This window comes from Chenopodium album, chromosome 10 (assembly GCF_948465745.1).
Source record: "Chenopodium album chromosome 10, dcCheAlbu1.1, whole genome shotgun sequence".
Classification (NCBI taxonomy): Eukaryota; Viridiplantae; Streptophyta; class Magnoliopsida; order Caryophyllales; family Amaranthaceae; genus Chenopodium; species Chenopodium album.
In genome coordinates, this window is record NC_137843.1 from 16,067,964 (window position 1) to 16,140,052 (window position 72,089).

General features: G+C 35.5%; 5 protein-coding genes and 2 pseudogenes across 6 annotated transcripts; 3 read left to right on the top strand and 4 right to left on the bottom strand.

Moving 5' to 3' along the window:
- Nucleotides 1-1,505: 1,505 nt before the first annotated feature.
- LOC145563699 (tetraketide alpha-pyrone reductase 2-like) lies at nt 1,506-4,120 on the bottom strand. Its single transcript, XM_081624132.1, has 6 exons — nt 3,990-4,120; nt 3,648-3,823; nt 2,894-3,082; nt 2,579-2,741; nt 1,867-2,056; nt 1,506-1,778 (listed from the first exon to the last, which is right to left on the bottom strand). Exons 1-6 carry the CDS (start codon nt 4,093-4,095, stop codon nt 1,637-1,639), a joined length of 966 nt encoding a protein of 321 aa, XP_081480258.1. The 5' UTR covers nt 4,096-4,120; the 3' UTR covers nt 1,506-1,636.
- A 4,095-nt stretch (nt 4,121-8,215) lies between these two features.
- On the top strand, nt 8,216-15,109 carry LOC145563700 (amino-acid permease BAT1-like). 2 transcript variants are annotated; one of them, XM_081624133.1, is made up of 8 exons: nt 8,216-8,821; nt 8,909-9,169; nt 10,448-10,466; nt 10,585-10,804; nt 10,915-11,096; nt 11,495-11,784; nt 11,876-12,005; nt 14,513-15,109. In XM_081624133.1, exons 1-8 carry the CDS (start codon nt 8,721-8,723, stop codon nt 14,858-14,860), a joined length of 1,551 nt encoding a protein of 516 aa, XP_081480259.1. In that variant the 5' UTR covers nt 8,216-8,720; the 3' UTR covers nt 14,861-15,109. The 2 variants fall into 2 exon arrangements, with proteins under 2 accessions (XP_081480259.1, XP_081480260.1); XM_081624134.1 differs by having other exon boundaries at nt 8,738-8,811.
- Nucleotides 15,110-15,393: 284 nt separating this feature from the next.
- On the bottom strand, nt 15,394-25,763 carry LOC145564937 (uncharacterized; annotated as a pseudogene).
- A 10,182-nt stretch (nt 25,764-35,945) lies between these two features.
- On the top strand, nt 35,946-49,200 carry LOC145563701 (uncharacterized). The gene is made up of 2 exons (XM_081624135.1): nt 35,946-36,575; nt 47,548-49,200. Exons 1-2 carry the CDS (start codon nt 36,327-36,329, stop codon nt 48,784-48,786), a joined length of 1,488 nt encoding a protein of 495 aa, XP_081480261.1. The 5' UTR covers nt 35,946-36,326; the 3' UTR covers nt 48,787-49,200.
- Nucleotides 49,201-49,444: 244 nt separating this feature from the next.
- Nucleotides 49,445-51,476, bottom strand: LOC145563703 (tetraketide alpha-pyrone reductase 2-like). The gene is made up of 6 exons (XM_081624136.1): nt 51,371-51,476; nt 51,073-51,245; nt 50,243-50,431; nt 49,955-50,117; nt 49,668-49,857; nt 49,445-49,586 (listed from the first exon to the last, which is right to left on the bottom strand). Exons 1-6 carry the CDS (start codon nt 51,474-51,476, stop codon nt 49,445-49,447), a joined length of 963 nt encoding a protein of 320 aa, XP_081480262.1.
- Nucleotides 51,477-53,697: 2,221 nt separating this feature from the next.
- On the bottom strand, nt 53,698-55,379 carry LOC145564938 (uncharacterized). The gene is made up of 2 exons (XM_081625086.1): nt 55,292-55,379; nt 53,698-54,179 (listed from the first exon to the last, which is right to left on the bottom strand). Exons 1-2 carry the CDS (start codon nt 55,377-55,379, stop codon nt 53,698-53,700), a joined length of 570 nt encoding a protein of 189 aa, XP_081481212.1.
- Nucleotides 55,380-62,975: 7,596 nt separating this feature from the next.
- Nucleotides 62,976-64,571, top strand: LOC145563704 (3-ketoacyl-CoA synthase 5 pseudogene; annotated as a pseudogene).
- Nucleotides 64,572-72,089: the final 7,518 nt, after the last annotated feature.

Here is a 72,089-nt window from a genome sequence, read left to right on the forward strand (position 1 = left end):
AGAACCCTAATTAGTTTGTCCCAAGAACCCTAATTGTGGAAACTCCAATTAATCTGTCCTAAGAACTTTAATTGTGAAAAATCACTAATTGATTTGTCCCAAGAACCCTAATTGTGAAAACCCCCTAATTAATTTGTCTCAAAAACCCTAATTGTGGAAAACCCCTAATTAATTTGTCCCAAGAACCCTAATTCACAAATCCCCCAATTAATTTACCCCAATCCGAACTTAAGAAAAAAAGAATCATACCTTACTGCAAATTGAGCATTTTTAATTGTGGGGGATTTGTCTTCAAATACTAAGTAGCAAAATCTATGAGAATTTGGTGGAAATTAGTGAAGGCAAGGCGAATTGAATTTGGGAGCCATTTTAAAGAAAAAAGTCGGGGAAAAAACAGTAAAAAGGCTCAATATAGCTGTTAGTAGTCGTTAGGTGAGGCCCACCGACGGAAAAGCCACCAGATTTTTGAAAAAGGTGGGAAAATAAATGTGTTTTTAATTTAAAGGGTGGTAAAATAAAAAAAAATATATTTAATGGGTAATTTCAAAATAAGTCTGCTATATGGGAGGTAATTTACAAATTTCCTTAAATTAAATAAAAGTTACCTCAATGTACATCAATATTACTTTACATCGGATGTAGATAAAAGTTACTCCATTGAATATTGAATAAGAAACTTTGTCAAGAATGACTAATAAAGAGATATTTTCATTTACTCTTTTATTTTTTTGGAAAAAGTTATGTTACCATTGTTTATTTTATGTGCAATTAAAAGATATTATCTGTGAGACATAAAATTTTCATTTATTGCACGTAATAAGAAACAGAGGTGATGTTATAAAATTTGATATGGCATCTTGACCCTCTAGAATAGCTGCAAGGCAATGTTGGAGCAATGAATTCAACGGTAGGAATATGGCTAAAGGTTCCACAACTTCCACTCTTTTAGCCTTTTGCAACAAAATACATAGAAGTTACAATTGTAAAAGAATGAATATTCAATCACATGCAAAACTTTTTGATAAGAAACTATATCGATCTAAATGGTTCACAGGTCTCATTGCGAGTTTAATAAGTGCAATATGTCTAGCCAAGGATCAAATTACAATTGAATTGTTAGTAGTCAAAGCTCATTTTCTTGCAATAGGGGGTGAGTTACAACAAAAAAATTTAAAATAGGTGGATTTTTCTAACATTGTTGTTAAAAGTTGGGTTTTCACAAAAACAAAGGATTTAAAAGGTGGTTTTGAAAAAATTTCCTTCAACTAATGCAACTCTTTTTTTTTAGGATGCCCACCCGGTTCACCGGAGCTTAGCTTACATCCGGATCCGATTCGGGTAGCACCCCTGGCTTATGGTGGGATGAGTCTCCCAACAAGAGTTTCTGCATACGGTGAGACTCAAACCTAAGACTTCCCTTAAGCGACATCAAGTTGCTTACTACTTGAGCAAGACATCAAGTTGCTTACCACTTGAGCAACTCTTGTTGGTAAACTAATGTAACTCAATGATAGATTGTCACCTTCTCTTGCAAGAGTTGCAACTCAATGATCTTACAATCAAAATATAAATTCCGTCTTCTGAGACATCATTGCACTATAAAACTTGACTAAAACAGACCAAAGAACAATACATCTTACAAAAATCCTTTTTCTTGGAAGCTCTTGATGCAATCGTTGAACATTTGTGGAATGCTTTTGAAACCTGGGAATCCTAGCTGCATAATCTTGCTAGTGTCCATGCTGTGTGGGAAATCATTTCCTTCAGTACTGCCTTGCCTAAAATACCATAAAAATAATGTTATCATGAAAAAAATCCTTAAGATTAACAGATGCCATGTGGGGTCCTTGCAACAATTAAACTTACTTGCTTTCAAATGGATACATTGGATACTTATCCTTGAGCATCTTCATGATATCTGACCAGTGAGCAACTGAGCTTGAACATACCAACCGTCCTGATGCTTTGGTTTCCTCCATTGCTAAAATATGTGCAGCGATTACATCATCTATGTGAACAAATCCTATAACCAGTTTTGGATACTCTCCTAGAGCACCTGGTTCAAAAAGCCACAAAATATACAGGTCAGGCTGACTAAGTTGCATTTATCCAGTGAAATTATAGCAAACAATTGACAGTGAGACAGAAAGGTTGTTTCTCAAGCAGCACCGCTCAGATTTGTAAATTTAATCCAGAGCATTTCTTTGGATGTTCGTAAGGTTATCTTCCTAACATCATATCCAATGTACTTAATGTGGCTCATAATGATGCATTTCGCTTATGATTAGCTAACAGTCATGACACAGCTGATAGCCTGATACTAGAATTGAACCTAGATACAGAACAACAGGAAGGTTACTTTCTTGCAGTATGCAATAGATGAAACCTTTTATGATCTTTCATGAGAATTTCAGTCTATTTTGATAATTCCTTCTTATTTTTTTGGCAAATTACTTCAATTTAATGAATTTTCATGGGAGATAATAGTCTAGTCTGTCTGAAAAGTGCAATGCATCAGTTTATTTTTGTTATGGACTTTTGGATGTATAATATGTTCCAGTGAAGAGAGAAATTTCACCTTTAGTAAGTGACAGTATGAGTTCCAGTGTGCTTGTGGGCTGTGAAGTTAGCAATGGACCAACCACGAATGATGGATTCACCGCCACTAGATCAAGACCACTCTCTTTAGCTACTTCCCATGCCGCCTTTTCTCCTAATGTTTTTGCATATGCATACCACAGCTGCATCCAGTAGCGGAAACAGTATACTTTAACTAGATCACTGATAAGCTAGCTGAGTAATTACACAATTCAAATTTGGTTCATGTAGCCGACCCCATTTATGGAATTAAGGCTTTGATTGATTGAGTACTTATAAGATTGAGTTACCATACATTGTATCGCTTGCAGTACTCAGGATCACTCCAATGCGACTCATTTAGGGGCGACACTAGAGATGCATCATCTCGGTACCGTATAGCAGAACAAGATGATGTGAGCACAACCCTCTTTACAGAAGTTGCCTTCTTGCATGAACTAAGCACATTCAAAGTCCCTTTAATACCTGGATCAATCAACAAAGTCTGTACATTTATTATTAGTTTTTTTCTTTGCTTAATTCTTTTGAGCTAGGTCCAATTGATCTCCAAGATTTACATGCAAAATAAATCAAGACTTTGCAATGGTATAATTAACAACTACAATTGAATAAATATTACACAATTGTACTTCCTTTGTTTCACTAAAATTGCAACACTTGCCTTTTTGAAATGTTTTAAAATAATCGCAACACTACAAGTAAGTTTAATACTTTCCAATCAAAAAGTTGCATATTATGAGTTTATGACAGATATATTTTCTATAGCCTGCCTAGTTCGGTACGGAGCATAATGCTAGGAATTATATAACAGATGCCACAAAGATAACGAAATCAACAAACAAGAATACATATTTTACGTGATTCGACTGAAGGGGGCTAATTGATTCAAGACCCGTTCCAACTACAAATATATGGATAACATCTCCTAATACATAAAACATCAGACCAAAAATCAATTAAAATGGATAAAATAACGCTACAAATAAATAGGCAAAAAAAAAAAAGTTGATCCAGGTTAATTAATTTAATAAAAAAATTTAAAATCTTACTTGAACATCATCAGTTTGACTAGGCAGAAAGACAGGGCAAGCAGTGTGGAAAACACCATCAACACCATTAATAGCATCATCAAAGCTATCATCAACCAATAAATCAGCTTTATATAGTGTTAGCCTTTCTTTGGCTCCTTGTAATTCCCACAAAAATCCCACCTTCTCAACATTATCTGGGTAAAAATACTAATTATTAACATAGCTAGAATTTAACAAGTTAAAAGTAAGCCAGTAAAGTTAAATGAACAACTATTTGAAAGACGAGGGATTAAAAAGATCGTGAGAGTTGAGGTCTGATCGAGGTCTTTCATTTACTAGCAAGAAAAGAGAGAGTAATACCAGGATCTCGGACAGTGGCACGAACAGTGTGCCCTTGAAGGAGGAGAGATTTAACCAAATAAGAGGCGATGAAGCCGGTAGCCCCCGTCACACAGTACGATGGCATTGTGAGTTTGTGTACTCCTTCAGTTGTCCTACTTGTGACTTTCTGTACTTGTCTAATTTGTTTGGATCTTATAGAATTTATTGGCTTTATTCATGATTTTTTTACAAGAAAAGTCGAGAAGTCTTATTTTATGGGCCGCTTAGCCTTATTTGGAAATGAGTTGTAATACTATCTTCGTTTTATATTATTTATAACGATTAGATATTTTTCCTTTCTAATTTATGTCAAATCGTTGCAAATAATATAAAACGGAGGTAGTAATAGATTGGTCGGAAATTCACAAATTTTTATCATGTGGCTAGCCAGCTATCATAGGGGTTATTTCGTTAGTGTAATAAGGCTTACTTGGTAAGTATAATAGAGGTTACTCTATTATTGTTAAAATGCTACTCTGCCAGTGTTATAGGAGTTACCCACTTAGTATTATAGGGGTTACATGTCAAAATTATAGAGGCTACTTTGTTATTTTATAAGAGGTCACTCGGTGTAATATTTGCAATAATTAGATAAGGAATACTAACAAAAGGCATAAAAAGTTGATATAGTGATTAACACATATTCTTATGTGTGGTTGTGTGTGACCATTATATGGGTTACTTCGTTAGTGTTATAGGGGTTACTGATTGACTGATGTTACTTTGTTAGTATTACAGGGATTATTTAGTCAGTATGACAAAGATCACTCGATCAGTGTTATGTAGGAGTTACTTTGTCCTTTTACAAGCAGTATTATGGTGTGATCAAACACATATAAAACGCGTTAAATGATGAAGGAATCGATAAAGTCTTTTAAAATATACGGAGTATCACATCATCGCATGAAAATATTTGATTTTTATATAATAATAAAATATGTAGTCAAAGTAATTAGCTTATAATAATGCAAATATGCAAATGCGGATTATCACATGATAACATTTATTTTCTCTGTGTATAGTAGACCTGGTAAATGGGTCTTTCGGGTCGGGTATGGGTCGGGTCATTTCGGGTTGGGTCAAGTTCGGGTCAAAAAGTTATCGGGTCAACTTCGGGTCAGGTCGGGTCATTTTGGTTTTCGGGTTGATTTCGGGTCAACTGATAGTCGGGTCGGGTAGGGTTTCAGGTCAACATTTTGGGTCGGGTCAAGTTTGGGTCAGGTCAGTTCGGGTCGGGTCAATTTTCGGGTCGAGTCAGTTCGGGTCGGGTCAATCTTAGGGTCCAAATTTTCTGGTCAACTACGGGTCGAGTCATATTCGGGTCGATGCATTGGGTTAAATTCAACTCTATATACATGGTATATATTTATATATTTTTTGACGAGAAACTCACTATATTTATTAAGCCTACTTTTTTCATGGAATACAGTAATTGTTTGACTTAAAATTATTTTGTAATTTCATTTGGTATTGAATATTATATTATGTACACATTATTATTGTACTATTTTTTTTTTCTAGACTTGTGAGAATTGTGACTTTTATTTCGAGCTTTAGTTAATTTTTTTAATCTTATGGACAAACTCCGTAGAATAGTCGTTAAATTTCAATCTTTTTACAATTTTTTAATAACTTATAGAGATAAAAGGCCGAAGAAATCGAGAAAAGTAATGCTCAAAATATGTAAATTACTTACACTGTTACACATTACAAATTAATAAAAAAAATTAAGTCAATTTGATTGCGGTTTTTTTCTATTTCGGTTTGCTCAGGTCAAGTCTTTAGCTTAAATAGATTCTGGTCATTTAAGGTATAAGATAATTTTGATTCGGGTCACTTTGGGTTTCGAGTCTATTTGGGTCAATTAATTCAAGTTAAAAGTCGGGTCACTACGGGTCGGGTCAACTTTTGGTCTCGGGTCATCTCGGGTCGGGTCGTTTTGAGTCGGGTCATTTCGGGTTTCAAGTTAAGGTCGGATCAATTCCACATCGGGTCAGATTGATTCGGGTTTTGGGTCAATTTCGGATCACTATTTTCGGGTCATGGGTCGGGTCATAGGGTCAGGGTCAGAATTGCCAGGTCTAGTGTATAGTTGTATTTTTGAAACTTATCAAAGGCGTGGACTCAACCTAGCTACTAATAATTGAGGTATAGATTTGTTCAACGTACTAGCCTAGATCGAACGAACCTTCCTAAGCTCAATCACGACTGGACTCATCAAACACCCGTAGCTAGAAGCAAGATTCAAAATCCTGTCTCTATTACAATTCTAATATCAATCAAGCACCAATTTAATTTTGCCATAAAATATATTTTTAAGAAGTTCATAACATAATATATCGTGATATTCTTTCTTCTCTCTCGTAATTAATACCAGGTTTTCTTTTTATAGATGAGTTCTGTATGTTGACTTTCATTGATAAGAATATAAGATAAACCTACACTCTACCACATTAATGATTGAAGGAGACTTTCTCTAATCTGTGACTTCTTTGAATGTGAATTGTTGTGCATGGGTGCCATACTAATTAAATAATCAATATCTTTATATGTACTATGTATTAATTGTATTGTGCTCATACTATTAATTCATTGACTGGAGAAAATCTTCTTTAATAATCTATGGTATGGTGCATCATATTGTGCATTTTTTTTAGTGTTTAGAGAGCCACAAAGGCAGGTGATGAGAATTGATCCCAATATCTCTTGGAATTAGGAGGAAAGCTCTAATCACTTGAGGTTCACCAACAACGTGTTGGCTATGTCCACAGGCAAGCGAGAGCAATTGTTTTATTGATCTTGGAAAACAATTACAGAAAATAGATTGATAGTCTCTCGAATGTGTAATACTATCTATCTCACAAGTCACGGATTAGAAATACACAAAAAAATACTCTTAGATTAGGAAATAACCTAGAGGTATTTTATAATAACCCCTAGACTAGGAAAGAATCAAAGGAATTCCTTAAATAAGGATATAAGTCCCCACACGCAAAATCGAATTAATTTGGTCCAAAAACCCTCATGCACGAATGTGCCTGCTACTGGCATAGATGTGCCTCTCCAAGTACCTTTGAAGTCCGTTGAGGCACAGCCGTGCCTTTGCCGATCTTGGTCTCTTCTCAATTCGTTGAGAAGGCATGGACGTGTCTTACTCCACTTCTTTTTGAGTTCCCAACTCCTAGCTCCCGACTCAAGCTTGGCTATAATTCAAGGCACATTTCTTATAAAAAATAAATCAATAGATAATTACCAAACAAAAATGTGTACAATATATGAACAAACAAGTATACGCTTGTTGTAAATCCAAAACAAGATTTAACTTTTTGTGAATTTAGAAATAACTTTCATATAGTTGTCCAAGTTAAGATAAAAAAATCATCACAAACTTTAAATAAGTTGTCCAAGTTAAGATAAAAAAAATCATCACAAACTTTAAATAAGACGGTTTACAATAAATATTGTAAATGTAAAACTATTTAAAAATCTCTACCTTTTAAAGTATGAAAAAACACTTATAAATAGTGTAAGGACAATTATTATACATCGAATTATTTTAGCGTAATTTTTAGTCAATTATATATTGAGGTAACTTTAAATAAATCTAATATGATTTTAATGTACATAGACAATGTGCCATTCAAAATATTGCAACTAATATCAAAAGGAAGAAATAATTTACGCAAAACTTTTATATGTGGCTGGCTGCACCGTGTGGCTAGCCGCAATATATTTTTTTTTCCCTTCTCTCTCTCCTCTTTTCTTCTTCTCCTCTAAGATCTGCCCTCTCCTCTCATCTCTCCTTTCATTTTCTCTTTAAAACTTTCTTTCTCTAAAGTGATTCGTTTGTCGTCGGTGGTGATGGTTTTCGGTGGTTTCAAGGGTGGTGTTTTTGCCTTTTTAGCCATATTTAAAATAAAATTCGAAGTCATTGTTAATTTTTAAGGTATTTATTTGATTTTTTTTTTCTTTTTACGGTTTGGTTGGATCTAGGTTGTGTTGTGGTTTCAGTGAATTGTGGTGGTAGCGTGGAGTTTAAGACTTTGAGGTGGTAGGATTAAGGGTTACTTACTTGATTAGGGGTTACTAGGGTTATTTAGTTGGTTAGGGGTTACTAGGGGTCGTAGGGGATTACTAAGAGGGTTACTTAATTGGGGTTAATAATAGAGGGTTATTGAGGGGTTAGTAAAGGGATTACTTAATTGGGGTTACTAATGGGGTTATTGATGTAACACCTTGCCGTGTGGCTGTCTGGGCATTAAAAATCCGCTGAATAATTTAGGATAAAAAATGGAAATTGGGCAAAATGAAAAGGAAAGATTATATTCAATCATTTTCAAATTTTCAATAGTATAAATATATTTTTTTTAATTTATTTTTTCTCCGACGGGCAAAATTCGTCAACAAAGAAAGTTGGCAAATTTGTCAAGAAAAAACGAAATCAGCCAACACATTCTCATTTCAGTTGCGTTGTCTACTCCTCCATCTCTAACTCTCTAGTCATTTTTTTTTTCTCTCTCCTCTTCTCTTCTTTCTGTTGCACAAATTCTTGCATCTTGCAAAGTAGCAAGATTAGAGTGACAAAAAAAATAAATAAAAAATTAAAAAAATTACCCATTTCATTTTAGTCAACGCCCACTTCTCCACTCATTAGCTATCTTTTTCCCAAGATCTTGGAAAAAATAAATAAAAGAAAATTACAGAGCAATAATGGTAGTAGCAGGAACAGAAAACGACGTCGTTCCAGTGGATTCCGGCCATGCTCGACTCAATCAACTTGGTTACAAACAAGAACTCAAGCGTGATCTCTCGTAATTTTATTGCATTTTATTTAGTGGGTTTAAATTAATTTGGATATTAGTTTTGATTACTGAATATTTGAAAAAATGATGTTGCAGAGTGGTGTCGAATTTTGCAATCTCGTTCTCAATAATATCGATATTAACCGGAGTAACGACGTTGTATAATAATGGGTTGCAGTTCGGAGGACCGGCGGTGATGGTGTATGGATGGTTTATCGCGGGGTTGTTTACGATGTTTGTGGGTTTATCGATGGCGGAGATTTGTTCGTCTTATCCTACTTCTGGGGGGCTGTATTATTGGAGTGCTAAGCTTGCTGGTCCTTCTTGGGCTCCCTTTGCTTCTTGGCTCACTGGCTGGTAATTCTTCACACTTGTATTAAAAAACTATTAAAGTGTTGTATTTATAGTTTTCTGTGGTTGTCCAGTTCATAACGGTTATAATTGTATCATGGTTGGTTGGTGGGTGGGTGAGTAAATCTAATCATAAGTAACTTTTGAAAGAAATTCACGTATTGGTATTTATTATTGTTATTTTATTTTGGCAAATTAAGTATTGGAAATCATTGGATTAAATGTATCATGGTCCATCCCATGAATTTTTCTTATCATGAAAGTTCATGTGTTGTTGTGAATGTTAACTAGATTAGTTGGTTTAGTCTCGGGTTGAAAACTTGATATTGCATTTAGATATTGCCCTTTTTGGCTATGTGAGGCGTATACAGAGTATGTGATTATGTAGTACTTTTTGTTGTCCAAAAAGTTTGTCAAATATTAATGGAAATGGCTTAAATAATACGGAGTACCAATAAGAGAACACTTTTCTTCAATCATTCAATGAGGAATAATTTTGTACTTTATGTTATATATATGCATATAAGTTAGCAATTTTTTTTGTCAATGTTCAAATAGGAAATGATGGAAGAGCTTGATCAACTTTCTACAAATGAATACTCTTGCAAAATTTGGCAATATCTAGTAGTGTAACTCTTTGTCTCTACCATTTGCATGGTTATGAAAGAGAAAGCTTAAGCATAGTCTTTATTTTTTTGAGGAGGTCCTTTCCTCAAAGGCATATGGACATTATACCTACAAGTGCAGATGTGCAGTAACTCTCAAAGGTCTATCACTCTTATGTGCAGTGTCTACTACATAACAATTATTTCAACCTACTTGTATTGTAAACATAATAGCCACATTTACACTTTTAATCTTAATGGATGCATTGATTATAAATTTCAGTATACTGTCTTGGTTATCCCTTCTAATCAATGGTCGGGGAGGATTGTTGTTTTATAAAGTTCATGACTTATTTCATACTCACCTTAGATAAGCAGTTTTACAAGGCATTGAAATCATAGTGTGTATGATCAATGTTGTATTTGTATTCTAACTCTATAAAGTTTATCATGATCCTATCTTAAACTTTCTGTTTCATTACTCGGATATGTTTCCCTTTAAAGTAGTAGTTACATCATTAGGGCTTTTGTTCTTTTTTTTTTTTTTTTTTTTTTTTTTTTTTTTTTTTTGTCGATGTTATAATTGAATGTATTATAATTCCAAATTTATTATTCATGTGTATATTTTCATATTTAATACTCCAAAATAAAGAATGAATGTCAACTTTATATCTTGCAGGTTCAACATTGTTGGTCAGGTAATTCTAAGAATGATGCTCTGAATGTCAGATGGCTAGAACACTCCATTTGCTATTAGAAATTCAACATTTTATGCAGGAAGGCTTTACATTTGGTTATATCGTCTTTCATTGGCAGTGGGCTGTCACAGCTAGTGTGGATTTCTCTCTGGCACAGCTGATTCAAGTTATCATTCTACTTAGCACTGGTGGGAAAAATGGTGGTGGTTATGAAGCATCCAAATATGTTGTAATAGGTTTTCATGGCGGAATTTTACTTTTGCACGCTATCTTGAACAGCCTTCCTATTTCACTGTTATCATTCTTGGGGCAGCTTGCAGCAGCCTGGAATGTTGGAGGTACAATCTCTTCCTTTATTGTCAATGATTGTTATGGAATGTTTTAGAATGTAGAAACCCCTATATTGGAGCATAAAATTTGTACATAATCAATATTGTTGTTCTTCTAGGTGTTGTTGTCCTTATGATTGCCATTCCCCTGGCTGCCAAGCAAAAAGCCAGTGCTGAGTTTGTTTTTACACATTTCAACACTGATAATGGAAATGGTATAAGCAGTAGACCGTATATCTTCCTTATTGGACTCCTGATGAGTCAATATACGCTAACAGGTTATGATGCATCTGCACATATGGTAAGGAGTATGTCCTTCCTTATAGAAGAGATAATTTTCCCTAAGAAACTGATGTCAAGCATCATAGTCTTGTGAGCATATAACCTGCTTTTTAATCTTTTGTTCCAGTTACCACATTCAGTGCCGATTAATGATCCAAAATTAGATAACTCTATTTGTTTTTCTTATTTCAACAAGTACAATAACTTTGAATTCTTACAGTAAATATGACAGTACTTTGAGTTACAGACAATTTACTCTATGGCCTTTCTTTCAACTTTATACGAAAGCCAATATGGACACTAATTGCATAAACATGTATTAAACGTATTGTCTACTTCCAACAATTTTCTCCTTATTCCAGATAGAAAATAGACATCATCTCTGCTTACATTAACTTAGTTTAACTTGAATGGCAGACAGAGGAAACCAAGGATGCAGATACAAATGGACCTAAAGGAATTATTAGTGCCATTGGTATATCAATAATCTTTGGTTGGGCTTACATCATCGGGATCACCTTTGCAGTCACTGATATTCCTTACCTTTTAAGTAGCGAAAATGATGCTGGCGGTTATGCCATAGCTCAAGTATTCTACCAAGCATTCAAAAGCAGATATGGTACTGGAATAGGAGGAATAATTTGCCTGTGCATAGTTGCTGTGGCCATATTTTTCTGTGGCATGAGTTCAGTTACCAGCAATTCTAGGTATACACTTTTCTTGATCATGAAAATTCTTTCTTCTGTTTTTATTAACCTGGATTGACGAAATCTCATAAAATCTAATATTTCTACCCAGAATGGCTTATGCATTCTCAAGAGATGGTGCCATGCCTTTTTCATCAGTATGGCATAAAGTGAACCGACAAGAAGTTCCTATCAATGCGGTGTGGATGTCTACTTTCATCTCCTTCTGCATGGCATTGACGGTATGCACTGAAAAATGTCCATGAATCTTTTAGTTAAAGTGCACATTAATAATATCGAGCTGAAATAATTTCTCTGACTAGAAAATATGCGTATTATATGCTCCTACTTGGGAATTGACATGTTATGGACTTGCGGTAATCTTAATAATATAAAAGTTACTTAGTTTGTGCATTGTGACAATATCTTTGCAATAATAATGTTACTTTGTTTGTGCACTATGCATTAAGGGAGGAACTGTCTTGAATGGCACAATGATTGTACACTTGCAATACCACTTTTAGTCCAAAAAGAGGCTGTGAGAAAAGAAATTAACAAATAATTCAGTGCATATTTTAAAAGCTTATTTTAAAAGTCTAAAAGATTCAGCAAAAGGTTTTTTTCCTTTAGTAAGAACATGATCTCAATGAATTCATAACACTCTAAAGGATATTGATGAACTTCCTCGCTCTATCCTTCCCCTCTGGAAATAAATAAGCCAGTCACTCATTCCTCAGCCAAGAGCTTGCTATGCATGTCACTCGGCACACTTAAGCTTGCCAAACTGTTTGTACTAGCTAATGGACAATATAAAAATTGATGATTGCATCTGAACCTATAAGGACAGAATTCCAGCCATTCAAATTTTCAAAAGTAGGAATCCCTTTATTAACAACTTTCCAAACAAACAGCATCCATCTTGAATTTTTTCGAATTCTGATAGCCTCTTCCTAGGATTAGTTTTTATCAAGATAGTTCTGCAGATCGAAAAAAGCATCTCCCAATAATACAGATTACAAATTAAGAACCTATATATCCTATCTCTTAGGTATGCCATTATAGCATTTGCAGTAGTAAACTTAAATTATTGTTACCACTTCAACTTTTCATTGTCTCTCAACACATATGTAACCTTAAGCCGTTAATGGAGCTTGAAATATCTCTATGGTAATGTTGGACTTCAAGTTTAACTTGGCCCTATGCAACCATCTCTCATTGCTTATCATAATCTCCTTCCATTTAATTAAATCATTACTTTGGACAAATCAGCAATAAAGTCTTGTCAAACTGCTTGTGGGATTGTGAAGAAACAAGTGAAAATCATTTTAGTTTCAAGTAGAAAATGAAACTAAACAGACTGGTGGACTAGTAACTGGAATCATATATATATATATTACTAGCAGGAAGAATAATTTTGGTTAATGCTGTCTTTGTTGCGATGGCTCACATGTTATATCAGTTCTTTTTTACTGCCAGTCAAAAATTCTTTAAACAGATTCAGGGTTTGATATAACTGGTGGTCTGCAGGTCTGGTGATTGGAATCACATAAATTTATTCAGGCAGGAAGAATAATTTAGGCTAATGCTGTCTTGGTTCTGACACATGTTATATCAATGTTTTTAACTGCCACTCAATATTCTTCAAACAGATTCAGAGTTTGATTACAGCTTTATGATGGAAGGGTAAGGGTTATATGCACCCTATTTACAAAAGGGAAGGGCTGGGGTGGTGAAGGGTTACATAAAGTGGAATGGTTGAACAAAGCTTCGTTAACCAAACAGCCGAAACAGGCTAGTTCAAATATACAGCCTTTTAACAAAAGAGAATATTCCTACACCTTCACTTTTACCCGGGATATGGAGAGAGGGGAATCTGGGGATCAAACTGCTGCAACCCACATTTTGATCATAAGGGAAACTCAATATCCACAATTAAATGGATTTCAAAAATAAAATACTTCACTCTCCATGAATTTTCAACTGATTCTGTTATATGCCTTAAAGTTGATTTTAAGTGCAGCCACCCACCCCCCCCCCCCCCCCCCCCCTCTCTACCCTGCTCCTTCAGATAACTGAAGTATCTATGAGCTATTAGATAATCATTCCTAGAAAATGTGATGCACAAAAGCATGTTGATAAATGGATCTACTAGGGCTTACCTAGATCCATCACCAATTATATGAACCCTATTTTGCCTCTAAGATTCCTATTGCACTTCAACCTATTGAAGCCACTACTTTCAATTCGCTGTTCATTTCCACAGAAAAAGTTATCCATGTCAGCACTTACACCTTTTGCAGTATTGCATCATTATAGATCTCTTCCCTTTAGTTTTGAAGTTCTGATCTGACACCATGATAGGAGATTTAGTTGAATTTTCCATTCTTTTGGCTACAATTTAAGTTCTAAAACTTGTAGTTAAATATGCTTTCACAGGAGTATAAACATTATAACTAGTTGGATGACTCATGCTGCATCCTAGTCCTTTTCCAAATTTATCAGTTGTAGGATTACTGGATTAGGCATGGTTTGTTCATTAATGTAAAGTTGATAAGTTTATTGTGTTTATGTTAAGGATTCAACCCTCTCTATAGCATGCTCATTGTTGTTTATCAGCTTCTGGCATTAGACTATAACTTTAATAGCCAAAAAAAACCATTTGACTTTCAACTATTGCAGTACAAACACCATTCATTAATCTATTAATTGTTTGTTCTTTTTCTTTTCGTTTTGTCTTCTCCTCTGGCAGTCTCTTGGAAGCCTGGTGGCATTTGAAGCGATGGTATCAATAGCAACTATTGGGCTGTATATAGCTTATGCCTTGCCTATCTTCTTCAGAGTCACCTTGGCTCGCAATTCTTTCATCCCGGGACCTTTCAATCTGGGACGATATGGTATACTTGTTGGATGGATTGCTGTACTCTGGGTAATCACCATTTCTGTTTTGTTCTCCTTGCCTGTTGCCTATCCCATTGACACAGAGAACCTTAATTATACACCTGTGGCTGTCGGTGGTTTGTTGATCCTCACAGTTTCTTCATGGATTTTACGAGCAAGGCATTGGTTTACAGGTCCTATTACAAATGTACTTAATTGATTCATGAATTGTGTTCTCTCTTTGTAATATGAATGACAACACACGTCTCAATTACTAGCAGGTTTATGTCTTCCGATGATAGTTTGATTTTGCCTCATTTACATTTTCTCTTATTTCTTTTCCCATCATCTTCATTGATAGGCCATAAGATTGGTTATAAATACTGTTCAACATCTTATATGTGAAAGCAGAAGATAACTTTGTAAGATATACTGTAAATCTATTTTTAGGTGACTAGTTTTTATTGGATTGGTCTGAAGACAGATGATTATTTTGTAGAACAATTTGCAGCACAATATAATGAAGTATATGCATCGTTGGGCTTGAGAACAAGCACAGGATTCATAAGCACCAAATTCAGCAAATCAACTGGTCTAATTGTCTCAATAACAAGTCAATGTTGTGGCGCACATGTCTGAATGCGCAAACTAAAGTTTGACAGCTAAAACAAATCAAGGAAAAGGCCAACTATTTTTGTAAGCATGTATCATCAAGGTTCATATCAGTTCCATCCTGATGAAGTATCTTCCCCTTCATGCATCATTGCCAGTGTTGAAGCCCAAGCTCGAGAAATCACTGCCTGGATCATTGTTTATCTGTAAACACCCAACAATAGCAACTGGTAAGTTATATAAACGAATAAACCACCCAAAAAAATATGTTACAGCTTTTATAGATTTTTTCTTATATAAGCAATGAGAAGTTCTGATAAGATGTATGTTTAACCTCGGCTAAAAATGCTTCAAAGATATTGTCTTCATCAGTAAGCTGATAAGTGCGGCTTGGGTCTGCAGTATTCGGGATCTCTTCAGTAGAACCTGTAACTCCAGCATCTTGAAGGATATTCCCAACTAAATCATTTGCAGGTTGTATAGCCTGATTTTCTAAACCATAAGAAGGCAAAAGGCTGTTGTTATTACTGTTAAAATTGGGAACATATGGAGGCTGAAGTAATCCTGTTGTTTCGACCTGTAAGCTGTGTAAGTTGCTAGGATTCTGCATAAAAGATTCAACATAATTCTCTGATGATGCATTTGAAAATTGATTAAGGTATGGTGCGCATGAACTTAGTAAAGGAGAAGACCCTGGATTAATAATGCTTGATCCATTATATCCATAATTCGGAAAAGAATTATTCCCCTGAACATTAGTCTGTCTGCTCACCAACTCGCCTGTACGTCCGACATCTCCATTGCTAATGTTTTCAGACTGAGAGCCAGTTCTGTTGCAGCTTGATGGTGAAAACACAGCTGTTTCAGTCTGTAAGTTTGGTATGGAACTTGCATTCTCTATTTCAGATTCAAAATTATATCGATTATGTACTCTTACAATTTAAAATAGTTTTAAACCACGTATATAATGCTTAAATATGTAAACATACCTGTGCCAGTATTATTCAAGTATGCATGTCGAATTTGAGCAATCCTTCCTCTAAGAAGCGATTGATTGCCAGTGGTCTCATTAACTGCCAATTGATTACTGCCTTACTGGTGTTGAATAAATGTGAAGTTTTGTTCATAGAGCTTGTTCTATTTAGCATTCCAATCTGGCTGACATTATTCGTATTCCCAAGGTTAAGTCTAGCGGTGCCATAGAGTTGTTGTCCAATTCCAGAGCCACTTAAAACTCTAGGACTTGGTAGACTTAAACCATGATTTTGAAGAAAGCGATAGCCCTGTCTTATAGCAGCAGCATTGCTGAGTGCATTTTGTGGTTGTTGCCTTGGAGTAGCTCCTGACCTTTGAGCATTGGTTATAGCATAACTTGCATCTGGGAGCGCTTGTATTGTATCAGTAGCACTTGTTGGAGTTGCTATATTGGTAGAATTCGAAAGACCCTGAACTTGTATTGTATCAGAAGCACTTATTGGAGTTGCTACATTGGTAGAAGGATGATCACCACGTTCTTTGTTTTTCTGAGGGAGGTAATAACAAAAGCTTAACTACTATACAAGTGCTTAAAAACAAGAGAAACATAGAGCATTGATGATTACATGTAAAAAAAATAGGGAATGACTACTGCAAATTTTAGTATGTGAACATTATTTCAATCGCCTATAATTAAGGAGCATATATGATTGATTGCAGATACAACAGTATCCAAAATCAAAGACTACTACGTTGCTTTTCCTTACAAGATTTGAGTTCATGAATTACTTGCAGAAGCTCAACTGCAGAACTTAATTATAAAGAAAAAAAGTAGATAGAATTAATGAGTGAAAAATAAAACAAAAGAAGATGGCTTGTTACCTGAGCTAAAGCAGCTAAATATGCAATTCCTGGCCCTGGTTGTGCTGGAATAATCGCTTTAAAAAAAAAATTAAGAGTTAGGATATTGTCTGTATTATGTGAATGTAAGGCTATATGACGAAACTTCAATAGATAACTCGTATTTTGGTGTGTTACCTTCTTCATTGCCCTTCATAAGTGCTTCCATAAACCTAGTATGAATCCAGTATTCCACCTGATGATTTTCTTGTACTGTATTCTACCTGTCAAGGTTTCTGTATCGTCGTTCAATGTTTTCTCATTACCATACTGCACTCTTTTTCTCTTCTGGTTGTTCTCTGGATGCCTGCTAGCTCCAACTGCAACTGATAAATTACTCGAAGGAGACTCAGTCGCGATCTCTTTGCCTTTTCCTGCAGAGATGCCTGTTAGTTGCTCATTCTGAGGTAACTCTTTTCCTGTTTTCCTGATATCAGTTTGAGTCTTATTTCTATCTTTTCTGAACACATATTGCCAGAAATATTGTGCATCCTCCCGCTTTATAGGTTCAGTACAAAGCTCGCAAGCTCCTCGTTCAATAGCTTCGAAAGCCAATGGATCATGCTTCTTATAGGTGGTCACTACAACCAATGAAATATTAAAACGAAGTTCATTGCAATACACATTTCTAATTAGGTAATCAATTGGTTGAACTAAAACATGCAGTAGAAACTCTATTGAAACTCACAGACAACAGGGTGGTCTGAAACTATTTTCGCAATTTTAAGGAATGTAAAGCCGTCCATTTCTAGCATGTCCATTGCTGCAATGACTAGGTCGAAGTCATTTGCTCGTTCTTGCATCATTTTGACTTTTTGAGTGCTACGTTTGGGAATTCAGCACTTGTAACTACAAAAAAAAAAAAAAAAAAAAAAAAAAAATTAAAAATATGAACAAGTAACTTGAAATTTGGAATATCTCTAATACTTCTGTTTTTTTTTAAAAAAAATTAATTTTACTAACTCTGTTTATTTCACTTGCATTTTACATGGTCAACAATGCACACCATTTATTAACCTTTAATATATTTAATCGTACAATAGTTAAAAAAAAATTATATAAAAAATAATGTAATATTGTGAAAATATATATATTGAAAGGGATCAAACAAAATTTCACATGATATAAATTGTTTTAAGAAACTTCATCAGCAAACTTTTCATACATTTTCCATATGAATAGTGTGTAGGAAAAAAATCAAGGTAGTAAATTTGAAGTTATGTTAAAATATTTCTAGCTTGTAGAGGTAGCTTTTATTTATTGGTAGCATACTTCTATAGTCGTATTCATAACTAACGATTGAGAAAATTAATTCAATTCACTACATGAAAAACGAAAAAAAAAAAAAAAAACATTATTTTTATTACAAGCAACTTACAAACTTCTAAAATATGTGTGTCCATAGCAAATCAACTATTTTGTAATTGCATGTTTGTGAATGCACGTGTGTTGATATTGAACACTCACAAACCGGCAAAGCAATTGCATTTCTTACATAAAAGTATAAAACCATCAGAATATTGCATTTATAAATTAAACAAGAATCCACGATCGACAAAACAATTGTTAAATTATTGATAGCACAATTACATTTCTTACTTAGAAATAGACAGAAAACCAGGTCTTATATAAAAATCGACAATTAACACTTTCCTTGCACAACTACCGAAAAATAAATACATTCATATTATGACTTACAAATCGACAAAAGCAAATTATTGAAAGTATGAAACAAAAATATACGTGTTTTTTTTTTTTAATGTTATACTTTAACCAAATATACAAGTCGAGACATGACTTTGATTATTAATTTATTTAATCATATATGTTAGTAAAATTATAAGAAAATTGATATTATGAAAGTATACATTATGAAAAATCCAACAATATATTAAACAATAAAATTTATTTATTATATAATAGTATAAAATGATCAAGTCAAACTGTTAATAGTGAAAAAAGTCAAAGCGTAACACTTAAAAATGTACACTAGTGGAGGTACTTGTATATTATTACAGTAAAAATGAATGAGTAAACCTTATGTGATTTAGATTCTTTTGGATAAAGATAGCTTTCATGTATAAATAATTTAAGTAAAAGCATAAAACATTTTCTAATTTTTTTTCTAGATGTAGTGTGTAGCTCTAATTCTCAATAATATATCACTATTTCAAAATAATAATAATAATAATAATAATAATAATAATAATAATAATAATAATAATAATAATAATAATAATAATAATAATAATAATAATAATAATAATAATATTTTTGTGTATCAAGAGTCACAAAACAATAATATTCACTTACACTCTATTCTTTTCATCTTATTTCAATAATTCTTTTCATCTTATTTCAATAATTCAGTGAAAATAAGTTAAGTTCAGTAAAAATAATATTAGTTTAGTAAAAAAAAAAAATTAAGTTTAGCTAATTAAAAATAAGTAAAAATAAAAACTTTAACAAAATATAATAGGAAATCAATAAAAAAAAATAATTTAAGTTATTTAGTCATCGTTGTCAAATATATATATATATATATATATATATATATAAATAAATTAAGATTAAAAACCATACTTTAAATTCAGTAAATAAATAAATAAATAAATAAATTAGTAACAAAAAATTATTCCAATTGAGCAAAAAACAATTACAATTAAGACAAATTAGGATGAAAGAAAAAGAAACTATTCCCTAATTAATCATGACAAAAAGTATATCAACTAATTAGTTCAATTATCATGTAATGATAAATTGAAAATAACAAAATTGTCCCCAGACTTTGCCTACTAAACTACATACATATATGTTATGGAGTATAATCATTTTCATTAATATTTATTTTTTTCATATAATTTGGTGGGGGGGGGGGGTGTTAGGGGGGGAGTGTTTTGAAGAAGGGTTAATTTATAAATTCATTGATATTTTCAATTCAATATGACCAACTTATAAATAAGATAAATCCTTCATGAAAGTATTAAACCATAGAAAAATTAAGATCTTATATATGAACCATCTTAGTTTGATTTCCCTCTAGTATTTTCAAGTTTGATGTATCAAGCATTACCCCCCCACCAAAAAAAAAAAAAAAAACAAAAAAAAAAAACCTTTGTTTCAAGGAAAAAAAAAAGGGGGAGGGGGGTTTCTTCCCTAAATATTAAAATTTTAGGATTAAAAAAAAATGTATAATCAAGCCAAAATTATATGACTTGATGTTTAGACCCACGAAAAAATTATAAATATATATTGAAACTGTAACTAATTTTCAAATTCATCACTACACACAATTTATTTCAATACAAAAGAATCACAAAGAAAGCATACCAAATCAAAAGAACAAAAATGTCCATCATAATTATTAGACTATATCCAATGTTTGTCTATATTAGGTTAATGTAATTAAACATGTATTCATTCCCTAGGACTTGATGTATTACCTAGGAAGCTTATACTCTGTATATAAACAATGCAAAGCAATAATACTACTCACGGATTAAATTCCTACATGGTATCAGCCTAGGTTAGGTCCCCCCCTATTCTCTTTGCCTTTTCATCTTCTCTTGTCTTCTTGTTCCCTCCACGGCAGCAGCCATGGCTGAAGACCAACCTCTGCCAAAATCTTCCCCTTTTCACCCTGCAATTGCAGTTAACAATATTAAAAGCATTATCCCTATCACCTTGGAGATAAACAAGGGTCTTTATTCTTCATGGGCAGAGCTCTTCAAGGTGCATACTCGTGCATATGACCTTCTCCACCATATCTTACCTCCTGCAGAGAAGGACGAACCCGCTGACCCCCTTCTATGGTCACGTCTCGATGCTATTGTGCTTGGTTGGATCTACGGAACCATTTCTCATGACCTCCTCACCACAATTCTTGAACCCGATTCATCCGCTCAACAAGCTTGGGAACGCTTGAAAGATATCTTTCAAGACAACAAACACTCTTGTGCCGTTCAATTGGAAAGCCAATTTTCTAATGTTGAGATGAAAAATTTTCCCAACATCTCTGCTTATTGTCAACATGTGAAGATGATCGCCGATCAACTTGCTAACGTTGGTGCTCCGGTCCCCGATCACCGTCTCGTCCTCACTCTCATTCGTGGTCTACCAAAATCATTTGATGGGGTTGCGGCAATCCTTCAACAATCGGACCCCATGCCCTCCTTTTACAAAGCACGGTCCATGTTAACATTAGAGGAATCAAGACTTGCAAATCAGGCCGAAAATGAGTCAATCACCGCCGGCTCCGCCCTTGTCGCCACCAACAACGACTCCTCTCATTACCTTGACAGTCCCTCCTCTGTTTCTGATGAAAATCGACCACACAACCGCAACAATTCTCGCGGCGGTGGTCGCCACCGTGGAGGTGGTGGTCGTGGCCGGGGGCGCAACCACAACAACAACGGCCGAAACAACAACAACCACCAGCATCAACAAAATCGACAGCAACAGCAACAATTTCAACCTTGGGCTCCTTGGACACCATGGCCCCAATACCCTCCTTGGGCCCAACATACTTGGGCTACCCCCCCTGCCCTTATCCTACTTCTGGTTGGGCTCGCCAACATGGACCACGGCAGCAGCAGGGCATCCTAGGCCCGAGACCTCATCAACAACAACAAGCCTTCAATGCTACTGCTCCTTCTACTTCGTATGCTCCGACGGACATCAATGAGGCTATGCATACTCTATCTCTCACCCCACCGGACGATGGATGGTACATGGATACCGGTGCTACATCCCACATGACGGCAAACCAAGGTACTCTCTCTTCTTATTTTAAATTGGGGAATAATCACAATATAATTGTTGGAAACGGGCATGGCATTCCAATTAGTGGTGTTGGTCGTACTTTTTTTACCTTCCCCCCACCCTCCCTTCTCCCTCAATCATGTTCTACATGCTCCTAAAATAATTAAAAATCTGATTTCTGTCCGAAAATTCACATGTGATAATTGGGTTTCTATAGAGTTTGACCCGTTTGGTTTTTCTGTGAAGGACCTTTCGACGGGGACAACTCGTATGCGATGTGATAGCTCCGGTGATCTTTACCCTCTCTCCACCGCCACATTTCAAGCATCTCCCCCCTCCTCTTTTGCTACTTTATCTTCGTCTTTATGGCATGATAGACTAGGCCACCCCGGCGCCAATGTTTTGCGCTCTCTTGTGGGGAATCATTTTGTTAAATGTAATAGAACTTTAAACTCTTCTTTATGCTCGTCTTGCCCCCTAGGAAAGCATGTTAAACTCCCCTTTTATCCCTCTACTACTAGTACTTGCATGCCTTTTGACATTGTTCATAGTGACCTTTGGACATCACCTAAAATGAGTTCGGCGGGCCATCTTTATTATGTGTTGTTCTTGGATGATTTTAGTAATTTTTTATGGACTTTCCCTATTTGCAAAAAATCCCAAGTTCACTCATATTTTCTTCAATTTCGTGCTTATGCTAAAACTCAATTTGAATGTGACATCAAATGCTTCCAATGTGATAATGGGAAAGAGTATGATAATGGTCCTTTTCGACAATTCTTTGAACAAAATGGTATGCTTTTCCGGTTTTCTTGCCCTCACACCTCCACTCAAAATGGTAAGGCCGAACGAAAAATCCGTACCATAAATAATATGATTCGCACTCTTCTCGCTCACTCCTCCATGCCTCCCTCCTTTTGGCACCATGCCTTACAAATGGCCACCTACTTACACAACATCCTCCCATCTAAAACAATTGCTCACAACTCACCGACAAAAATCCTCTACAAAAAGGACCCCTCTTACTCCCATCTTCGAGTCTTCGGTTGCCTTTGCTACCCCCTCTTTCCCTCTACTACCATAAACAAACTTCAAGCACGTTCCACCCCATGTGCCTTCTTAGGATACTCATCCGATCATCGTGGTTACAAGTGTTACGACATGTCCACCAAAAAAATTTTCACCTCTCGCCATGTCATCTTCGATGAAACTATTTTTCCCTTCTCTAAAATTCACACCCCAACCTCCACTACATATGAATTCTTGGATCCTAACATTTCCCCCACCATTCTGCATCAAATCCTCACAAAGCAAAACCCCCCCACGGCCTAGCCCAATAATGTGGGCTCTCCAATCCCCCCTTCCCCTCCAGCCCACTCTCCCCCCCACACTCATACCCCTTTCTCACGCACTCCCCCCTCCCAAACCGTGGCCCAGCCCACTTCCGCCTCAACTCAGCTCCAACCCCCACCTCCTACTGGGCTGCCCATTTCAGCCCAATCCCCAAATCCAAACCCCAATTTCTCCCCACAAATGTCCACTCGTAGCTCTCATGGCATTTTCAAGCCTAAAAGGTTATTTAACCTTCATGCCTCCACATCACCTTCTCCTCTACCTCGCAACCCCATCATCGTCTTAGATGATCCTAATTGGAAAAATGCCATGCTTGATGAATACAATGCCCTAATTAAAAATAAGACTTGGGAGTTGGTGCCTCGTCCTTCTAATGTCAATATTATTCCATGTATGTGGCTCTTTCGCCACAAGAAAGATGCTAATGGTGTTTTTGAGCGGTATAAAGCCCGACTCGTTGTTAATGGCAGAAATCAACAGGTTGGAGTCGATTGCGATGAGACTTTTAGCCCGGTGGTCAAACCGGCAACCATTCGCACCGTCCTCACTCTTGCTCTCTCCAAATCTTGGTCCATTCATCAAATGGATGTCAAGAATGCTTTTTTGAATGGTGACATTGAGGAAACTGTTTACATTCACCAGCCACCCGGATTTCGTGATAAAAACAACCCGGGTCATGTTTGCCGTCTCAACAAAGCCTTGTACGGGCTAAAACAAGCACCACGAGCATGGTACCATCGGTTTGCTACATTTGTGTCTAAAATTGGGTTTATTCATAGCAAGGCCGATCACTCTCTCTTTATTTATTGCCATGGGAAGGAAATTGCATATATTCTCTTGTATGTGGACGATATCATTCTCACTGCCTCCTCCGACAAACTTCGAAAATCAATCATGCACAAATTAAGTTCGGAGTTCGCAATGAAAGACCTTGGAAAATTAAGCTCCTTCCTCGGCATCTCTGTCTCTCATCACGCCAATGGCCTATTTCTTTCACAAAAATCATATGCTCAAGACATCATTGCCCGAGCAAATATGTCATCTTGCAAGCCATCCTCCACCCCGGTCGACACTAAGGCCAAACTCAGCGCCACCTCCGGACCGCCAGTGGAAGACCCCACTCTCTATCAAAGCCTCGCCGGAGCCTTGCAATATTTGACTTTCACTAGGCCCGATATCTCATACGCCGTCCAGCAAATTTGTCTCTTCATGCATGATCCACGCAAAGAGCATTTGCAAGCCCTCCGTCGCATCCTCCGATATTTGCAAGGTACTCTCAAACTCGGGCTGCACCTATATCCTACCTCTCTTGCCCCGATACGCGCCGCTCCACCTCCGGATATTGTATTTTTCTTGGAGACAATCTGCTATCTTGGTCTGCTAAAAGGCAGCCTACTCTCTCTCGCTCTAGTGCCGAAGCCGAGTATCGTGGCGTGGCTAATGTTGTAGCCGAGTCCTGCTGGTTACGCAACTTGCTACTTGAGCTTCGATGTCCAATTAAGAAAGCAACGGTGGTCTATTGTGATAATGTAAGTGCGGTGTATCTCTCCGGCAATCCCGTTCAACACCAACGCACAAAACACATAGAAATGGACATCCACTTCGTTCGTGAAAAAGTAAGCCGAGGCCAAGTACGCGTCCTTCACATTCCCTCTCGGTATCAAGTAGCCGACATCTTCACCAAAGGACTCCCTCAGCTACTGTTTGAAGACTTTCGCAATAGTCTAAGCGTTCGTTCCCCTCCCGCTCCGACTACGGGGGTGTATTAGACTATATCCAATGTTTGTCTATATTAGGTTAATGTAATTAAACATGTATTCATTCCCTAGGACTTGATGTATTACCTAGGAAGCTTATACTCTGTATATAAACAATGCAAAGCAATAATACTACTCACGGATTAAATTCCTACAATAATCTGTCACTTATCAATTTAGCAAATAAAGTATATAAACCATAAAATTATAAATACTAAAACTAATTTTCAAGAAAAAAATAGTCTTGTCTTTTCTTTTCCAAAGCATGGAAAAAATAAACATTAAGTTAACTAGAGGGTTATATTGTTATTAATTATTAAAAATTTAGTACAATGAAGAAATAAATTCAGGTTTCAAATTGGAGATGAACAAAAGTAGTAATTTCTTCTCTTACGCTATTCTTTATCACCTTATTTATTTTGTACTAAGCATCGCAAAATCAAACTGGATACACTTTATTTTCATCTCTAAAAACGATTTTACAAAATTCATTTCAAATATTAAAAAGATAATACTTAAGTAAGAATAAAGGAAAATAACAAGGAGTTAATAATATATAACTAAAGAAATTAAAAATGGCACGGGAAGCAAAGATAAGCAAAAAGTAATTAATAGTTTTCGCTTTAACGTACCATTGTACGTTGCTTCTTCAAGAGTTGATGTTGTGTGCATAAGTGAAGCCATATTTGGATCAAGCAGTAAGATACGAATTCCCATAGCATAATTAGGGATTGATATCCCATAATCACTATACTCTTGACTCATTAGCCTTTCACGAAAGCACACAAATACAAGAATTTTATGAGGGCAACGAGTTTCAGATTAGTACCCAATGGAGAAGAGTATTTAATTTGAGGGGTTTTTTTTAGAGAGAAATGTGTATTTGATGAGTGACAGGAAAAAATTGGAATTTAATACTTTGTGTATGAAAATTATGAAGGTTATATAGTTGAAAGGGGTAGAAATTAATTATTTCAATAATTATGTAACACGTGTATGAATTAAATATATTTTGAAAAAAGGTAATTATGTATCCGATTTTGTTTCAATCTGGTTTTGCCATGATTTGGTTCCAATCTGGTTTTTTCAAACCGCCCACTGAATTACTGTGGACTTGTGGTCAATTAGTAGTTTTGTAGTTTTTATTTTATCTTTGTAGGTAGACCAAACTGATTTGACTTGACTTTATAACCTTTTTTTTCTGGCACTGATATAGACAAATTCTATTTCAGGTAGGTCTTCCATATCATCTTCTTGAAAACAAAACTGTGATGAATGTATGGCCTCCACATCATAACAAAGATTATATGCATGAATTAAATTTTTTTTGAGCTCTTAAGAAAATACAAAATCTCAACAAAATGTTTTATGATATCGTTACAAAGTAATATTATTTATTTCCTAATTGTTGTTATTTGCACAATAACTTTGATCACCTATCTTGATAGGATATAAAATTGATTCATTTCCAAACATATGCATTATCTTTTTTTTTAAAGAAATTCAAAGTAATATTTGTATTAATATCTTTAAAATTGATTAAAATACATAAGGAAAAGATAAGTCACTAGCTTGGATACAAGATGGTAAAGCCTTGATGATATGATGCATATAAAAAGTTTAGATAAGTATACACAAAATAATATAAGCTTAGATAAATTTAGTCAAAATAATACTTCGTATAAGTTTAGACAAAATAATGTATATAAGGGAATATAATATTAGACAAATCAAATAAATCATACACATCTGTAAGGAATATTTTAAACATCAACTTTGAGCCCCACTGTGATCATGCATTTAAGCATGGTGGCGTTCAAAGGGAAGGAAGCTAGAGATAAAAGAGTCGCCAACAAGTTTTAAGAACTTGTAAACCGTTCGCCGGTGTGAAGGTTACACCCCATTCACGATCACGGAGATCGCTAACTCTATAATGGTCCGGAACCATGACTGGATATTCGGAGATGATGGTATGAATTCAACCTAAAAGAGATTGAACCCGCCCTAAACGACCTCTAGTTAATTCTTATGATATTCATGTGCGCTTTCCGATCAACACAAAATCAATAAATTGATCCAAGCATATTTAATCTACATTGGTTGATTATTAATGCACAAATAAATTTATTATTGGCGATCACTTAAATTAAAATCATATTAGCCTAAACCAAATTATTAATTATTATTAGGTGTGATTTCAAGTATAAATTCCCTTTTAATCCTGCAAGAAAGAGCGTGATCAAGCAGTAACAATAAACCATGAATTATCAGACAATGTATAATTATTGACACGACAATCATCATCATAATATATAATAATACCATCATAGTATAATTAGCAAGATCCTAGGCATGATACTAAACAAATTAATAACAAACCCTAGCATGTCACTAAATAATAAAGATCAAGCTTTTATCCTAAACATGATACTAGAAATCAACATAATATTAGAAAACAAAATCAACATCCTAAACATGATACTAGAAATCATAAAAACATCCTAACATGATAATAAGAATTAAAATAATATTCTAAACATGATTTCCATATCAAAATAATAATTAAGTAATCAAATTACTCACTTTCGATCAAAACAATACATACATTAGTAACTTCAAGAAAGATTAAATCAAACAAATAAATCAAATAATAATTGAAATATAGATTTGGGACTAAACCCTCAGAATTATCAACCTTTCACATTGTAGGGAATATTTCAAGCCATTACCCCAAGCTTGAACCCCACTTTGATCATACAATTAAGCATGGTGGCGTCCAAAGGGAAGGAAGCTAGAGCAAAAGAGTCGCCAACAAGTTTTAGGAACTTGTAAACCGTTCACAAGGTGAAGATTACACCCCTTAACGATCCAGGAGATCGTCAACTCCAAAAGGTCTTGAACCAAATAGGGTTCGGGGATGAAGGTACAAATCCAACCTAAAAGAGATTGAACCTGCCCTAAATAGGCCTCTACTTCATTCTTCTCATATTCATGTGCGCTTTCTGACTAACATGCAAACAATAGATTAACCCTAAACCTGTTTATCTATGTTGGTTGAATTTAATGCACAAGCAAAACTATTATTGGTGATCACTTGGATTATAATCATATTAGCCTAAACAAGATTATTAATTATCTTATTAAGCGTGATTACAAGTCCAAATTCCCTTTAAACCTGCAAGAGAGGGCGTGATCAAGCAATAACAATAATAATCATCAAGCAACATAATAACCACAATAATCATAATTATCATAATCATAATAACAATCATGTTAAAGCTAAAGCATAATAATAGCAAGATCCTGACATGATACTAACAAGATTAATAACAAACCCTAGCATGTCACTAAGCAATAAAAATCAAAGCTTTATCCCTAACATGATACTAACATGCTATTGATATAATATTAGAAAGCATAGGAAGCATCGCAGGAATCATAATAAGCATATTTGATATTATAACCTTTTCCCTAAACATGATACTAGAAAGAAATAATAACATCCTAACATGATACTAGGAATCTAACAAATTTAAACATGCTTTCTACAAGAATAGAGCAATAAGATTACATACTTTGATGCCTCGTACCTCTTTCTAATAACAAAATACACGTGTTAGTAACTTCAAGGAAAATAATAAATCAAACAATCAAATCAAATAATTGAAATAGAGATTTGGGACTAAACCCTCAGAAATTATAACCTTTCACGTCTAGGGCGAAGGCAACTTCGAATTCGGCTAGGTGTGTCAAGATCTTGTGAATGCGGAATTTTGTAAGAGGGATGGCTTAGAAAAAGAATAGAGAAAGCTTCTAGCTTTAGAGAGAGAAAGATGATTGTTGGCGATTGTAGATTGTTGATGAATAAAAACGGAGGTTCAGGACCCTATTTATAAGAAAACAGTCCGGAAATAGGTAGAATTTGATAAGGAATAAAACTCCACGCTATCGCTGCAAAACCGACCTTGTCGCCAAACGACAGGATCTGTCGCGTGGCGACAAGGCCTGTTGCGTGGCGACAGGCCTGTGGTCTGGCGACAACCTGGATTTCTACGCGCTTTCAAAACGGAGTCCAAAAATGAATCAAAATCAATTTGTAAAGTCCGTATGAAACTGAAATCGTATTTTTCATAAAATAATATTTTATTCCAAACAAAACTTTATCAAAATATAATTATTAATTCTAATTCTATTAGGATTAAAGAGAACCCTCTAGAGAATTCTAGAAGACTATAATCAATTCTAATAACTTTAGGAATAATAATTAACATTGGGCCCTCCCCTAGATCATTGGGCTGCATGTAAAGATCAAACAGGGCCCAGTTTAGTATCTTGGCCATAACTTCCTCATTATTCATCGGAATTGGGCTTATAATATATCGTTGGAAAGCTCTTTGCAAGCCCCATCCAACTACACTATTATTGGACCCTTGTCGTGGACCACACTAACTGGATTGGCTGTTTTCATAAAATAGAGTTGTTTTCGAAAACAGAAAGAAAGAATTTTAATAAAAACCAACCGCAACACTTGACCTCTCACACTTTCACCTCATTCGATAATCATTCGACGCAAAAGGTATTCATCACTGGGTTTGGTTTTGGGGAGACACATTTGGGTGTCTACACACGTCTAGGTCGAAGGCAACTTCGAGAAAGACTTGGAGTATTCAAGGCTCGTGAATGAGTAATGGTATTTGTTGAGAAAGTTTCAAAGGGTTATGTGTTTAGGATGCGTGGGATATGTTTAGGCTAAGGCTAAAAATCAAGAAAAGAGAGAGAAAGAATAAGCTTTAGCTTAGAGAGGGGATTAAGATGATAATTATATTGTTGGTGATCATGAGGAGTAAAATGTCCTCAGTTATATTGAAAAATGGGGAAAAAGAGTCAGAATCCGACTCGGAGTAAAACCGATCTCATCGCGAAACGATGGTTATAACACTGCTCGATGCTTATATCGTTTCGAGATATTAGCATCACATGCGATATTTCCATCGCCCAACGATGCTTTTAGAAAATCCGTACGAAATCCGACTTCCAATAAAATTGGGTTAGCCGTGTTTCCATACGGATTCCAATTTTATATGAATTAAAATCATTGAAAAACAAGTGTTTTATCCAATATAAATTCTTAGTATTTATTTTTTAAAAAACAAGATAAATTTGAACCTTCTAGAGGATTCTAGAAGCAAATAATAAATCTTAATGGATTTAGGACTCAAAACAAACTTCTAGAAGATTCTAGAAGCTTGTGATATATCCTAATGGGTTTAAAAATGAAGTTAAAGTTAATGGACTATCAACATGATCATTGGGCCGCAGGTAAGACTCGATTTGGGCCCATTGTAGTATTTTGGCCATAACTTCCTCGTTATAACTCGGATTTGGGCTTATAATATATCGTTGGAAAGTTCTTTTCAAACCTCATCCAAATACACAATCAATGGACCCAGATAATGGACCAAAATAAACTGGTTTGGATGTTTTTATAAATTAGACACTAAATAAATGATTTTAAAGAAACGGAATATATGATTTTGGCTTTAAATATTTAAGGAAATGTTAGGAGGGGTCAAGGTTAAGGGAAATTCACGAGACTCTTCAACACTTCACCTAACTCGATAATAAAAAACGCAAAAGGTACTCATCACTGGGTTTGGTTTTTGGGGAGACACAATCAGATGTCTACACCATCATACTTAGCTAAACCATACAATTTGAATATTATATTGACTAAAGAAATGTTAATGAACCTTCTTGATATAATCATGTTTTTTTTTTAGTTTGCATTGCTCTATTCACCGAAGCTTAGCTCCGGCAACATCTGGATCCGACCCAGGTTGCACACCTTGGCTTATGGTGGGTGGGTCTCCCAACAAGAGTGTTCTGCATTCGCTGACGCTCGAACTCGAGACCTCCCTTAAGAGACATCAAGTTGCTTACCACTTGAGCCAACTCTTGTTGGTTTTGTTATAATCATGTGCCATAACATTTTACTTAATTTTGTCTATCCATTTTTTGAAGAAAATAAAATAAGTTTAATGATGTGCATAATTATTCCAATAATTATGTAACACGTGTATAAATTAAATATATTTTGAAAAAAGGTAATTATGTATCGATTTCTAAGACACTTTACTCATGACTCATGATGTCGTATGTGTGGACATGTAGAAGAGAATATAGATCATATACTTAGGTTTTGTCCAGCAGCTTGGATCATTTGGCATAAGTTTGGAGTTAGTTTATTTGCAGGGGCAACAAGGTTAGTTTGATTTCAAGACTTGGTTGATATTTAATCTAGACCATGATAAGAATCTAGAAATTGAAGATTGGCCTCTCATCTTTGCGATTTCTTTACTAGTAGAAAAAGTAAATGGCAAGCGGTTCAAAGCCTTAATGGGAAGCGGTTTTTAAATCGCTCCGGCTTGGGGGGCTTCCCATTGCCCATTTAAATGGCAAGCGGTTCAAACCTTTTCCCATTTAAGGTATTGGGAAGCAATTTTGGCGCCAAACCGCTTCCCATTATGCCTATAAAAATTTTTAAAAAATTTTGGTTTTTTCACTTAAATTGATACACAAACTAAACATATGTATAAACATTAATATTTTCATTAATTAATTGTTCTAATATTACATTTTCATCAAAAAAAAAAATTAATAATAAAATCAATTAAACTTGTTGCTGCTCTCGTTCCATCAGCAGTCCAACAGCCACCACCCATGCGCACCACCAATTAAACCACCTGCACAAACCATTAAAATTAGATCTGGAATTAAGTTTTTAAAAATATAAAAATGAAATTTAATATGCCAAACATGCACAAACTTTAGGAAAAAAAATAAATTGCGCTAATCCAAACAATAAATTGAAAAAATAAACAACAATAATCAACTTTATTTCAAATCTTAAATTAAAAACAACAAAAGTTTTGCAAACTTAGGATGAATTAGATCTAAATTCTTACCTTAATTAAAATTAGATCTAAAAACGATGGTGGGTGCTTGGTGTTGTTGTTGGTGTTGTGCTGTTGCTCGGTGGTGCTCGGTTGTTGTTGCTCGGTGGTGCTCAAAGTGGTGCTCGGTGGAGGTGTTAAAAAACTACAAAAAAAATCGCTCGGTGGGTTGTTGTGAAGGATTTATGTCTTCGTCGTGTGCAATTACTAGATATATAAATGGATCAAAATATGAAGATAATTAAGTTCGGACATTTGGGTTGTCGTTTTATCATAGCTAGAGGTACTAACGATCTTTGGGCTAGTAAAATAGCCCAAAGCCCAATTGGACAGATATTGGACAGATCCTATAAGGTCACACAAAGAGTCTAGATCGGGCATGAGAGGACAAGGCCCATGATGGGCCTTATCCTCTAGTATGGCCGGCCATATGAAGTAAGTTTGAGGGTTTTGGGCTTCCTAACCCTAGTCTAATTGTAATATGACTATAAATAGACTAGGTGCCTAGGGTTTGCTAAGAAGTATGAAATTATCTGATTAGTGTGATCAAACCCTAATTAGCAAACACGAGACCAACCCCCTCTCACACTCCTCTCTCTCACGGCTCTCTCCTCCTCCCTTAGCGCCAGTGTGGTGGTTTGTGGTGGTGGTAGATCGTGGTGGTTGGTTAGTCCAATAAAGGTGGTGATCGCGGTTTTCCTCAATCACTCGACCAATCTAGTATTGGTGGACGGCTCGTTCGAAGCTCGTGGACTAAGTAGAGGAGCAACGCTTGGGGCTCTATTCTCTCCCTGATTTGTCAATCAAATTGCTACGTGGAATTCACGCTTCAAAGGTATGATTATGTATCTTGTGTGTTATGCATGTGTTCTTGGGATTAGGTACTTTTATGAATATGATTCATGATTTTCCGTTGCGTAGTACCTATAAACTCCTACATGTTGTGGGCTGCTCGGTGGGTGTCGGCTTGTCGGCTTCAGTGGTTGATGTGGTCGGTGATAAGAGGAGAGAGGAAAGAAGGGAGGCTTGAGAAAGGAGATGAGAGAAGAAAGAGAAGGAGATGGAGAAAGGAGAGGACATGAGAATGGAGGGGAGAGAGGAGAGAAAAGTGAGGCGTGAAAACTGAGAAATGAGAGGAGAGAGAAGAAGGAGGCACGAGATGGGATTTTAATTTTTTAGGGTTTTTTTAGCAAATGGGAAGCGGTTCTATGTTCAAACTGCTTCCAATTACAATATTTGGGAGCGGTTCACCCAAAACTGCTTCCCATTTGTATGTTTCAGTTTTTTTTTTTTTAAAAAAAGTGAGTTTATGTGGGTTTTTGAAAGCGGAATTCAATAACCGCTTTCCATTTGGGGCTTCCCAATTGTATTTTTCTTCTAGTGCTTGTTGGTGGTTGTGGGGATGGCAAAATAAAAGAAGCTTCCCTTGAGAAGTGGAAATTCCTCTTGACCAAACTAGCTTTATCCTAGAAAGGGTTGGTGAGATTCAAAGAGAATTTGATCGAGGGATAACCTCCAAGATAGCTAAGAGGAAACGTGAAGAAGTCTATATACGTTGGATGGCACCCCTACCTGGCTGGGAGCGTCTTAATTTTGATGGGGCTGTCAAAGGAAACCCGGAGCTACTGGTGGAGGAGGGCTTATTCGTGGCCATCGAGGAGAATTATGTGAATCATATGCATTTAATTGTGGTGTCTGCTCTTGTACTCGTGTTAAGTTATTGGCTGCAATTCGTGGGTTGGTGATAGCTTGGAATGGGGGGCATCATAAAGTACAAGTTCTTATTGACTCGGAAGTAGTAGCTCGTTTGTTGGTGGATCCTACTCCAACCAACTCTCCTTTTATTCATTTAATCTAAAAGTGCAAGTCCTTGATCATGCGAGATGGTTGAGAAATCACTATTGGTCACTGTTACAAAGAAGCAAATAGGGCAGCTGATTGGTTGGCTAATTTTGGCGTTCTCTCGGAACAAAAGTTGATTCTCTTTGAGGCGGTACGGTCTCGGTGGATCTTCGTGCCGTTTTATTGAAGGACTTGAGGGGAGTGGCGTATCCTAGGATGATTCCGGATAATAAATCCTAGTATGCTTTACTAGGATAGGTCTTAGTTTTATTTTCTACTTGTTTGTTTGTTTTAGCTTTCGGTTTTTCTTTCTTGTAGTTCCTAGCTTTGTTTTTTTTGGGCCTTGTCCCTCGAGTGCATATAGGCGCATAACACCTATTTGTTAGGCATGTATATAGGAGAGTATTATGGGGTTTTAATTTTTTTTCATTTGATGTTTTTTGTTTAGTGGTACATTTTTATGTACTATTATGCATGTATAATGTACCATTAAAGTATAAGTTGTCTTAATAATACTTTTTGTGTACTATTATGCAAGTGGTGGTAGTTTTTGCTATCGTATGTCATTAGTGCTGTCAAATTTCAAACCGAAACCGTTTAACTGCCCGAAACCGACCGACCCAAATGAGAACCGAACCGATTAAAAACCGATTTTTTTGAAACTGAAAACCGACCCGAACCGTATTTTAGTAAACCCGAAACCGAATCGACCCGAATAATGTTAAACCGTATAAGAACCGAACCCGTTAACAAACCGAACCAAATATAAACCGAACTGAAAGAAAACCGAACCGAAAAAGAACCGAACCGTATCTAACCCGAAATCGGTTCCAACCCGAAACCGTTTAAACTGGCAAAAAAACCGCTTACACCGAACCGTTAGCAAAATGCTACCCGTTTGCACCGAACCATTTAAAAACCAAACTGTTTGTAAACCGAACTGGTTATAAACCGAACCGTTTATGAACCAAACCGCTTTTAAATCGAACCGTTTACAAACTTTTTTATATAATTAAATGGATTTTTTTTTTGACGGGAATATAATTAAATGGATTAAATATTAGAAATCTTAGAATATTTTTTTTAAAATAGCAAGGCAAATCATTCATTAAGGATAATCAGTGTTCACAAACAAGAGCAAAACAAGCAGGCTCAGGCCCTGCCTCAAACTATTAGCAACACTACTGCCTCTAGTCATGGATATAAATTATTAAATAAGAAGCATATAATAACCTAATTGTAAACACAATAATACATTAATACACTAACTCTTATAATCTACTTCGTAATAAACTAGTAAGATCAGTATGACTAAACTTGAAACAGAACATAATATGTATTTATAAAATCAATGAGAATTTGTTTAGAATATGATGCCTAAATAGTAAATATGAAATGATTCGCGACTTTATATAAAACTTGTGAATACAAAAGGTTAACAAGTACTATCAAATTTCAAACCAAAACCATTTAACTGCCCGAATCCAAACAACTCGATAAACAATTTATTTTTTGAAACCGAAAACCGACCCGAACCGTAATTTAGTAAACTTGAAATGGAACCGATATGAATAACGTTAAAGTGGTTAAACCATCGAAGAACCGAATCAGTTATAAACTGAACCGAAAAAGAACCGAACCAGTTATAAACTGAACCAAAAAAGAACCGAACTATTTCTATCCCGAAACCGTTTCCAACCCGAAACTGTTTGAACCGGGATAAAAACCGTTACACTGCACCGTTAACAAACCGCAACCCGTCTGCACCGAACCGTTTACTACCCGGACTGTTTACAACCCGAACCGAATTAAAACCGCTTAAGAATAAACCGAAACCGAATCGAACCAATAACTATTTAAACCGAACCAAAACTGACCCGTGAGACAATTAAACCGATTCCAAACCGACCCGATTGAAGACCGAACCGATTTCAAACCGAACCGAAACCGAACTGTCAAACCGTTTTGACAATGCTATATGTCATTGATTAGTTTTTCCTAAAATATTTACCACTCGTCACCTATCATATATATAGTAGTACATTTTATCATCCTATTTGTTTCTATAGTATATAGCCTATAGTTATTCTTGTCCTTCGGCTTCACAAAAAAAACATAAAAAATAAAAAAATAAAAAATGTGTCAACTCAATTGAGTCTAAATGTCTAATGGATGATGAATAGAATCCAGTATTCACCATTGTCCGTAAAAGTTAGTTATGGACAAACCGGGAGTGAACAAAAACAGACCAGAATTTTATTATTGTTTTTGCTCGATTTAGAGAGGAAGCATCTGATCAGATTTGTGATGCAGCAAATTAGGAATAATACTTGTACCCCAATAAATCAAATTGTCTAAATAATTATTCATTCCTAAATTGTCCTAAATCTTGTTTTTCCATGCCCTAAACCCATAAACTAATTAATTATTTAAGGAGCAATCCAAAACCTTCATTTGATCTTGCATCAACCCCATTAAAGCTCTATGTGAGCATTTTGCATCTGATTTTGTATCAAAGTTTTGATTTTTAATAATGGCTGCTCCTGAAAATAAGGGTGTTGCAATTTCTGGGAATGAGAAAAATGGGTTTGATCCAATACCCAATACCCATGTTTCATTTGGGCAATTGTTGGATTTGGGTGTTATTAATGAATTTGGGCAATTATTGGGTGATTATAGCAGATTGGATGAAGACCTTTGGCTCTGTGATCATGAGGATGATGAATCAATGAATGCTTTGGATAGTGGCTATGAAGGGCTTAAATGTCAAATTATACCATCTGTAAGTATTTCAATTTTCACACTTTTGTGCTCACTTAATTTTATAAATTTTCTGATTACTGACATATATTAATTTCTGGTTAGTGTAATTTCTGTCAAAAAAATAAATAAAAAAAATTCTGGTTAGTGAAACCTTTGAATCAGTTCTGCTGCTTACATGTTGATAGTAATAAATCTAATAATGACATTTTTTATACATATATATAATGAGCTTATGTGTATTTTGATGTTGATTGAGTTAAGTTTCTGATTCTAGTGAGTAGTGATTGATCAAGTGTTAAGCATTTTCTTTCAAAAAAAAAAAGTGTTAAGTATTAAAAAATGTTGCACGATAAATTGAAGGTTTTATAGTGATAGTGTGATATTTGAGCCATGTTCTATCATTGGAACTTGGAAGAATGAGTTGAAAGGAACCTAAGCAGTAAGCACAATATGTCTGTTTGATGACATTGGCTAGTATCTTAAGTCCAACTCCAGATAATGAAAGGAATGTTTGGATTGTGTCACATCTAGTGAAAGAAAACATGAAAAAATTCCCGGGATTGAAGAGAAGTATCATAGAATCTTTATTTATGAAGAGTAGTGGGAAAGTCTGTGGAACGGTGTTGCAGTTGTTAGCTGTCAATGATATATTAGGGTAGGGTTGCATACTTGTGAAGTTACTTCTTGCCATATGAGAGGTGGATTGGGGACTAAGGATCATTTTGGATGATCAACTACTACTATTGAAAAGAAGCAATACATTTCTTGCTTCATTTGTTCCCGGTAGTTGGTAGAGTAGTAAGATTTGGAGGGTGATTAGTTTAATGTCAGATTAACCAACTTCTTCATCTTTTCTACTTCCACCTAAATATATATACCATGTATACCTTCTTTTGTGGTCAATTTATTTACTAGAACCTTTGTAATTAATTTATTTTATTAAATATCCTAATAGAGTAGCAAGATCTGAGTTGCACTCCATTGGCATTGTCTGGTAAAGAGAGTTTTACAAAGATGAGTTGATTTGACATTATAGAGGGTTAATTACATAAGTCTACTATTTTGGCTGTTTCGTAAATTACTTAACCCTTTAATTTCTTCAATTTTTAAAAAGTTAAATGAGCTGTCCAAGTTAGCTGGCTGTGAAATTTATGCTAAATGACCTCCATTTTGTCGTAAAGTTACTAAAAGTTACATCCCTGCATAATTTATCTCCCTATTCTAGAACTTATTTGTCATTTCACTTATTCAAGTAACAAAACTACTACTAGTTACTAGCTACTTTCACCAAATCTAATGCAACCAACTAGTCAAACCAGCCAAGGCAACTAGCTCTTAGCAACCACCAAACAGATACAATCTCAAAGGTGACTTTAAAAGGTTTATTCTGCATTCATGTACACCTTGTCTTCATTCACGTATTGATACACAATGAGTTTTCACATTAGTGTCTTTTTGTGATGCAGAGAATATGTATACGGCACCCCTTTCAAAATTACTTAGTTATATAAATATGGGATTGAATAAATATTTACCTGAAGCTGTTTGTTACATCAATTGAATGGTAGGGGTTGAGGAATTTTAAAAAGAAAATTTATTTAAGCAGTTACGGTGACGGAGTAGTTTTCCATTGTAATAGCAGTGGTCATCATAACTTTTGCTCTTGACATCTGCCAAAACTTATAATCAAATGAAGTTTTCTTCTTCCTATTTTTGTTAAATTCAGCTATTGTTATTGGAACACTAAACTTAGATTAATCTGTAAACTTAAAAGAGAAAGCAATAAAGATTAGAACTTTGAGGGAAGTTGGCTGCTATTTCATTGAATAAGGGTCGAAACTGGTAATAAGGTGACTTGAGGCCACTACTCTCTCCTGAGTACCTTGAGGGCATCACTCTCTCTCTCTACACACTAGTGATTACAATACTCAAGCTAACTAGCACACTCCTACCTCTCCTTTACTTATGTTTACATAATCAGCCAAAATGAGTAAGATGACAAAAAATGCAGCTGTCACAAAAATAGAGGCTGCTGCCAGCCTTCACAGCAGTCAAGGGCTGCTACTGATTTGGTGAGTGCTCCCCTGCCTCTGCCACATTCTTTTCACTCCTTGACAGTACTCTCCTCCTCCTTCGCTCATAAGTAATCCAGTCCTTACCCTTGTTACTCAAGACATTCGTTACATTCCCTCCCCCTAGAAGAGCCACCTTGTCAACGTTCATGGATCATTGATGCATCTTCCCATGTAGCTTCAAGTGCGGGCAGTCTTACCCACTGAATCAGCACTTCCAACCCCTTCGGTGTACCCTTAGTTTCCCTCACATCAAGCACCAATTCAGGCTCCACTATAAGCTCTAACTCTTCTGTCAATTGAGTTGGTATAGTTGGGTTGACCACCTGATTTCCCAGAGCTCTCTTCAGCTGTGAAACATGGAAAACAGGGTGTACACGACATGATTCAGGTAGCTCTAGTTTGTAGGCCACTTGCCCAATACGCTGCACTATCTTATATGGCCCATAAAAACGAGGAGAGAGTTTCTCATTAGGCCTCTTTGCGAGTGATCTTTGTCTATATGGTTGTAACTTCAAGTAAACTAAATCACCCACTTGAAACTCCTCTTCTCTCCTTCTCAAGTCAGCGTTGGTCTTCATTCTTTGCTGGGCTCAGAGAAGATTCATGTGTAAATCATCTAAGATCCAATCTCTCTCTTGCAACCACTCGTCCAAGCTATCCACCGGAGTTTGGCCTTTGCCCACCTTAAGTAATTTCAGGGGATCCCTTCCATATACTACTCGGAATGGGGTGAATCCAGTAGACTCATGATATGCGGTGTTGTATGCATATTCAGCCCAATGTAGCCATGTTACCCAAATCTTTGGTTGCCCATTCACGAAGCACCGCAAGTAAGTCTCTAAGGTTTTGTTGACAACCTCAGTTTGGCCGTCTGTTTGAGGGTGGTACGCGGTACTTCGCCTGAGATCCGTGCCCTGCAACTTAAACAATTCACGCCAAAATATACTCATAAATACACGATCTCGATCGGACACAATAGAGTTAGGGAATCCATGTAGTTTTACCACTTCCTTGACAAAAGTGGCTGCCACCGTAGCAGCACTGTAAGGGTGTTTTAGACCGACGAAGTGGGCATATTTCGAAAGTCTATCGACCACCACCAAGATCGAATTCATACCCTTGGACTTGGGAAGGCCCTCTATAAAGTCCATCGATATATCCTCCCATATGGCATCGGGGATTGGCAACGGTTGGAGAAGTCCTGCTGGTTGCAATTGAGAGTGTTTCGCTTGTTGGCAGACCGCACATTGCCTCACATGAGCCCCAATGTCCTTCCTCATCCCAATCCAATACCATTCCGAAGCGATTCGTAGATAGGTCTTTGTCTCTCCTTGGTGGCCCCCTATGGGGCTGTCATGGTACTCCCTTAAGAGTGTGGGAATTAACTTGGATTGCTTTGGTACAGCCACCCTCCCCTTAAACATCAGTCTTCCTCCTTCCAGAGTGAAACCCGCGTATCCCCCCTTGACCTGAGACTAAGGCTGCTGTAATTTTACCCAATAGTGGGTCGGCCTTGACCTCTTTGTCCAGTTTCTCCCACACTATGCCTTGCACAGAAACCAGGGCAGCCAGTGGCGGATCTAGGATTTTCAACAAAGGGGGGGCACCAATATCTACTAACATAAAAGGATATAGACGAATTTTTTTTTTTTTTTTTAAAAAAAACTTCTATTCATAGAGGTAAATTCATAATGTAATAAAAAATTTCGATTATAACAAAGTTTTACTTAAAAAGTTACAATTGTTCTCGTCGAGTTTTCATATTTTGGAATCGGTTTACAATAGCATCTATGCTTACATTCAAAAACAAATCTTTTTCTAGACTAGTAACCAAACAATCATTCAACAACTTATCTCCCATGCTATTGCGCAATTTGCTTTTAATTTGAGTCATTCCTGAAAAAGCTCTTTCAACACTTGCTGTCGCCACAGGGAGAAGCAACACTAACTTCTAAAGCAGGTATACTATCAGATGAGTTTCATTCTTTTGTGTCTCAACAAGTTTCATGGAAAGCTCATTAAGGTTCTTCAAATTCAAAAATCTCTCATCACTTTTTATATCCACAATAAAAATTTTAAGTGAATCTTCCATAAAAGAATTTCAACACTCGAAAATTCATTGGGATAAAATTTAGCAAGTCGGATCAATTTGTTAATGTCAAAAGAAGAAAATTGGTTAATGGGATTGAAGCAAGACATGCATATAAGTAATTCCTTACTTACCTCATCAAATCGATAATCAAGTTCTTGCAATTGTAGATCAATGACACTTAGAAAAACTTCAACTCGAAAATGGTGAAGATTAGTCACTTGTGGCCTACCACCACGAAATTGTCGCCTCCCTGGGACAACATACTTTTCCTCCATGTTAGGAATTTCAATGTCATACTTAACCATAAATGTGGTTACTTTTTCCATGTGAGAATCCCAACCATCATCTCGTAACTCTTGTAAATGTCTCTTAGTTATCAACCATTGTCATTGCATTCACAATATCTTGATCACTTTTTTGTAATGCCATGTTCAACTCTTTTGTAATAGAAAATATACTCTTCATCAAATGTGCCACAAAGATAAAATCAAATGTCATCAATAAGTGAGTAAGTGACTCAGCTTTATTCCTATAAACACGATCAGAAATAGCACCAATGTCATCAAGTGACTCAAGAATCGTGGGATACATATTAAGCACATTCAAAATGGTTCTAAAGTGAGAACCCCAACGAGTATCGCCGGGTCTACTCAAGCTACGCTCTTGATTTAAACCAGTTCCCGATTTAAGTTCACCTAAAGTTAGTGCCTCCGCAACATGTTCAGCCTGTTTTTGTTGAAGAAATTCTTTTCTCTTAGGTGAACCACCCACAAAATTCAATAATGGTGCAAGCACATCAACAAATAGCCACCCACAATCAACATTTTTCTTAGCTACGGCAACAAGAGTCAATTGGAGTTGATGGGCAAAACAATGAACAAAATATGCACATTCAGATTCACTTTTAATTAAAGTTTTAAGGCCGTTAATTTCACCTTGCATATTGCTGGCACCATCATAACCTTGACCACGAACTCTAGAAAAAGTGAGAGAATGCTCCATAAGTAAAGATTCTATTGTAGCTTTTAGTGTCAGAGATTTGGTATCAGCAACATGGATAATACCAAGAAAGCGCTCAGTAACCTCTCCTCTTTTATTTATGTATCGCAAACAAAGAGCCATTTGTTCTTTATCAGATATATCAGCAGACTCATCAGCAAGAATAGCAAAAAAATCACTTCCCAATTCATCAATTATTGCTTTGGTTGTTTCTTTTGCACAAGCATTAATGATGTCTTTTTTAATACTAGGAGATGTCATTTGAGAGTTTCCCGGAGCATTTTCAAGAACTACTTGCCGAAAATCAAAATTTTCAGTTGTAAGAAATTTAAGAAGTTCTAAAAAATTACCTCGATTCGACGAAGACTCACTTTCATCATGACCACGTTGGGGTAACCCTTGAAGTAATAACCACCTCAAACACTTAATAGAAGCTTGTAGTCTCTTTCGATACTTACTCATAGTATCCTCAGTTTGCTTAGATAAACCAGATGCAATGGAACCCTTCTGATTTTTAAAAGCATTTAAATTCCCCATAGCTTTATTGTGGGCACTCATATGTCCTCCAATATGCTTATCATGTGCATCTGTATTATTCCAAGCTCTAAATCCACCCTTTACAAAAGCATCTCCACCCTGTGAATTTTCATTCTTGAATAAATAGTAAGGAAAACAAAACGCTGCATCCTTTTCAACACTATACTCAAGCCAAGATTTATACTTTTTAAACCAATTAGGGTTAAAACGACGCATTTTCAGCCCAAAAGGTCTTTGAGGAAATTCATAGTCTTTAGGCTGGCAAAGTTTTCTTTGAATATATGCTCTCCTAACAAGATCCCTGTCATCTGGATGAAACTCATATATCTTTTTTCTTAGTCCCGGATCACGAGGAAGATTTACAACATCAACCACAGTTAATCTTTCTTCATCATTTGGAGCTTCAGTCCTAGGATTTGAACTACCTCCTAAATTTTGAGGGCTATTTTCAGTTTCATGAGATGGAGGATTATCAATTGGTTTGAGAAATATTAGGTTGATTTGCTTGAGATTGGGGAGGATTAGGACTAGAGGTAGCACCAGATTCTTTATGAACTCTTTTTGAAAAAAAGCTTGTAATATCTCTTGTTTTTGTTCTCTTCATACTGTAATTTTAAATCAGTATAATTAGATTTTTTACAATTACTTTAACAAGATACAATTATTTTGTATAGATTTACAATTAATTGATAATCCCTCATTCCCTCAAACAAATTTACAATTTACTTATAGTAATAAAGTACCACCGTAACAAATTATTAATGTGCAATATTCAACATATTATATAATTCATATCAATTTCAATTATAAAGTTTATTAAAAATATCAACATTCAACAACCAAATCAAGGACAAAAATTAGAACATTAAAGAATAACAAAGGATAATAAGAAAGTAATTGACCTTATTTTGGTAGATGTGACACCCACAAACAAGAAACGATACAAAATTACACAAGAATTCGGCCAATTTTCACTTTCGTTGAAACCTAAAGGTTATAACTGTTGAATACGGAGTAGTTGCAAAGTACTCGTATTCTTTTACAGTTGGGGACTATTTGTTTTTTAGTGTAGTTGGGGTATTGGGGTTTGGGGATTTGTACGAGTAGTTGAATTTTGGGAAGTGGGAAAATTGGAAATATAAAATTTTAGGGGAATATGGGTTAGGTGTAGAATCCTAGAAGTAGTAGTATTCCTTGAAGTAATAGTATTCCTTTTTTTTTTTTAATTGTACTTTTAAGGTTTATTTATTATTATTTTTTATTTTTACTTTTTGTCAAATTGTTAGAGCCTCAAAGGAAACTTACTACTCTAATAGTCTAATGGGGATGTTCTGACGGGAGAATGTGGGGGCACGCTTATCATAATATTTTTTTTTTAAGGGTCAATCAGATATTTTTTAATAAAGGGGGGGGCACGTGCCACCCAGGACACTATCCTGTGTAGGTCCGCCATTGAGGAAAGCCATCTCTCCTTCCCAGCCGCCCCTCCGGGACAAGGCATCGGCCACACAATTACTAGCTCCCGGTTTAAATTGTACTTCAAAGTCGAAGCCCAACAATTTTCGCACCCATTTCTGGTAGTCGCCTCCTACTTCTCGCTGCTCCATTATGTATTTTAAACTTTGTTGGTCCGTTCTCACAATAAAGTGCCGGCCGAGTAAGTAGTGTCTCCACTTGACTATAGCAAGGCAAATCGCCATGAGTTCTTTCTCGTAAGTGGTCTTGGCTTGGGATCGTGGGCCCAACAGTTTGCTATAAAAAGCAATGGGCCTAGAATCTTGCATTAAAACAGCCCCTAAGCCATAGCCCGAGGCGTCGGCTTCCACCACAAAAGGCTTGCTAAAGTTTGGCATCACCAACACGGGAGCCGTCACCATGGCCGTCTTGAGCTGCTCTAGGGCCTCCGTAGCTTTGATGGTCCACCTGAAATTATCCTTTTTTGGGCATACCCTTTGATAAACTTACGGTAGTACCCAGTCAAACCCAAAAATCCTCGCAACTCCTTCAAGTTCTTGGGCACCGGCCACTCTACCATGGCCTTGACTTTCTCCAAGTCGACGGACACTCCTTCTTGGGAAACCACATGACCCAAATACGCTACTTTTGGTTGTCCGAATTCACACTTCTTAAAATTCACAACCAAATTTTGTTCCTTGAGCACCCTTAACACATCCCTCATGTGCTCCACATGACTTTCCTTGCTAGGGCTATATATCAATATATCGTCGAAGAACACTAAGACATATTTCCTTAGGTAGGGTCGGAACACCTCATTCATAAAGGCTTGGAAAGTAGCGGGGGCGTTGGTGAGTCCAAAGGGCACCACCAAAAACTCGTAATGCCCTTTGTGGGTGCGAAATGCGGTTTGTGTGTGTTTTCCTTCCTCACTAAAATCTGGTGATAGACTGATTTAAGGTGAGAAAATGGAGGCTCCACTAAGCTCGTCCAACAGCTCATCGATGATGGGAATGGGGTATTTATCTGGAATGGTTTCGCGATTGAGAGCCCGGTAATCCACACAAAATTGCCACGAGCCATCTTTTTTTTTAACCAACAAAATCGGACTCGAAAAGGGACTAATGGACAGCTTGATGATTCCGGCGGTTAACATTTCCCGAATCATCTTCTCGATTTCGTCCTTCTAAAACTGAGGATACCGGTTGGGCCTTACGCTCACCGGATTACTTCCTTCCTTTAATACTATTGCGTGCTCGTGACCCCGCTTAGGTGGCAATCCTTTACGTTCGGAAAGCACCTCCTGAAACTGTTCCAAAACTCCCTCCAGCCACTCTGGCATGGCGACAGCTTCCCCCTTCAGTTTCTGCTCTTCCCCCTCCTCTCCGATTTGGTTGATTTCCACCCAAAGTCCACCTCCTTCATGCCTCAGGGCCCTAATCATGGCCTTGAGAGACACCTTGGAGCGCTCCAATGCCGGGTTTCCTACCAACGTTACATTCTGGTCACCCACCTTGAAACTCATTATGTGGGTTTTCCAATTATGGGCGACTGGGCCGAGCTTTTCCAGCCATTCAATCCCCAAAATCAGATCGGCGTTCCCTAGCTGGAGTGGCAGGAAATTGTCCACCACGACGAAGCCGTCTTTGAGTACCACTCGCACCCCCGTACACCGACCCTTCCCCCAAATCAAATTGTCGTTGCCCAGGGACACCCCGAACTCGCGGCTGCCCTCCACCGGAACTCCCACCTCTGCTACTAGCACGTCGGAAATGAAGTTGTGTGTGGCCCCTGGGTCCACCAGGATGACCACCGACTTCGGTCCCACCCTCCCTTCTAGCTTCATAGTGTGAGGGTTGGAAATTCCCACCAGTGAGCACAACGAAACTCCAGATGTTAGCTCTTCGTTGCTCGAATCTGAATTCGGCGGTTTGGAAAGGCCCTCGCCGGCGTCCGCCGCGCCGCCTAGAAAGAGGACACTCAGCTCCCTGTTCTTGCACCGATGGCCGACACTCCACCGCTCGTCGCATCGGAAGCAGAGGCCTTTGGCCTTCCTCTCCTGATGTTCGAAATCGGTTAGCCATCGCGGCTCACCGGACCTCGCTGTGGATTGCGTGGTTGATTTGGGAAAGTTAACAGAGGCTTGGGACTCAGTGGGGGCCTTTAGCCACCCTTTGAAGGACGATGTGGTCTGTTGGGTTGGGGTCCCGTATGTGTTTATGAGGCCTGGCCCAACAGATGATTTCGACCCACTTCCACTTGCCACGGGTTTACCAGATCCAAAGTAGCTGGATCCCTTTTTTAAAACACCCACCCGATTCCTTTCTTCGACCCAACCCGCGATTTCCATAGCCTGCTCCAAATTAAACAGGTTCATTAACCTCACATCCGCTTTAATATCCTCTTTGAGCCCGTTGATGAAATGACCCAGCATTATAGTCTCTGGAATGTCCTCTAACGGCACAGAAAGTTCAATGAACTTCTTCCGATATTCGCTGACGGTGGTTTCTTGAGTCGCCGCCAACCACTGTTCGTGGAGGCTTCCGGCGTGCGTCGGCCGGAACTGGCGCAACACCCTCACCTTCATGCTCTCCCAATTAGGCATAGGTCGCCTTCGGTTTTCCCACTGGAACCACCGCAAGGCGTCGCCTTCCATGGATCCAACGGTGGCTTGCAGCTTCTGGTCCTCCATGAGTTGGTAATGAAGGAAGTACTTCTCCCCTTTTAATGTCCACCCATCAGGGGGTTTGTTCCCTCGAAGAGAGGCATATCCATCTTCCTCGGTTTCCACCGGTGGTCGCCGCCGCCGTTCTGCTCGTTCCAGTTTCTCATTCCTGGAGTAAACCCTTGCTCGTGATTCCTCTGATTTACCAAGTTGCGAAGCTCCTCAAAGAACTGAGCTTGGGTGGTGGTATTCACCGTCATCTGGGCCTCTTGCTGCCTACGGAATAACTCAAACCGTCCTTCCAGCTTTTGCACCGCTTCATTTAAGGATTTCTGAAGGGATTCTTCCTGCGCCTTCAAAGTTGCCTCCATCGTCTCCATCTGTTTCTGCACGCCGGCCATTTCTTCATCCAGAGCGTCACACCTCTGGGTGGCAGAAGTAACCATTTTTTTTTTTTTTTAATAATAAAGGCCGGGAGGGTTAGTGGCGGTTTCCGGCACCGGTGGTCGCAGGACCGCCACTCTGATACCACTTGGAACACTAAACTTAGATTAATCTGTAAACTTAAAAGAGAAAGCAATAAAGATTAGAACTTTGAGGGAAGTTGGCTGCTATTTCATTGAATAATGGTCGAAACTGGTAATAAGGTGACTTGAGGCCACTACTCTCTCCTGAGTACCTTGAGGGCACCACTCTCTCTCTACACACTAGTGATTACAATACTCAAGCTAACTAGCACACTCCTACCTCCCCTTTACTTATATTTACATAATCAGCCAAAAAGAGTAAGATGACAAAAAATGCAGCTGTCACAAAAATAGAGGCTGCTGTCAGCCTTCACAGCAGTCAAGGGCTGCTACTGATTTGGTGAGTGCTCCCCTGCCTCTGCCACATTCTTTTCATTCGTTGACAGTACTCTCTTCCTCCTTCGCTCATAAGTAATCCAGTCCTTACCCTTGTTACTCAAGACATTCGTTACAGTTATCTTTGGCTTAAAGCTTGGTTGTTTGGCCTTGTATCTGTTTGTTTCATGTCCTGCTTGCTCAGTTTACTAAACATAATGATCAGATTTGGGCCATTCTTTGTTCTACAACATGTTTTGATTAGTTGAAAGTTTCCAGTGGTAAAGTTTTGTGATGTGTTTTCTCTCTTTTTTTTTCTATCTCAGGATGAAACCATTGTTGATGTGAAGCAGCCATTAGAATATGTTGACAATGCTGTCTGTGAAGGAGGCATGTCACATGTGAAAGAAACTTCTACCTCCTTGAACAATTCATCTCAGAAAAATTCTCAGACGTCCAGTCCAATTTCAGTTTTCCAAACAGAGAGGCCATACACTGATGTCATGTCAGCAATGCGTGCTCAAAGCCAATGCCCCACTAAGAACAACTTTCCAGGAGGCCTTCAGTTTTTTGGCAGCACTATTTATACCAGACAACAGAATTCAGCGTGCCAATCTGAGTCAGAGTACTCAATGGAGTCTTCTCTATCAGATGAAACCGAAGAGTATATTCCATCCAAGCAGATGCGGACTAGGAAAATTAGTGATATACTCGATTCAGATTCTGACCCAGCAGTGAAGAAATGCATGCACTGCAAAACAACGGACACCCCGCAATGGAGGACAGGGCCGAGGGGACGAAAAACTCTATGCAATGCATGTGGAGTTCAGTATAAACATGGTAGGCTTTTTCCTGATTACCGTCCTTTAAAGAGTCCAGGATTTGATCCTTCTATACACTTTAATCTGCCCAAGAAAGTCCAGGAAATGAGAATGGGTAGCTCAAGTGAACAAGGTCCAAACCCTACTAAATCTAACAAAATCGAAGAAAGGAGGGTGGTTTACACAATTGAGAAGGGTCAAAACCTGACTCCCAAACCAAAGGAAGTTGAGGAGATAAGAATGAGTCACACCAGTGGGAGGGATCCAATTACTACTCCTAAAACCAAATCTCAACGCCCTTCTCTTGAATCTGATTCTGACGAGGAGTGGATCTTGGGTAACAATAAGAGGGACCAGAACCGTGCTCATAGAGCCAAGAAGTTTGAGAAATTGAGAGAGAAGGTTAGCAATGAGATTCAATCAGATTCTAGAGAAAGGAACCAAAACTCTGACTCTTATCTGAGTCTGAAACGTAAACTACCAAAACATGCGGGCAAGAAGTGCCTACACTGTGAATCAAAGGATACCCCACAATGGAGAGAGGGGCCTATGGGACGACATACACTTTGCAATGCCTGTGGTGTGCAATACAGAGCTGGTAGGCTATTTCCTGAGTACCGTCCTTTGAAAAGTCCTACCTATGATCCGTCGTTGCATTCCCATTTGCCCAAGCAAGTCCTGAAGATGAGAATGAGCAATGCTGAGAAATGTGCAACTTCTGGTAATCATGAAAAGCCAGCATGAGTTAAATCCAGGAAGCAATCTAAGCAATTTTCTGCCTTCATACCAAACACTAGATTAGGTTACAGATTCCCCCTGCTAGTTCCCTGCATGCCACAGCTTGTTCTCAGTGTCCCTTCTTCCCCGTTTTCCTCAATTTTTATGCACACATCACTGAGAGATAGGAATGGCTGTTGCTAAAAGTAGCTCAAGTTTGTGGGTTGAGCTATCTAATCAATAGGGAATAAAAATAGGAGGTAAAGAGTGTATGTATATTATGAACCACATAATTAGATATTTGGGTATGCATAGTTAGTGTATCTGGTAATCTGTCTCCTAATTATGTCATCCTCTTTAAAGAAGAACTATGAAGCAGTTTGTATTGTATTTTGGTATGAAGCAATTAATCTGACATCGACATTTTCTGAAATGAGAATGCAATTTTGTTTTCATAACGGTGTACGATGAGATCTAGTATGTGAATTTCAAATATTCTTGTAAAGAGACATTCTGACATCAAGGAATAGTACGTCTCTGTAATCGTAGTACAATGTGAATCATCTTCGTATGATCAGGAAGTATAAAAGCAATTTTTTTGTAATTCAAATAGTTAAGATTCTACTATACTTGTACTGAGTGACTGTAAATGCTCTACTGAAATGGCGAAGACAGATTAAGAGCATTAAAGAAAGCCCTTATCTTGGAAGCTTTTGATGCAGTCATCAAACATTTGAGGGATGGTTTTAAAGCCAGGAAATCCCAGTTGTTCAATCTTGCTAGTATCCATGCTATGAGGCTTGTCATCTACTTTCTGAGGTCCACACCTGCAACAACACCAGAATCTGTAAACTGCAACATTCCTAGCTATGTAAACCAGTTAGTACTAGTGCTTTTTATGTGCTCACTTATTTTCATATGGATAGCTTTGATATTTAGCTTTCAGCATGTCTATGATTTGTGACCAGTGAGCTACTGCGCTTGAGCAAATCAGCCTCCCGGATGCCTTGCTTTCTTCCATGGCCAGAATGTGTGCTGCTACCACATCATCAATGTGCACAAACCCTATTTCCTGGTTTGGATATTCACCTATTGCACCTGCAAAACTGACATGTTTATTTCCATAATAGAAAGAGGTAGGTTACATATCTCACAGTGTGTACGAGTATGTCTAAAAACAGGCTGCAAGATCTACCTTTAATGATCCCAAGCAATAGCAGCAGTGTGCTAGTAGGTTGCGGTCCAAGCAAGGGACCAATCACAAATGATGGGTTCACTACTACCAAATCAAGGCCATTTTCTTTTGCAATCTTCCATGCTGACTGCTCAGCTAATGTCTTCGCATATGCATACCAAAGCTTATGAAGGAGCAACAAAATTTGAATGGCCAGTCATTACAAAAATTTTGATCTGGTATGCATAAGGTAATATTTCTTTTGTTCATGGCAGATTATCAACCTGAAAGAAGGGATATGCTACTTACATTATGTTTCTTGCAGTAGTCGGAATCACTCCAGTGAGACTCATTAAGAGGAGAAACATGCTGGATGTCTTCGCGGTATCTTATTGCAGAACAGGAAGAGGTAAATACAACCCTTTTTAAAGTAGTTGCCTTTATGCATGATCTTAGGACATTCAAGGTTCCATTTATACTGGGTTCAATCAGATTTTCCTGCAAGGCCGGGTTGCTGTCAATTGTCACGATGAACTTTTGTACAATATATTATCTTGTTAAATTACTAAGAAGAAACTTTTAAAGAAAATTATGCCCCTTAACTTTTGGTAAAGCAATGCTGTTCACTCACTCTTACATTACAGACTGATATTCTCTATCTCACTTTTTTGTATCATATGTGCATAATTGAAGTTTATTTGTTGATCTTAGCAATATGCTCACCACTTTTGTAATTTGATTTGGAAATAGTTTATATAAACCTACTTCGTTTAATATTAAGTGGATACATCTGTCTTATGATACCCAAAAAGTGAATCGTGGGATATAGATTCCATCGAAAAAGCCTTGTAGCTCATTAATTACCTTTTATAGTTCCTTATGTAGATTTTTGTGGCCTTTTATCAAATTAATTACAAATAAGCTACATTTGAGTGGACATTAGAGTCATTGTTAAATCATGGAATCAATATACTTAATTATCTTTTTTAATAGGCAAGTTTCTACATCCTTACCATGCCATGAGTTGTCTTTCATTAGCTAGACTGCTTAATCAAATGTGTATTTAGAAGTAGATTTACTGAATTATAGATCGATTGATGACCAAATTTAATTCGAGAGAGTTATAGATCGATTAATACTTGGACATTTTCATCATATCGAACAAGCACAGGAGCAGCAGCATGAAAAACACCATCAACACCTTGGATAGCTTCATCAAAGCTTCCTTCCTCCATCAAATCTGCTTTCATGATTTTGAGGTTTTCTTTTGCTCCCTTCATTTCCCATAAAAATCCTACCTTCTCTTCATTTTCTGTTTCATTTAAAATAAGCCAACTTAATTGAAAATTTGGTAAGCAAAATTCTGTAAGATAACATACTGCTTCTAGAATAAATTTAGCATATCATACACATAAGAGATATATGTGAGTTATGAACCTGGATTTCTGACAGTGGCACGTACAGTGTGTCCCTTTTCAAGCAGCGACTTTACTAGGTTTGCTGCTATTAACCCTGTGCCTCCAGTTACACAATATTCTGGCATCTTAATCTGTTTGTGCTTCTTCCCTGTTATGTTACTTGCGCCTCTTAATGATGGCCTCTCACAATGCTATATATCTACCATATGTGGTCTGTATAGGATATATGTCATGATCTTGGCGTTCTAACAGCATTCAATTTTTTAAAGTGTTTGTAAACTGTATTTATATGTATTTTTTACATGAGTAGGTTGGTCATCCAAACCATGCACTATTGCACAAAAGGACTATTGTAGTTCATTTCCTTTATACGCATAGTATTGTTATTTGTAAGACATATCACATATGTGCCATAAGTTTCGTACACAAATATTACATATTTACAATTTTGGCCTGGTGCTGAACAACCAGTGGCAGATGGACTCAGTGTTTTGCACCATGATAATGCACCTCCAACAATTGGAGCAAATTCCGCTCAGAATGTCTTGTGTGATGAACTTTGAATACTTTATTATTCTGTTCTTCCCCTTTTATATAATACGAAGAATAAACTTGCAAATTCAGAGGGTAAAACTATTCTAGTAACCATTTTTTTGTCACTTAAATATATATATACTTGGTTGGTGTTGTGGTTCTCATTACAGTATTGAATTTACATGTCGAATCTTGTCTTATGAGACAGGAGATTTTAAATTAAAGTTGATTAGTATTCCATGTACATACTAACGAAGATATTAAACCAATAACAAAAGCATGATATGGAATTGGATTTGCTATGTTCTGCAAAACATGACACCTACTGTATCTTCATTTGATTCATTGACATTGTAACAAAATGCTGCGAGTATCGGCAAATATGTACATTTCTCAGATAGAGCGTGAGTGTCTTGTGGTCTGGACTGTTTTTTGGAAGCTACCAATAATTTGCTGAATTCTGTTTTTTTATGCTAGCAGCCAAAAGTTTTTGTGGGTTCTGGTATTGAGAAGATAACCTGCATTTTGGCTCTTCTTCTGAACTCCAACACAGGTACATAAGCTGTTTTCTATCAGAAACTCTGCTGTGTCTACTACCTTTGACCCTCCTAGCAATTGTCCTCCATTTTTCCTAGCTCTGTTATATAACCAAGATATAATTCCATAAAACAACATCAGTTTAAGAACAAGAAGTATTTTATATACATTTTACATTTAAAATGCGAAAAATGATATACTTTTACACGAATCAATGGGTTGTAACAAGGAGCTTAAAACGGAATTTATAATTACTTTTTGGGGTGACTAAAATTAAGTGTCTGTTTCTATTTATAGGTTGTACTTTTTTACAATATTATTCTCTTTTTGATGATTTGTCACCCTTTTTCTTTTTCTTTTTTGTACTTTAACATCAATTTCCAATATTTTCTCTCTCCTAATTTCCAACCACTTTTTCTTTCTCTCTAACCCCAAATGCATATTTATACTCCCAATTATTAGTTTTAAGGAATCTTTAACTTTCTTAATTCCCGTGCAAAATGAGAAATAGACATGTAATATAGGGACGAAGGAAGTATCATATTAGAAAATGTACCATTGATACTAGTATCTAGACCTGGCAAATGGGTCATTCGGGTCGGGTCTGGGTCGGGTCACTTTCGGGTTGGATATGGGTTGGTCGGGTCCATTCAGGTTTCGGGTCAGGAATCGGCTCCAGTTCGGGTCGGGTCAATTTCGGGTCGGGTATGTTTGGCTCGGGTTGATTTCGGGTCAAGTATGTTCGAGTCATATTTCGGTCATGTCAAAATCTGATCGGGTCATGTCAAAATCTGATCGGGTCATGTTCGGGTTGTTTCATTTATGAATTAAGCTCAAATCAATAATTTTATACGCAATATATATTTTGTTATTGTTATAACAAACACTACCAATTCAGTTTATGAGCTTATCTACCATTAAAGATGAACAATTTGAGTTATTTTTGGTACAAGACATTTTAAGTTCAATTATAAGGTAATTTTAGTTCATGACATTTCGAGTATCGGGTTTGTTCGGATCAATTTCGGGTATCGGGCCTATTCGGGTCAAACAATTCGGGTCAATTTTGGATTGGGTCAACTTCTGATCGGGTCAGTTCGACTGTTGGGTCAGGATCGGGTTAACTCTATTTTCGGGTCGGGAATGGGTCAGGTCGGGTCATTTTCGAGTCAATGTTTTTGGGTCAATTTCGGGTCATGGGTCGGATTATGCGGGTCGGGTCATCGGGTCTGGATCAGGATTGTCAGGTCTACTAGTATCTGATCATATAAAAACTTACCCTGAGAATATATTGGGAAGATTTCGACGTTGTCCAACAATAAGAAGCTCAATCTCTAACAACTTGCTCTGAGATAAAATTGTAGTAGCCTTGTCCATGCATCCTTGCTCCACCTTTTCAACTCGAACTTTCATTTTAGGGTAGGCTGTCTCACATGCTCTCTTCATGACCTTTAAAAAATCTTCATCCTTCCCACCTCCATTGCCGTCACTAACCCAACTCCTACCAAAAATGCCGCCTCCACCACCTCCGAAAATGCCACTAATGGCACTATTACCAAGTATGCCGCCAGCAACACCGCCACCACCTTTAGTAGGATCATTTGTATTGGCGTTAGAGAGTTCAAACTGGTGTTTTCGGAAGAAGGTGCTCAAATGTGAGCTAAACGTACCCTTCCTAGGACAAGGGCTCGTTACATGTATTAAAATCAATTCATCCTTCTCAATTATTGCATGGCCAAGGGCATATTGTAGGGCAGCTGTTGCAATTCAGGATTCACAAAATGCATTTTTAGAGATATCAGTTTTAAAAACGTTTTAGACAGTATTCATTACAATTTCACACTCTTCTATTATTATCACACAAGTCACGGGATCTTTGTTACTTTTGTCTCAATATGTAATTTTAAACTATTGTCTCTTAAAAAATATATGTATAATTAAAAATATCTATTGTCAAAGTCATACATTGGAAGCTCATTAAAACTCCCAATGATACAAGTAGAAAAGAACAAAGGCAGATGTATAACACTAACAATTTTTCAGAAAACTACCAAGAATTTTTTTGTTTTTTAATTTGATCAAATTTGATATATTATAAAACATATTCCTGGGCCTCAACCATCAGGTTAAGCTTTTGGTTGAGTTGGTCCATTAACATGGTATAAGAGCCAACGTGACATAGAGGTCACAAGCTCGAATCTCATCCACCCCTCCTAAAATTTGACCCTGTGTAATATCCGACTCTAATTTACAATTGATTGTAATAATATTATCAACATTTTGTCATTAGTTGACAAAATGAGGGTAAAACCGTAAAATTAATCTAAAGTTAATTAAGGGTTTGTTTGGCATCATTTTTGGTTTTCATGTTTTGAAAACCAAAAACAGGAAACAAAAAAAAGGTGTTTCCACTTTTCTGTTGTCAGTTTTCAAAATTCTCATGATTTTAATAAGTTTAAATAATTTTTAATTCATTATGGGGCATATATCATATACTTTTAAAAACAAAAAACCAAAAAACAGAAAACCACAACAATGCCAAGAGAACCCTAAGTTATTAATCTAGTTTTAGCTTAAACATTTGTAACATACGTACTTCATGTGGATATGTGGTCTTCATAAATCATAATAAGAATGCATGGTTCTCACATGAAAAAAAAAAAAAAAAAAAAAAAAAAAAAAAAAAAAAAAAAAAAAAAAAAATTATATGGGCTTCATAAATCATAATAAGAATGCATGGTACTTCATGTGGATTTTTTTTTTTTTTTTTTTTTTTTTTTTTTTTTTTTTTTTTTTTTTTTTTTTTTTTTGAGTGTTTTGTATTTGAGAAATTATATGGACAATGTGGATATGCATGCTAGCTACTAACCTGCTGACTCTCTAATAGGGTCTGCAACCACCATAACTCGTCGCCCATCGCCTTTTCTGTTACCGGCAGGGTCTTCCATCCCAACCATCGACGTGAGCAATGAGTTACACCACCAGCCCCAGTGCCCCTAGCAATAGGTATAGTTGTTTTTGCTCTTCATGAAGAAGATCTAAATTGAATAATAGAGAAGGGCTAAAAGATGTAATTTTGTTTTTCTTATTATTATCTCCCTTGCATGAAATTAGAGCAAAGAATGCATTTGCCTTTTTGGAGTATTCTTTACCCAACCCCTAATTTCCTCAAGTTTTCTCCTTTAACTCCATGCCTTTGTTTTGCTAAATTAGGAGATTATCATTTTTGCATCATTTTTGTGTCTTGAAATTGAATGGACTATGGCAATGACAACTTGGTGGGCATACCCATAAAAGGGGAGCAATATTGCAACTAATTAATTCAACCGTTAATATTTTTGGTATAGTGATAATTAAACTAGTTACTTGTATATTGCTATTGTTGTTTCTTTGAGTTCTTGTATGTCAACATGAAAAAAGAAAAATGCATCCATAAATAATTCAAGTCATTTCCAATCAATAGGTTTAAACAACTTTTAACTTTTTATATTCTTTACATAACTTTCGAGCAATATATTTTTTGTCAATTATTAAATGTTTGATTTTAATATGATTTTTAATACTTCATATATCACTAAATTATTAATAACTATTTTTCCTACATATTTTATTAATCTTCATTGATTTTCAAATTAAAAACAAGTTTGATTAACAGAATTCATTATGCCCTTCTTTTATAAGAATTTGCCTAAAATATATTATTTACTACCATTGAATGAGTGTGAAATTGCTTTTCTACATACATTTAATTCATCAAACCGTCAATTTCTCTCTAAGGTCCTGTTCACTTCACCTTAAATAAATAATATTAAGTAAAAATAATTTCAGTTTAGTAAAAATAAGTTCAGTTCAGTTAATTAATTTCAGTTTAGTAAAAATAAGTTCAATTTAGTAAAATTAAGTTTTCTTAAAGAAGAATTATAATAGATAAAAATAATTTCAGTTCAGCAAAAATAATTTCAGTTCAGTAAAATTAATTTAAGTTTCGTAAAAATAATTTAAATTCAGCAAATATAATTTTGTTTCAGTAAAAATAATTTCAGTTCAGAAAAAATAAGGTGAAGTGAACGGGCCTAAGTATAGTAGTAATTTGTTTAGGGTCTACTTTTAATTCATACTACCTTCGTTTATAAATAATTAATTTTCAAAAGAGTAATTGATGAAACTTTTATGGAACAAGATAGGTAAGCACCTAGATAATTTTTTCTTTGTATATTTATATATTTAATAATGAACAAATCTATCTTTTTGTCAAATTTTGTAGTATATCTGTATATCCACACCATATATTTTGAATGCTTCTATAACTTTTGAGTTGTGTGTCCATGTTGAGATACAATTTTTATTGAGTCCTGTTTTTGAATATTCTTACTTATTCAACTATATTTTCCCATTCATATCCTCTTACTTCATCTGTTTAAGTTTTACTTTTTATGTGCTCTAACTTAATATATATCACTTTTCATGGTTTGAAGGTACATAAAAAAATTTAACTGGTGAATATATATTGAGGGGGGGCTGAAGAAGAAGTAAGAAGTAATTAAGTGTTTCGTGATCTATCAATTGATACTTTGAATAAAAATTAATACGGAGTATATCGTTATAATAAGTTCCAAATTGAATAAGAACATTAAGGAACTCAAGGGAATAATGATGAACGTAAAATAACATATATTCTCCAATCATCATATAACTAATATATAAAGCTAAACTTTTAGTCAGGTCACGAAATAACGACACTTGACATTCTAACTTTTCGCCAAGTGTCACGCCACCTTAGATAGATTTAAATAGACTTTATAAGATAAAAAAAATCGCCAAAGTGTCGCGCCACCTTGGATAGATTTAGACAGACATTATAAGATAAAAAAGTTAGTTAAAAATTCCATTTTGAATCAAATTAGGATAGAACTAGATGTAAGCCCGTGCGATGCACGGTTCTAGTCATCATTTTATTTAATTTACAATTGTGTATATTTATGAAGATCATTCATTAAATATATGGATAAAATTCCTAAGATCATAAGATAATTTTTTTATTTTAACACTAAAGTTATCTTTTGTTGTTTTATTTATTTTATGTGACACTTGAATTTAAAATCCCAAACCTTATTCACTAATTTTACTTATGTGACAATTTAAATTTTTAATTCAAAAAAGAAATGACAAATCTCGTTTTTTTATTGATCAAAATAAGTTTTTTGCCTATGCATTTATTTAATATACTCGTTCTGTTTAAAATGTTAGTCTCATTTATAATCGTTTAATTATAAATATTATGGAAAATTAGTCATATGAGATTTAGTTTTATTCGTCTCGATGAGTACATTATTAAAATCAAACTTTTACAATATTTTCTAGGGAGAGATTAAACATATTTGCGATTAAAAACTTGCATCAATATATGTAAAAAAGATAATTATTACTTTTTTTTTTGTGGAGAAGATAATTATTGGTTTTTAAAAATAATTTAAATTTTAATTATTCTCTATTCATTGTTTTTACCTATGTGTCAAAATTTTTAACTTTTATTCGTCACTTTTGCTTAGGTGGTGAGTAAATTTTTTAATTCTAAAATAAATTATTAATCTAATTTTTCATTGGACAAAATAATACCTTTTCTTATGTGGCGCGCCAAATCACTACTAAAATTCGGCTAAATTGCGACCGTTTTTTTACGACCGTCCGAAAAACGGTCGCAAAATTCATATTTTGCGACCGTTTTTTATGCGGTCGCAATATTACGACTGCTTTGACAACGGTCGCAAATTTGCGACCGTTTTACGACCGTTTTTAGCCTTTTAGACGGTCGCTAGGATGTTTGAACAATTAAAAATAATTCCAAATTAAAATAAATCGTTTGCGACCGTCAAAGACGGTCGTAAAATGTCATAATCTGCGACCGTCAAAGAGACGGTCGTAAATGTCAAAATCTGCGACCGTCTCTGACGGTCGTAAACGTCATAATCTGCGACCGTCAAAGAGACGGTCGTAAATGTCAAAATCTGCGACCGTCTCTGACGGTCGTAAACGTCATAATCTGCGACCGTCAAAGAGACGGTCGTAAATGTCAAAATCTGCGACCGTCTCTGAGACGGTCGTAAATGTCAAAGAGACGGTCGTAAAAGATCCTTTTTTTAATTAAAAAAATACGGTATAAAAGCATACCTTATTCACAAACCCTAATCTACTCTAAACTCCCACACGCCGCTCACCCCTCCTCTTTCTTTTCTCTCTCCTGCTCTTTCTTTCTTACTTCTCTTTCTCACGCTCCTCTATCTCTTTCTTCTCTTTCTCCATTTTTGTTCACTCTCACGCCCCTCCATCTTCATTCTCTTTTTCTTCTTCATTTTTTTCAGAGTTGTAGTTTTGGTGTACGTATTTTCTTTGAGAAACAAATTGTGGTATTCGGATTTCTTCAACAAACGAGTTATGGTTTTTCATGGTCAAATTCGACCTTAAAAATTTCAGATCTGAAGTTTTCTTGGTCGAATTTGACCATATAAACCTAAAGAGGAAGATATATTATGAAAGGTATGTTTATTTTTCTGAAAATTTTGTTTATTTTCGAATTTTTTGGTTGAAATTCGTTTTTCATTCGAATTTCCATGTTTGTTTGATTTTGTTATCGATTTTTAATTGCATTTCTGTTCGAATTCCTTTGATTTTTGTTTTATTTCGAGTTTTTCATAATTTTGTTCGAATTTGTTCTATATTTGTTCGAATTTCATAGATTTTTTGTTTGATTTTTTTGTCGAATTTTTTGTTCGAATTGTGGGTTTAATTGTTGTGGGTTTAATTATTTTTTTTGGGTATAATTTTTGGGCGATTTTTTTACTTAATTTTTGTTCGTTTTTTGGTTTAATTTTTGTGCATTTTTGGGCGATTTTTTTTATTTAATTTTTGTTCGATTTTTTTTTATATAATTTTTGTGCATTTTATTTATTCGAATTTGTTCTTTGTTTGTTCGAATTTCATAGATTATTTGATGATGTTTTATTTCATTTTTGTTTTATTCAAAGTTATGTAGGTGATTTTTTTTTTCTTTTTCTGTTTTTCTGGGTTAAAGTTGGGTAGGTGGTGGTGGGTATTGGTGGTTGAAGGTGGGCGAAGGTGATGGTGGGTAGAGAGTGGCGGAGGCGGGTAGTGGTTGTTTAAGAAGGGTAGTGGTGGTGCGTGGTTTAGGTGGGTTCTGGTTTGGGTACGGTGGATCTGGGTTAAGGGTGGGTGGGTGGGTCTTTTTCTTTTTTTTTTGTTTTTTTTAATACTTTTAGCGACGGCTTATGGAGGTCGCTAAATTCAATATTTGCGACCGCTTCATAAGGCGGTCGCAATTTTTAATATTTGCGACCGTTTTTTTAACGGTCGTTGAAAATAGGTAAAACGGCCGTTAAAAATCTGCGACCGTCAAACGGTCGTAATATTATTTTTTTGCGACCATCATAATTACGACCGCCTTGTTGCGACCGTTGATGGTCGCAATTATGTATTGCGACCGTTTTCACTACTTTTTGCGACCGTTTGCGCCGGTCGCAATTTGGCCAATTTTTAGTAGTGAATACTTCCGAAAAATGTCTACTTATATATATATATATATATATATATATATATATATATATATATATATATATATATATATATATATATATATATATATATTAGAGTTTAGAATGAGATTGTTAGTTTAGTGTTTTATTTTCGATAAAATACCAAATAATAAATTTATAATTAGGCCACAAGACAACATCATTTAGCGTTTTAATTTTGCGTTAAGTGTCGTACCACGTTGGATAAATATAAATAGACTTTGCAGCAAAAAAAGTTAATTCAGAATTCTATTTTCAATCAAATTGAATTATACTATAATTTTATCTTAAAAGTCTATAAACAACCCGAGCATTGCACGAGGCACAAAACTAGTAGATATATAATAATATAAATTTTCAAAAAAAATAACATAAATTTGAAAATAACATGTCATTTTCATTTCAACAAAGAAAATTTTTGGTGCACACGAAAGCACCATTTTAAAGACCAAGAAGATGGAAAAGTACAGATTAAATGGGATTATGTCCAATTATAAAATAGAAAGGTGATGTCCTAGGGAAAGGTTCTAGATTTAATCACGCTATTTAATTTTTATATCCTCTATTATTGTTTTGTAAGGAGTATTTCACAAGTCCAAAGTGATTCCATCTTAAAATTATATGACAAAAGGAGGAGTAGTCGTTTATAAAGGTGTATACCGGTCCAAATCAGGACTGGATATCGGACTTGAATTGGTTTACGCGGACCAGCAGTGGAGTTGAATCTGCCGGTCCGATTCAGGTCCAATTTTCCGGTCCGGATGTTTTATGTAAACCCCTAGGGGGCCTAGTTAGGGGTGAACCGGGCTGGACCGGACTTGAACCGGATTTGACCGGTTTGCACAGACGGGCAACGGACCTGAATTTTATGGTCCAGTCCGATTCAGGTTCATTTCCGATCCGGGTTTTTTTTTACACCCCTTGCCGCTTAGCCTTATAAAGTGTTACTCTCCAACAATAGGAGGAGTAGGACACTTATATATTGAAGGTTAATAATTGGCATGTGTCGATAATACAAGCATCATAGAATATTTTTAATCTTTTTTACAAGAACATATGTTTTAATTATAAATTACAAATTTATTTTATATAATTACATGATTATTATACAGTAGCTTATTAGGAGTACCGAGTAACATAAAATTCAGGTACTGCTCGTACTAGCTAGAGGTTAAAAAGGAGGTATCCTTCCACTAAAATAAGGAATACGGAGTACTTGCTTTCAGCTGAACCCATATTCAAACATCATAGATCAGACATCGTATTTATGGCTTTCCCTCCCTAAAATCGCCTTAGCTACCCCCATATATTTATTTATGAACTATACATATCATGCATCAAAGTTTGAGGCACTCGGTTCGTCATTCGTCATATTTGTAGTCGCACCAAATTTCATAATTAATTTCCAATCCTAAACTTAGCTAATTTCAATTACGTGGCGCCATCTATATTGAATGTCTGTAGAAAACCTTGTAACAAAAGGCAAAATCTAAGCTAATCGTGTATCTTTCTTTTTTAAAAATAAAGACTGAAAAATCTAAGATAAGTAAACTTTTATCCCAATATGGTGATCTATTATGATAAACAATACATGTAAATAAAACTAGTATTAACTATGTTAACAAAAAATGCATTAAATGGGACTGATGGTGATTTGGGTGGATTTTATTTAATTTGATACTAACCCGTCACGGGTTTAGTGGATCAATAATTTTATGTCTATAGTTGATATAGTAACTACATGTGAGATGTGTTTGACAATGAATTACTAACATTTAGCCATATAGCATATTAAGAAATAATTATTGCCGTCATACTAAAAGTGATTTATTTCATCCTATACCTTATCATGTACTACCATCCTAGGAAATTCCACCTCGATCCAATCTCATTTCATGCAATTTGTCAAGAATTTAATTGTTGAGAATAATTACTTTTGGTCGAGTATTTTTAATAAACTTCAATTCAACTCTTTTGATTGATTGTCTTAATTAAATCTCTCTTTTGATCTTTAAAAGGTTTTCTATCTTGTCCTCAGAAGGTTCAATTCAATTCCTTCATGTACTGAAATTGAATATTGACTCTTATGATGTTTAGCATGAAAATACCACTTTTAGTTTACCATTTTCCATGCACATAGAAAATTTCTTATTACAATTTATAAAATATATATACTGTATGTAGTTGCTTTAGCATTGGCCGCATTATGGCCAGCAAGTTTCTTCCATACCCTAATGTTAACAATATTATATATTAACCATTAAACTTTTTCACACTTATTAAATTTCCAGACAGGGAGGAAACCTTTTATTTTACTACAACATATAATCTTAGTACCAAGTTACCAAGAAAAGTAAAGAAATAGATTATAGAAACTAATCAAGAAAAAGGTTAGAAATATGAGATATACTATTGTCTTTGAATATTGTATGGTTTTGTTGTCAAAAAAAAAAAAAAAAAAAAAAAAGAATATTGTATGGTTTATATGACCATGACTAAAGTCACTAGCATAACATGGTTTATATGAGCATGACTAAGTCACTAACATAGCATGGTTTATATGGGCGTGACTAAACTAATCCAAAGCATAACTAAGTCACTAACATAACAATTGTCCTTTACTAAGTGACTAATTGATATTATAATGTTTTAATATTATACCGTAGTGTAAAAGTACCACTATTAATAGACAATTGTTATTGTTATTCATGACCAGTAATTATTGAGGTGAACTTCCTCTGAGCAGAACAAAGCAATGTTAGTTTTTGGGTCGGAAGTAGAAAGAATAAATGTAGTCACTCAACCATTATAACAAACCACAATTCAGAGCGTTGAGTGACGCTAGCTATATTACTTGTAACTTCATTTAATTCTCTCATCTGTCTCCCATTCATTGCCTTTCCCATTTCCTTTAAATCTCACCTCATTCTTTACACTTTCTTTGCAATTCAACTCACAAAAAATGACCCCAAATTTACCCGACTTCTTAAGCTCAGTGAAGCTCAAATACGTAAAACTCGGCTACCAATACTTAGTTAATCACTTCATTACTCTCTTGCTTATTCCAGTCATGCTTAGCATCTTACTACACCTTCTCCAACACGGCCCGTGCGAGATCATCCAAGTATTCTCTTCTTTCTATTACCTTAACTCGTTACAAATTATATATTCTTTGTTACTTATTGTATTTGTGTCCACCTTGTACTACACGTCCCGCCCAAGGGCCGTGTACTTGGTGGACTACGCTTGTTATAAGCCACCCGCTATGCTTAGGGTTCCATTTTCGGCTTTTATGGAGCATTCCAAACACATTGTAAAAGACCAAAAGAGTGTAGACTTTCAAATGAGGATTCTAGAACGTTCCGGGTTAGGGGAAGAGACGTGTTTGCCTGCCCCTATTCATTACATCCCGCCTTCGCCGAGTATGGCTGCAGCTCGCGAGGAAGCTGAGGATGTTATCTTCAGCTGCCTCGACAAGCTGTTTACCAGTACTGGAATTAAGGCTAAGGATATCGATATTTTGATTGTTAATTGTAGTTTGTTTTCTCCTACTCCGTCTTTGTCGGCAATGGTGGTGAACAAGTATAAGTTACGAAGTAATATTAAGAGCTTTAATTTATCTGGGATGGGTTGTAGTGCAGGGTTAATATCAGTAGACTTAGCTAAGGATCTTTTACAAGCTCACCCTAACTCTAATGCGGTCATTATAAGCACGGAAATTTTAGTCCCGAATTTTTATTGTGGGAAAGAAAGAGCAATGCTCCTCCCAAACTGTCTGTTTCGAATGGGAGGAGCGGCTATTCTTCTTTCCAACAAGACTGCGTACAGAAGACGGGCTAAGTACCGCCTTCTGCACGTAGTAAGAACACACAAAGGAGCCGACGACAAGGCTTACAAGTGTGTGTTTCAAAAGGAGGATGACTGTGGTATAGTTGGGACTGCACTGTCAAAAGATCTTATGACTATAGCAGGCGAAGCGCTAAAATCAAACATTACCACTTTAGGTCCATTAGTCATACCAACTTCCGAGCAACTCCTTTTTCTACTCTCATTAATCGGGAGGAAGCTCGTGAACACTAAATGGAAGCCTTATATACCCGATTTCAAGCAGGCGTTTGAGCATTTTTGTATTCACGCGGGTGGTAGGGCGGTTATAGATGAACTCCAGAAGAACCTTCAGTTGTCAGGTGAGCATGTAGAGCCATCTAGGATGGCTCTACATAGGTTTGGAAATACTTCGTCGTCGTCTTTGTGGTACGAGTTGGCCTACATTGAGGCCAAAGGGAGGATGAAGAAGGGTGATAGAGTTTGGCAAATTGGGTTTGGAAGTGGGTTTAAGTGTAATAGTGCTACTTGGAAGTGTTTAAGAGGTGCTACTTCTGTTAACAAAGATAGTCCTTGGGTTGATTGTATTGATAAGTATCCTCTTCATATTCCTGAAGTTGTCAAGTTTTAATTAATTAGTTTAGTTTATCTGTAATGGATGAGTTTTCAAGGGTGTGATTTGTAATTTGATTTCTAGTATTTGATAATCAAGAAATAAATATGATCTTTTCTGTTAAGTTTAAATTAAAGGGATTGATGGTTTGATGAATATACTGCATTTTGTTGGGTGTTGCTATTGGTGGTGCAGTAGTTGTCTTCAGTTTTGATTTTGATTCTGTTTTTTATTTAAAATTGTTGTGCAATGAATTCAGTGTATGGTGATTGAGATATGAAATCAAAATCAGAGGGTTTTTTTTTGCATTTATTAGGCAGGAAAGTGACAAATCTTGATCGAAAATGATAAAAGGTCGAGATTTAAACTTCTAATCTTTATAACCAAAATATTTTACAAGTAAAATAAAGTTATTTAAGTATAATAAGGATTAATAACTAATTAATGAATAAAATTTACAGAAGGCCAAGCCTCAATCACAAGCTCCGGTGGAAGGCCCTCTTTCAAAAAAGATGCAACTTAGCTCTCTTGAAGAAGTTTATGTTGGACAATATTGTACCTAGCTAGTGCAAGTATAAATGTGATCTTGACTTCATTTTAGAGCTATAGAATAATATACACTTTGGTCTATTTTGATTGACGAAATTTGTCATTCAAGAGCCAAAATTAAAAATGGGAATGTTGTCTTGCTGCTATAAAGCACGAAATAGTTATCAATTATTTTCATGTAAGTAACAACTAATTAATGTTTAAGTTCCAAAATTAATTGGACGATCTCAGATTTCTCACACTGTCATTACTCGTTACTGAAACTTACTGGCTAAGTAGCTTTTCTCTCCTCTTTTCTTCCTGTGGAGTATTTCAAATGAGGTCATTTATTGAGACTTTGTTGGTGTGCTCCGACATCCGAGCGTGTTCGTATCCAATAAATATTTTTTTTTTTTTTTTTTTTGGTTGTTAAGATGAATGACTCTACTAAATTAGCTGTTCTTATAGTCTTATAAGATAAGAAATTCACAAATGTTAGTTTGTTTGGGGCATATTCGTATCCAGTAAATACCGACAATATGCTAACTGGACAACATTATATGTGCTAGTGTGCTACACGTTGTATCAATAGGGAAACTCCTTGTCTATGGCCTTGTTTGGCAAATGGCTGTTGGCGGTTGGCTGTTGGCTGGTTCACTTGGCTTGTTTGACCAGCTGGAATATTTGGCTGTTTATAATGGCTTTTGAAATTGGCTGTTTATAAAAGTGTTTGGTAAATTAATTGTTGGTTGTTGGCTGTTTATTAGATAATTTGTGGGCCAACAAGCCAAAAGCCAACAAAAAAGCTACTCAAAGCAGCTTTTTCATTTTGGCTTAAAAGCCAGCTTTTTCGCTGACTAAAAAGCCAATTACCAAACACATTTTTTGGCTGTTTGACCACCTAAAAAAGCCAAAAGCCAACCAAAAAGCCATTAAAAAGCCAATTACCAAACATGGCCTATAGTAACTTAAGTCATTAATGATCATAATAATGTTCGTTCATATAAAATTGTGCTTAGATGATATCATGATACTTAATTATTCCTTCACTAATACCAAATTATGTTGGTATCAAACTACAATTTTACTCGGTTACGCCGGGTGTCATTGAGTTATTAATGACTCAAGTTATTAGAGGCTGAGATATACTCGTGTAACTAATGTTCTACTGTATTGTGTCAAAAATGTGGGCATTCATTGAGACTTTGTACTGCCGTAAAAGCCGGAGATCTGGAGAACTGCTGAACTACTGCTGCGAATTAGCTCAATTTAAGCCACATAAAAGTGCAATGGCCCGTCGTCATTAATCTGAAGGTACGATTTTATTATGTAAAATTTGGAAAGTGTTATAAATGTTTAAACAAGAACTATACTTGAATTCAATTTCATTGTCCTCTTAGCAATTACGACTAATTTATTTTGTGATACTTTTGTATTTATTGGTGCAATTTAAAGAAGCTAGGCCAAGGACGACCCAACACTTGTCAATATAATCAGCAAAGTGAATCAGACCAACTCAATTACTAATCGAGTACAAAGTTAAAGAAAACTTTACTGATCAAAGGCCATCCATTTATTCGTATGGTGAGAATTGAGAAGAGGTTCTCTGTATAAATGACTTTCAAAGACATTACTTCTTCCGTTTTTAAATACTTGCTCCACTTTCTTTTTTCGGCTGTTTTTAAATACTTGTTCTATTTCCTTATTTAGAAACCTTTTACAATGTTTAATTAATTTCTCTCACCAAGTGAACCCAACAATATTAATTCCGTATTTTCTCTCCTTCAATTCTCTTCACTATTTTTGGTTTTTTATAATTTTTTATTCTTCTACCAACCCCACTACCTCCATATTTTATTACTTTCTCCAATTTCTCCTAAAACTCCGCACATGGAGATATGGAGCAAGTATTTAAAAACGGAGGGAGTATTATGTTTGATTATTCATCTATTATGACATTATGACTTATGAGTAGTAGTAACTAATTATATATGCCAATTATAAAAAGTGTGGTATTGTTAATTCATTAATCAACAATTACTATACTTAGGGCACGTTCTCTTCAAATTATTTTCATTTCAATTCAGTTCAGTTCTTAATTTCCTTCTCTCATAAAATATTCAGTTCAGTTTAGTTCAGTTCAGCTCCAATATATTCAGTTCAGTTTAGCTCAGCTCAATTCAATCAATCAGAACAGGCCCTTAATCATAAAAAAACAATCATTATACAAAGCACTAATTATTGATTAATAGATCATTACTCCGGAGTTATTATGAGTTAGTATTATATACTCTTGGAGTACTATGGGGTCATGGTACTCCATACCTAATATATTTGAGTTATTTTGCCTAAACTTTATGTTATTTTGCTTAAATCTTGTGTTATTTTACTAAAACAATATGTTATTTACTTATTCACTTCAACTTCAGCGTGCTATTTTACATAGCATGTACTTATTTAAAATAACATGTACTTATTTAAAAATAATATATGCTTCTATATAAATTGAAATAATAAGAAGTTCACATCAAATTAAAATAACATGTACTTATTTAAATATAACATATGCTTCTATATAAATTGAAATAATAAAAAGTTCACATCAAATTAAAATAACATTGGCAGTGTTGAGTAAAACCTAATAAATTGGAAGAAGAAAAGAGGATAGAGAAAGTTTGTTTGATTTTGAGTTAGGGCTCCGTTCAGTTCACCTTATTTTTGCTGAACGAAATTATTTTTATTGAAACAAAATTATATTTGCTGAATTGAAATTTTTTTACTGAACATAAATTTATTTTACTGAACTGAAATTATTTTTTGCTGAACTGAAATTATTTTTACTGATTTTCTATCATAATTCTTCTTTAAGAAAACTGAATTTTAGTGAACTGAACTAAAATTATTTTTACTAAACTGAAATTAAATTTACTAACTGAATTTATTTTTACTCAATTGAAATTATTTTTACTTAATATTATTTTTTTTAAGGTGAAATGAATAGAGCCTTTGAGTAGGTGAGAGGGAGAGAGAGAGTGAGTGTGGGAGGTTGATTTCTAAGAAACTCTGAATATTAGAAGAAGAAAAGAGGAGAGAGAAAGTGTATTAGAGGAAGAGATAGAGTGCGTGTGGGATGAAGATGATCTGAATGAGAAAATGGAGTAGTGATAGACCACTACAGGTATATATAGGTTCGTTGGGCCCATACCGGGGGCAAAAATATAATTTCGCGTATTACTTACCCATGTTGTAAAAATGTAGTCTCTCTCCTCTCAATAACAATATTCAACACTATAATAACAGTATACAAATCAAGAATAACAGTATACAAATAAATAATAACAGCATAGAAATTAATAATAACTGAGCATCGACAAACAATTACCGTCATCAATTTCGACCGAACTCAGACGATTTCTAGCATAGAACTCACTGTTTTTAATGGTAGATCCATAAGTTTGTGTCTCTCGTTTTTAGATTATGTTTTTTGGGTGGTTTTCGGTGATTTTCAACGGATGTAGTTGCGTGTTTTTGGATTTTGACCAAGGTAGTAGCTGGTGGGGTGAGTTTCTTGCTGTCGGAGGTGGAAGTGTGGTGGGCGGAGATTTGGCCGGCAATGGGAGCTACCCATGGAGGTGGCCAGGTGGGGAAAGGGTTTAAGGGAGGAAGAAGATGAAGAGGAAAGGGGGAAAAAAAAAGGAAAAGTAAAAAAAAAAAAAAAATTATATTGTGGTATTAAGTAGAAGGATCCATACCTGGAAGTGGGCTAGAGTTTTTCCTATGTGCAAAGTTGAAATAATATGTTTTTATTTAAAAATAACATATATATTAAATTGAAATAATAAAAGGTTCACATCAAAATAACATAAATTTTATAAAACTGGAGTACCTTGTACACGATACTTTAGGAGTAAGATAGAAATTGTGGTTATTATCAATAATGATCATTATACTCGTACTTTCTTTGAAAGAAAAAAAAGGTATATTATTTGTTCTAATTATTAATAAATCATGAATAATTATTAGTAGAAAAAATATTATATTAATTATTGAATATTTAATTATTATTTAAATTGTTTCAAAAATTAAAAAATTATTATTTAAATAATTAACATCAATAAATTAAACTTAACATAGGATAATTATGAGAAGAAATAAACTAATCTAAACTTAACTATATTGAATTTAATATAGCTGAATCGAATTGAAAGTCCAAAAGAATGCGACTTTATTTTCAATTCAATGGGAGCAAAGAAAAACAGTCTTTGTATAATTGTATACTTGTATAGCATTAGGGACTTTTAGTCGTAACTTGTAAGCTGCTTTGATCAGCTATTAGCTTTTAACTGTTTGAGTTAATGACTTTTGACTAGCTAATTGTAATTAGTATTTTCTGTGTATAAAAGTGTTAATAGTACTAGTTATTTTAGAATATAAAACAACAAAAAATTAAAAACTCTTCCAAAAAGCTCCTCGCATGAAGTTACCGTTTTTAAAAAGAGTTGAAAAATTTCTTTCAATATTTTACGGAGTACTATCAAAACAATCTAAAAAACTTTTTTAAAATGGTCAAACAGTTGTATTTGTTTTCAAAAAGCCTATATTTAAGACCAATTGGTCAGGTCCAAACAGTTTTTTAATCCAAACATAAATATAAGCCCAAACTTTTTATTTTCTAAAATCCAGCCAAAAAATTTAAGAATTGAAGCCCAAAACAAATTGCTGACTTAACATTTACCAGTAGTTAATAGAGGTGAGCAAAAATTCAGGGTACTCTAATTTGGAACCGAAACCTGTTCGGAACCGCAGGTTTTAGAATCGGAACTTGTAGATTAGGTTTTGTTTTCGGGTAATAAAATTGGGAACCTGTTGCAACAGGTTTTGATTCCGGGTAATAAAATTTTGGACCCGAAACCTGTAGGATACTCTGTTAGTATAGGTTCCGTATAGGGTATATGAAACCGGAACCTATTTTTTAAGCCCAAGTATAAAACCTCTATATCAAAATTGTATAAAAGTCGTCACCTACCTCTCTCCCTCCTCTTATTCATTTTTCATCTTACTTTTAAAGGTTTAACTAATTGTATTATATAAATATTTGTAATTTTGTATTAAATATTATAGACAATCAAGTAACTAACTATTAGTTCTAAAAATAAAAAATTAAAAAAAAAAAAAAAAGTTACTAACTATTAAGCTTACTTTGAAAGACAGGGTACCCAGTTGCGGAACCGCAGGTTCCGGTTCCGGTTCCCAATTTTTAGAAACTTGTTGAACAGGTTCCGGTTCCAGGTCCTATTTTTAAGAACCTGTTACAACAAGTTCCGATTCCGGGTCCTGAGATTTTTACAGGGTACCCTGCTACGCTCATCCCTAGACTAGTTAATGGCTGAGGTCGACCTCAGCCAACACTAGCTGAGGTCGCCGCCAAAATTGAATATTTAGTGTAATAAAAATGAACATTTTCTAACTGAACCTATTTTACAATAATTTTGTATTTTTCAATAATCAAATGTTCATCTTCATGCTGTATGATGTTCATTCTTATAAAATAAATGTTCTTATAAAAATAAATGTTCATTTAATTTTTTAAATAATATGAAATACAAAGTTTTGTATTTGTTCAGTTGTATAAAATATTCGTTTTTATAATAAAGGATGTTAAATGAACATTAGCATTAATAATGTTAGACGTAAGCATTTTGTTCATAATTAAAAAAAAATATATTGTTGATTTATTTAATTGGTATCAAATCATATAGCTCAATTACATGATATCCATTCAAGAGAATAGAACAAATCAAAGTATTTAACTTGAAACTTAAAAAAATTTTGATGAATAAACAATAACATCATAGGTTTATTTTTTTGGAAAATGATAAACATAACCCTTAGGGCTATGTATAAGAAGCACAAAAAGGAAATATTGAGGAAAGATTAACATTAATTACACCAATTTACGCGTGATTTTGTCATGAATTTCCAATTTAATTTTATTTCGGGAAGTATATTTAATGCTTATACATAGTCCTAAAGGCTACATATATCTTACCCTATTTTTATTTACAACTGAAATGTTCAGTTATATAATATTAAATGTACATTTTTTTTTTCAATTTTATGGACTCTTTATTTTACTCTTATATTATACTTCGTAAATGTTCATTTTTATATAATGCAATGTTTAGAAATAAATATACATTTTTTTTTTCTAGTAGACGTTTATTCGATGGGCGCGACCTCAACTAGTGATGGTTGAGCGCCATCTCAGCCAAATATGTGGCAACATTTACTCCCCTGTCCTACGGTTTCTACCGATCAAAGAAAGCTCCCAAGATATTGACATTATTTTTTCGAGTTCAATAAGTGTGATTAGCATCAATGAATGCCTCTAATTAAGCTTTTTCCGTAGTCATTCCTCCAAAACAATAGAATTAATAATAATGTTGCCCCCTTTACTCCGCATTGTTTGCCTTGATTAGAGCATAATTATTTCTTTCAATGTCAACGGAAATAAGAGTACGAGATAGGATTTTATTAATTTATTAAGTACACCGTAATGGTTAGTGTGGTGAAGAGATCTACTCCCTTTGTCTTGTTGGATTTGCCCCTTAAAGAACTTATTGAAGAGTACAATTAATTCTAAAGTTTTCATTTAATAACTGAATTAAACTGAAAATAAGGTGAAGAGAACAGACCCTAAAATATTTCATATAACTATATAAGTATTATGCTACTCCGGAGATGAAAGTGGTTGGTTAGAGCAAGTAAATATGGGTTGGGTTATCTAAGTGAACTAGTCCAAATCAATTTGTCAAAACAAGCTTGCCTCGTTTACCACATTAGTCAAACTCTACCTATTTTAGTTTATCGTACAAGTAATTTGACAAAATTTTCCTATCTTAATGGTATAGTTTGGTTTGTTTAGGCGATTTGACTAGGATTTATTTTTCTAAGCCAAAATTAGGCTAGGCTTAAAGTCCAAGGACATGAATTTTTTGGGTTGAAATCAAAATGTGTTGCGTTGGACTACTTTTAAAAAGTACTCCCTCCTTTTTTTTTTTTTTTTAATGCATTACTTTTTTTTTATGGGAGTTTTTTTTTAATTGCATTACTTC

Coding starts and splice junctions, on each gene's coding strand:
- LOC145563700 (XM_081624133.1), top strand. CDS start 8,721: ATGGTAGTAGCAGGAACAGAAAACGACGTCGTTCCAGTGGATTCCGGC. Junction 11,097..11,494: donor ATGATGCATCTGCACATATG/GTAAGGAGTATG, acceptor CTTGAATGGCAG/ACAGAGGAAACCAAGGATGC. Junction 11,785..11,875: donor TCAGTTACCAGCAATTCTAG/GTATACACTTTT, acceptor ATTTCTACCCAG/AATGGCTTATGCATTCTCAA.
- LOC145563701 (XM_081624135.1), top strand. CDS start 36,327: ATGGCTGCTCCTGAAAATAAGGGTGTTGCAATTTCTGGGAATGAGAAA. Junction 36,576..47,547: donor AATGTCAAATTATACCATCT/GTAAGTATTTCA, acceptor TTTCTATCTCAG/GATGAAACCATTGTTGATGT.
- LOC145563699 (XM_081624132.1), bottom strand. CDS start 4,095: ATGCCATCGTACTGTGTGACGGGGGCTACCGGCTTCATCGCCTCTTAT. Junction 3,824..3,989: donor TGCCACTGTCCGAGATCCTG/GTATTACTCTCT, acceptor ATTTTTACCCAG/ATAATGTTGAGAAGGTGGGA. Junction 3,083..3,647: donor GTCAAACTGATGATGTTCAA/GTAAGATTTTAA, acceptor ATAAATGTACAG/ACTTTGTTGATTGATCCAGG.
- LOC145564938 (XM_081625086.1), bottom strand. CDS start 55,379: ATGGTTGGGATGGAAGACCCTGCCGGTAACAGAAAAGGCGATGGGCGA. Junction 54,180..55,291: donor CCCTATTAGAGAGTCAGCAG/GTTAGTAGCTAG, acceptor GAATTGCAACAG/CTGCCCTACAATATGCCCTT.
- LOC145563703 (XM_081624136.1), bottom strand. CDS start 51,476: ATGCCAGAATATTGTGTAACTGGAGGCACAGGGTTAATAGCAGCAAAC. Junction 49,858..49,954: donor ATTGCTTGGGATCATTAAAG/GTAGATCTTGCA, acceptor TCAGTTTTGCAG/GTGCAATAGGTGAATATCCA. Junction 49,587..49,667: donor AGCTATCCATATGAAAATAA/GTGAGCACATAA, acceptor GTGTTGTTGCAG/GTGTGGACCTCAGAAAGTAG.